Genomic DNA, 72,089 nt, shown 5'->3' with positions numbered 1-72,089 from the left:
TTTGTTTATCTTCTCAAAGAACCAGCTTTTAGTTTTATTGATCTTTGCTATTGTGTTCTTTGTTTCTGTTTCATTTATTTCTGCTCTGATCTTTATGATTTCTTTCCTTCTACTAAGTTTGCGTTTTGTTTGTTCTTTTTTCTCTGGTTCCCTTAGGTGTAAGGTTAGATTGTTTATTTGAGATGTTTGTTGTTTCTTGAGGTAGGTTTGTATTGCTATAAACTTCCCTCTTAGAAGTGCTTTTGCTGCATCCCATGGATTTTGGATCATTGTGTTTTCATTGTCATTTGTCTCTAGGTATTTTTTGATTTCCTCTTTGATTTCTTCAGTGATCTCTTGGTTATTTAGTAACATATTGTTTAGCCTCCATGTGTTTGTGTTTTTTACGGTTTTCTCCCTGTAGTTGATTTCTAATCTCATAGCATTGTGGTCAGAAAAGTTGCTTGATATGATTTCAATTTTCTTAAATTTACTGAGGCTTGATTTGTGACCCAAGATGTGATCTATCCTGGAGAATGTTCTGTGCGCACTTGAGAAGGAAGTGTAATCTGCTGTTTTTGAATGGAATGTCCTATAAATATCAATTAAATCTATCTGGTCTATTGTGTCATTTAAAGGTTGTGTTTCCTTAGTAATTTTCTGTTTGGATGATCTGTCCATTGGTGTAAGTGAGGTGTTATTAAAGTCTCCCACTATTATTGTGTTAATGTCGATTTCCTCTTTTAGAGCTGTTAGCAGTTGCCTTATGTATTGAGGTGTTCCTATGTTGGGTGCATATATATTTATAATTGTTATATCTTCTTCTTGGAATGACTCCTTGATCATTATGTAGTGTCCTTCCTTGACTCTTGTAACATTCTTTATTTATATTTATTTATTTATTTTTTTGTGGTACATGGGCCTCTCACTGTTGTGGGCTCTCCCATTGCGGAGCACAGGCTCCGGACTCGCAGGCTCAGCGGCCATGGCTCACGGGCCCAGCCGCTCAGCGGCCTGTGTGATCTTCCCGGACCAGGGCTCAAACCCATGTCTCCTGCATTGGCAGGCGGACTCTCAACCACTGCACCACCAGGGATGCCCACATTCTTTATTTTAAAGTCTATTTTATCTGATATGAGTATTGCTACTCCAGCTTTTTTTTGATTTCCATTTGCATGGAATATCTCTTTCCATCCCCGCACTTTCAGTCTGTATGTGTCCCAAGGTCTGAAGTGGGTCTCTTGTAGACAGCATATATATGGATCTTGCTTTTGTATCCATTCAGCGAGCCTGTTTCTATTGGTTGGAACATTTAATCCATTCACGTTTAAGGTAATTATCGATATGTATGTTCCTGTTACCATTTTTTAATTGTTTTGGGTTTGTTTTTGTAGGTCCTTTTCTTCTCTGTGTTTCCCACTTAGAGAAGTTCCTTTAGCTTTTGTTGTATAGCTGGTTTGCTGGTGCTGAATTCTTTTAGCCTTTGCTTGTCTGTAAAGCTTTAGGCTTCTCCATTGAATCTGAATGAGATCCTTGCCAGGTAGAGTAATCTTGGTTGTAGGTCTTCCCTTTCATCACTTTAAATAAGTCATGCCACTCCCTTCTAGCTTGTAGAATTTCTGCTGAGAAATCAGCTGTTAACCATATGGGAGTCCCCTTGTATATTATTTGTCATTTTTCCCTTGCTGATTTCAATAATTTATCTTTGCCTTTAATACTTGCCAATTTGATTACTATGTGTCTCGTCGTGTTTCTCCTTGGGTTTATGCTGTCTGGGACTCTCTGCGCATCCTGGACTTGGGTGGCTATTTCCTTTCCCATGTTAGCGAAGTTTTCGACTATAATCTCTTCAAATAATTTCTCGGGTCCTTTCTCTCTCTCCTCCTTCTGGGACACTTTTAATGTGAATGTTGTTGCCTTTAATGTTTTCCCAGAGGTCTCTTAGGCTGTCTTCATTTCTTTTCATTCTTTTTTCTTTATTCTGTTCTGAAGCAGTAAATTCCATCATTCTGTCTTTCAGGTCACTTATCTGTTCTACTGCCTAACTTATATTTAATAATATAAGTTATTCTACTTTTGATTCCTTCTAGTGTATTTTTCATTTCAGTCATTGTATTATTCATCTCTTTTTATTTGTTCTTTCTTTAGTTCTTCTAGGTCTTTGTTAAAACATTCCTTGCATCCTCTCGATTTTGCCTCCATTCTTTTTCCGAAGTCCTGGATCATCTGCACTATCATTATTCTGAATTATTTTTCTGCAGGGTTGCCTATCTCCATTTCATATAGTTGTTTTTCTGGGGTTTTATCTTGTTCCTTCATTTGGTACATAGCCCTCTGCCTTTTCATCTTATCTGTCTTTCTGTGAGTGTAGTTTTTGTGCCACAGGCTGCAGGATTGTAGTTCTTCTTGCTTCTGCTGTCTGCCCTCTGGTGGATGAGGCTATCTAAGAGGCTTGTGCAAATTTCCTGATGGGTGGGGCGCCAGGGAAATTCCTTTAAGACTGAGGCAAAACAATATGTTTAATCAAAAACTGATACTCAAGATCTGTAGTGAAACCCATTGTCTGATAAAATAATCCTTTTATTGATGCTTATTGCATTTGGGGGGCTGTCATCCATTTAGAAATATTTGCAAATATTGACATGTCTGTAGATGGTTTTTTTATTCTTTCATAATCTGAAGCATGTTTTAATATATAGTTCCCATTGACTAAGCAAGTATGTAATACTGAATATTTTGAAGTTTCTATTATATTTGTATTACCTAAAATTGATTTTAAAAAACATTATATTTGAAAGAATTTTAGATTCGTAGGAAGGTTGAAACATATTTAAAGGAGATCTCATGCATCCTCCACTAAGTCTCTTCCACTCATAGCATCTTGCATTATGAAAGTACAATATCAAAACCAGAAAATTGGCCTTAGGATAAAACTTATTCAGATTTCACCAGTTATATATGCACTTCGTGTGTGTGTGTGTGTTTGTGTGTGTGTCTAGGTATGTTTAGTTCTATGCAACTTGATCAAATCTGTAGCTTCCTTGTCTTCACCAACATAATCAAGATACAGAATTGTTCCATAACTGTAAGACCTTGTCCTACTACTCTTTTACAGTCACACCCACTCTGTCTCTCTACATCCCTATTCCCTGCCAACCACTAAAATGCTTTTCATGTCTATAATTACATATTATTTAATGAATGTTATATGGAATCATGCACTCTCTGTCCTTTTTTTTTTTTTTTGGCTCATGTGTTTTTATTTTAATTTTATTTTTTTTAACATCTTTATTGGAGTATAATTACTTTACAATGGTGTGTTAGTTTCTGCTGTATAACAAAGTGAATCAGCTATACATATATATACATTTCCATATCTCCTAGTCTGTGTCCTTTTGAGACTGGCTTTTATTCATTCAACAAATATCCTGAAGTTCACTTAAGTATTTGCTTATGTCAATAGTTTGTTCCTTTTTATTGTTGGGTCATATTCCATCTTATGAATGTACCACAGATATTTGGCTCTTATGGATAAAGCTGCTGTTAATATTCATGTGCAAATTTTTGTCTGAAAATGAGTTTTCATCTGTCTTGAACATATGCATAGGAATAGAATGACTGGGCTGTACAATATATATTGTGCTAACTATAGGTTGTTTGTAGATGCCCTTTATGAAGTAGAGAAAGTGGCCCTTCTATTCCAGTTTTTTGCAGGTATTTATAACGAATGGATATTTATATGGTACGTTACATTTATTGCTTTTCAAATAGTAAATTAATATTACATATCTGATATAAATCCTGCTCGGTCCTGTTGTATTTTTTTTATACATTGTTGGACTCAGCTGCTAAAATTTTGTTGAGGATTTTTGCATCTAAATTCATGAGAGATATTTGTAGTTTTATTTTATCATACTCTCTGAGTTTGATTTTGGTATCAGGTAATCTGGCCTCATAAAATTAATTGTGATAAAATTAACTTTTATGTCATTTGATTTACTTGTCTGAATCATCCAGTAGTAGACTGTATTTCATTCAAAATTCCTGCTCTTTTTGGATTTAACTTATCCTTTCATTGTATAAGAATTGAACATTTAATACTTTACATTTTCCTAAAAGTAAATATAGTATATTTAATATATTGAAAAGTATATTAACACAGACTTCATTACTAACGAATATAGCTTTTATTTTATATTCTGTACTCTGAAGCATGCATAAAATGGTGGCCATACACAATTAAGAAGTGTTTTTGCATCTGAGGGTGATCTTTATGGACTCTGTGTAGCCATATTACTTGCTAGAGTGAATCTGATCTGAATTTTGAGAGAAAGTCCTCCTCATTTCCCTGCCTTATTATTTCATATGTCTACTATTATTCATATCAGAATTATTTCTCAATAGATATATTAAAAACTCATTACAAGTTATACTGATTAAAAAATCAAGATGATTTTGTTTGCTTTTCATCAGTCTTTCAACATTTTTTTTAGTTAAAATATTAGCAATGACCATTTTACCTGGGTGTACACACTCACACGTGCACTCACAGTCTCACATCATGTATAATTATTTATATGTTGCTTGAATGACATTATTAGAGGAATGCAACTTTGAAGGAGTGAAAAATGTGCGAATATATTCCAGAAATTATGCTATTTTTATCCATTGTTTATGAATTATTTTATTTTAAAATAGTACCTTGGGCAGTGATATAATAATTATCTTAGGCCCCATTTCTCCTTTTTAAAAAATTTTTCATATTTTGATGCCTGGATAGAATTGTGAATAAAATGCTCTCTGAAAAACTGTATTTAAATAAGAGTGAATATATCAGGTGAATTATATATAGTAAATGTTTCTCATATAAATATCTTAATGAACTTCAGTGAGATGCTAAGGAGGAGTCTTCATTTTTCTCCATTTAATTTTAAGTTACTGGCAATAAATTCATAAAGGCGATGTATATTTTTTAAGCATTTCCCAATTCTTTTTGACCCCAACCCGTTTTATCAGGACAGTTATCACAGGATGCTATTGTTAGAACCCAGGGCAGGCCATCCCAAAATATGCCTGATGACATATTGATTATTTGGATTTAAAGTTACTTAACAAAGAGTCAATGCAAGAGGGACACCTTGGCCTGCGCCCCACTTCCCCTTCTCCCTGAAAGCAGAAAATAAATCTCTCATATGAAAGCTGCACTCCCTGCATTCGGAGGTAGATGGATAACCTTATTGCCAGAGACAGGGAATTTGGGGCCGAGAAGTCTGTATAAAAAAACCTTGCTACTTTAATTTACTACCCCAAGCCCAAACTTTGCTTAAATTCTTTACTAATTAAGCACCCAAATCTGTTTCTTTTTCCTGTCAATTCCTCTCAAACTTATTGTTTCTTTGGCTAAAAAGTATGAAAACTGCCTGCTTTGGCCACTTCTTAGATCCCATTTCAATGAGATCTCCATGTGCCGAAATTAAAATTTGTTTCTTTTTCTCCTGTTAATCTCTCTTATGTTAATTTTATTATTAGTCCCACCACCGAACTCTAGAAGGGTAGAGGTGAAAATCGCCCCCTCCCCAACACTATCAGTTTATTTTCTGGGAAACGTGACTCTGGATAGTCTAGTTTTAATAACTGGTATTTGTTGGGCAGTCTGGGCAGGAAACACAATCTTACTAATGTGGGTTTAGCTCAGTCACTTCCAGACATTTGCAGAATATAGGGAATAAATTTAGCCACTTTTTTGGGAGAGTGACATCTCCTTCTTGAACCTGAGCATCATGTTATTAAGGGGGATTTTAAGAATGGGATGCAGTGTTTTTAAGAACTGGGGTACAGGGATCACAAACCATCTGTTTTTTCTAATTGACTTTACCCAAAGGAAAGTAAACTTTCTTCTATCTCCATGACCGGAGGTAATTTCATAAGTTGGAGCAAGGTGCCCACCGAAGATTGAGCAATAGGTCCCTTCCTTCCTTTACATTTCAAAGAAATGAATCCCAGGTCCTTGAGACATTCTTGGCTTATAAAATTGGCGAGAGGCTTTTAAAAGATTTCCATCTCGTAGGAGCAGAAAAAGAATTCTGCAAGAATATTGCAAGTTTGCTAAAGAATACACTCCAAAAAAAGAAAGGTCAGGACCTAGAGTCAGGAAGAAGCCTGTCTAAATTGAGTCAAGCTGAAGGAAACCTAAAGGCTGTGTTGGTCAGGTCCTCCTGAAAACCCTAAATTTCGTGTGATTAAGGAAACTGTTTCTTTTGAGTCTGCTCCAGATCGTCTTTCTTCATCCATTTATTCTGCTGATCTTCTCTGTTTACCCCACAAGATTCCTAGCACAAGTCAAGAGTCTGTCATGCCAGTATCTTGTTTCAGAGGACTTATTGTTTACCAAAACTTCTTTTATCTCTTCTCTGCAGTTGCTCAGACTTTACTATAAGGATAAACATTTTTCTCAATTGTATTAGAAAAGGTTGCTTCCTCCAAAAATTACACCGTTGCCAGTTACTTATTACCTCAGAAGTGACCTTCCCCTGGCTGTGACTAGGCTGCTATAGCTCTGCTCCATGATGAGCTAATGTGAGTACTTTGTATTCTAGCCAGCTCTTCTCTGTTGCCTGGGCTCAACAAACACTTTTCTACCCCCCTCTGCTGCGTGGGCTTTTATCCTCTTTCTTTTTTGGTTGTGAAAATTAATAAGCAGAAACCACAATTAAAATAGAGTTGGGAAGCAAGAAAGGGGAGCTCTCATGCCCTACAATGATAGCAGAGTCCAACAGGAGGAAGAAAGACTTCCTCTTCCTTACTTGGCGAAAGCTCAGCTAATGAGAGACTGTCACAACTCAGCCAATGAGAAAGCCACTATATTTTCAAATCTCAACGCCTCCAATGGACTGTTTACGATAGCCCTCCCAACTTCTTTTTCCCCATTTAAAATAGTTCTCCTCTCCATCTTTGTGGGGGCCTTGCAATTGGTTTGCAATAGTTGCAGACCCCAAATTGCAGTTCTTTGTTGATCCCCAGTAAACCCATTTTTGATGGAGAAATAACTGGCCATGTCTGTTTGTTCAAGGTCAACATGCTATAAAGAAAGAATTCCAGATTAAGGCCTGGAAAGAAAATTAATCACTGGTGCTGTGATCGGTCCTGAGTACCCACTGAACCATTCCCCATGACTAAGGCAGTCGATCTTCATATTTAGATTGCAATTGTCCACAGCGATGTGGGCTGTAGTTTCAGTAGGAAATGTCATTGAGAGAAGGGACTAAAAAAAACTTAAAAAACAGTGTTGCATTAATCCCAGAAATTCATTAGGATAGAGATGGCACACTTTAGTCCTTTGAATGGAAAGAAATATTCAAAACTGATTATTATTTCCCTTACTCTTCATCAAAGGTTTTCTTTGGTGACTGGACCAAATTGTGTGGTTTGACCCCTATCACCATGTTTTTCTTAATTCTTTTCTTGACTTGAGCCTTTGCCCTTGTTCCTTTCCTAGCCAAATCTTCTTAATCTTTGAGCCTTGCTCCATCTCATCATCTAATTGAAACCTTCCTTTACCACTCCATTACTAATTTTTTGTTCCTTCAAAAAATACTGGAGGGCTTCCCTGGTGGCGCAGTGGTTGAGAATCCGCCTGCCGATGCAAGGGACACGGGTTCGTGCCCCGGTCCGGGAGGATCCCACGTGCCGCGGAGCGGCTGGGCCCGTGAGCCGTAGCCGCTGAGCCTGCGCATCCGGAGCCTGTGCTCCGCAACGGGAGAGGCCACAACAGTGAGAGGCCCGCGTACCACAAAAAAAAAAAAAAAAAAATACTGGAATCTATTTAATGTGTATTTAATTGATTTGGATGCATTCATATAGATGTGGTATTGACTAACTATAACCCATAGGTGACATCTGACCCAATAGCTGTTTTTGTAAATAATGTTTTATTGGAACACAGCTACACTTTTTTTTTATACTTTTAAATCATTTATTGAGATGTGATTGACTTGTAAAAGCTGTACATATTTAATATATTCAATTCAATGAGTTTGGGGATAAGTATACACCTGTGAAACCATCACCATCATCCAGGCCATAGACATATTCATCGCCTCTGAAAGTTTCCTCCTACCCCCTTCATTATTATTATGGTTTTTTTGTGTGTGATAAAAACTCGTAAAATAAGTTTTACCCTCTTAAGCCATACCTATTTTTGATGTATTTTCTATGGCTGCTCTTGTGTTACAATAGCACAATCAAGTAAAACTACTTGATTCACAAGTATTTACAACTACCTGATACACAACAGAGACCACGTGACCCAAAGGGCCAAAAATATTTACTATATGTCCCTTTTAGAAAAATGTTAACCTTTAATATAGAGAACTATTCCCAGTACCCACCCGCCTCCACCGTACATACAGATCATATGGGGAGGTGTTGGGTGAAAGTGCTTAATGATTCTCTGAATCCTTCTATAGCTCACATAGAACATAGTTCTGAACCATGACAAAATAGTGTCTCAAGGAAATACATTTTTGTACAAGTGGAAATTTATGTGAAAAATATAATTTTATTTGTTTTGATTAAAACATACAAAAACTACTGTAGCTTTTAACTTGCACTAACATGGTTTTACTTTGGTTTTATAATATAGCATAGATTTTTTAAAAACAATATTAAATTTAAAAATAACATAATTTTGTGTTGTGAGAATTTCCTTGAGTGTAGAAAGCTAAGTTTATTCAACAATGCAGTCGATATCAGTCTTTGTCCCTTTAAATATGATAAATCCATGCAAGCTTCTCCTAGAGCTTTTTCAATTTTTTCACATCCTGACAGTCTAAATTTTGATCAGAAAAAAATATTACCAAATTATACAGAAACAATTATTGTAATAACTTATAAAATATTTCCCAACTTAGTAGGGAATTATTTTCTTATCATAGAAAAAGCCCTCCTGAACTTCCTTTAATTCAAAAGTTTTATTTCTTATAAGTAGCTTTGGAGAAGAGAGTGCCACACGATTATGGGTAAAAACTTTTGTAATTGTTCAGGCTTCTGTTTGTTGAGACGTTTTTAAATGTGTCTTCAACAGGATTTTGCTAAATTTTAGTTTCAAAGATCATAGAATGATTTTAAAATATATAACTTATTTCTTCCTCTACTCTCTTACTTTAATCTCTGATCTTGAATATGCTTTATACTTTCGAACCTGTTTAGTTTCCTCACATAATTTTACCTAATTGGAAAACAGTTTTCATTTCTCTTAGAAAACCCAGGTCCTCTACTACTCATCAGCATCTAACTTTGGTCTCACCTTTATGAGAAGGTGAGCCAGAATTTTGAGTCCCAGAACTGAAGAACTCTACCATATTGTCAAGGAGAATGTAAATTTCTGGTCTTAACTGACAAAAGGCATCATGTGCCCCTTCCGAAAGCTAATGAAAGGCATTGGAAAAATATGTGATCTCACTCAACATCATGAACCACATTTCTTCTGAAACATCTGTATAACTATTGTAGAATCAATGGACTGAATTTAAACTTTTGAATTTTAATTATACTGTCATAAGTGTCCCTGGTAGTTAACTGCCAAATCAAACCCAGCTATTTTTTTGCCTGTGGCCTTGAACTCTCAATTCTAAGGTATCAGGTAGCAATCTTGCTTAAATCCCCTGAACATCAGTCATATTTCCACATTTTCTATCACATTTCCCAAATCTTTCCAGACATTGGGTTCTATTCTTGAGTTGTAAGATGCTGTGTTAGTCTCAGTTATTTCCTGTTCATGTGGCTGTTTGTAGTCTATACTGTTAATTCTTTCAACAAATAGTGTGTTGAGTACATATTTCATTGTTGTCATTGTGCTTGATACTAGAGATTTGGCAGTGAAAAAAGACAAAAGTCTCTCCCATTATGGACATTATATGGTGTTTGTAGTGATGAAAATATACCTAAAGGTGTGTTATTTTTATATAGCTGGGCACTGTGCAATGCAAAATTCCTTTTGATTCTCAAAGAGTTCTTGAGTTAGTTACCATTGGACATTCTTTCTTTTTTTTTTTTAATTTATTTATTTTGGCTGCATTGGGTCTTCGTTGCTGCACGCGGGCTTTCTCTAGTTGCGGCGAGCGGGGGCCACTCTTCACTGCAGTGTGCAGGCTTCTCATTGCGGTGGCTTCTCCTGTTGCAGAGCACAGGCTCTAGGCACGTGGGCTTCAGTAGTTGTGGCGTGCAGGCTCAGTAGTTGTGCCTCGTAGGCTCTAGAGCGCAGGCTTAGTAGTTGTGGTGCACGAGCTTAGTTGCTCTGAGGCATGTGGGATCTTCCCGGACCAGGGATCGAACCCATGTCCCCTGCATTGGCAGACAGATTCCTATCCAATGTGCCACGAGGCAAGCCCAACATTGGACATTCTTGATGATAACTGCCAAACTACACTTACTACATTTTCTTTTTTTCTTTTTGTACATGCAACTATATTTCCCTATCACCTGCTCTGTGCGATCTCCAGATATCACCTATATAGCAATTTATCATATCCTCATTGTGATAATAGCCTGGCCTAAAGTGATAGCTCAGACACTGAATTCTTATAGCAGATATTGTCTACATAATTCAAATGAAGTTAAAGTGGTGCTTTCCCTATAACACCTTATCTATTGTGGTCTTCTGCTAGTATTTGAAATTTTGATATTTCTTTAAGCACCCATCCAATCCTCAGGTTTAAGCTTTCAGGTAGAATATGTACTAGGTAAGTCTGTTTTTTAAAAATTTTTCTTTGTGTGATTTCCACTGCTTTCACCATGGCCTACACAGAAATTGTATTGTGTTTATTAATTTATTTAATTTGAACAATATTCAGAAATTGTTTTATAATTTTTAATATATTTTGGTTCTTTGAATTTGTTAAAGCTAAATTTAATATAATTTTATAACCATTTATATTAAAATCTGCCAACAAAATGTGATATATGATTATAACCATTAGCTATAGATCAGATTTTTCTGGTAATTTTTAAGCCATTATGATGATTTATATAAATAAAGTGATAATATCAATAATGTGATATTCAGATTAAATTGGGGGATAAAATGCTAGAGCTACTCATTTAATTAACACTTTTCATGATTTCTCTATGACAGTAACTACTTTACTTTTTTTAATTTTATTTTATTTTTTTTTTACTCTATGACAGTAACTACTTTAAAAATAATATAACCAGCACTTTACTTTTTAAAATTATAATAAGGAACACAATACCATTTTAGCACCCAAACAAAATTTAAAATTCTATGCAGTAAGCATTAAAATGAGCCTTAGCATATTATGTTTTATTTTGTTTTTATTTCAATATCTATCTTACTATAAATAAATATATTATTGTCTCTGATAACTAACTTTTTCCCTTAATCTGTTATAGGTTGTTCTTATTTAACAATTTGATTCATTATTGGCCAAAGCTGTATAGGTTAAGCTAATGTTTTCCAAGATTTAAAAAATCCTTGAAGAAAATTAATTTAAATTAAAAAAGACAAACCCTTCTATAAGAAACATGCTTTTTTATTAATAGTTAATGGCTTTGATAACTGAAAAATTGTTTGAGAAACTCTTCTCATTTGAAATCATTTTGAGGTTAAATTTTTATTTATTTTACTTTTTTTGACTCTTCCTCTATTCTGGAGAAGTTATAAAGCACTTAATATTTCTGGGATAGAGGTCATCATTATGGAGCTCCTCAGGAGGTAAGAAAAGCAATTCATACATTTTCTACACAAACAGACTCTTCAGAGACCTCCTATAGGCATAGCCCAGTTAAAATATGTTTAATTTAATCCTCAGGTGTTTTTAGCAGGAAACAATTTCATCTCTATGCACAGCTACCAGAGCCATATCTGCAATTTTAAAATAAATTTACAAGGATAATCTTACATTGTCGTGTATGACCTTGTGTATGTTTTAATTTCAGAATCTTACTAAGCAGAGTAAGCATTATTGCAAATATATTTTAGGACAATTGAATTCTGGATATATTAAGCACCTCCAAATAATATTAGATATTTTGTCTAAACAGGTAACTTCACAACTGTATTTTTGGAAATACTTCAGTGTAAATACTTTTCATTTACAATCACTAAGTACTATCATCACTGCTATTATTTTAAAAACTCCCTCTCTCTCTCTCTCTCTCTCCCTCTGTCTCTCTCTCTCTTTTTATATATATATATATATATATATATATATATATATATATATAAACTTTTACTATCTTCCAAGCACTATTTAAGCACCTTATATGTATTATATATATGATTTGTGGGTTTTTATTATTCTCTCTCCTGTGAGCTTTTTAGGAATTTGTCTATATCCACAGTGTTCAGAAATTTCACAATGACATGCCATGGTGAAAGTTTTTATCCATTGTGTATGGCCCTAATAACACCCTGATACTTATATTCTTCAGTTTAGGAGCTTTTTTGAATTATTTATTTAATAATTTTCTTGTCTTTTTTTTTTTTCTGTTTTCTATTATTTGCAGTTTATACTTCATGGGTTGGCTCTTCTAGTCTCCTGATTGAAAAGTTTAAGAATATAATACTATTTTACAGAATTCTAGGATTTGAATGAGGAAAGAGGACTAAAAGGGTTTAACATTCACTATCTAAAATTACATTTAATTCCCCTCTCCAGAAAATGCCCTCAGCTTTGCCTTGATTTTACCTGTTCTAAGTTCCCTAATTCACTCACCCTAAAGAATTAACTTCTAGGGCTTCCCTGGTGGCGCAGTGGTTGAGAATCTGCCTGCCAATGCAGGAGACACGGGTTCGAGCCCTGGTCTGGGAAGATCCCACATGCCGCGGAGCAACTGGGCCCATGAGCCACAATTACTGAGCCTGCGCGTCTGGAGCCTGTGCTCCGCAACAGGAGAGGCCGCGATAGTGAGAGGCCCGCGCACCGCGATGAAGAGTGGCCCGCGCTTGCCGCAACTGGAGAAAGCCCGCGCACAGAAACGAAGACCCAACACAGCCATAAATAAATAAATAAATTAATTAAAAAAAAAAAAAAAAGAATTAACTTCTAATCCTCTACTTGACTGAAATAAGATGATTACCCATTTATGAGGAATGGGAGTGGAATATGGAGGAATAACTATTCTTAAACAGAATTTCAAAAATAATTTTATTTTCCCTTTTACATTCAGCAATCTCACTCTAATTTCCGACATTGGTATTCTGCAGTACATCAGCTTGTATCTTGATTTCTATGCTAAATTAATATTTATCTATATTCTCTCCAGTTTTTCTCCTAAGTGATTTTTCTCCTAATTAGATCTGTGAAGATTTAATTTTTTTGCTGTCCTGGTAATATTAGCTGTATTTTTGGAAGGAGTATAGTTATATTCAGTTTAACATTTTAGCTGGTTATCTGCACATCTTTATTTCAATGGGTCGTTCAACCAAGTGTCCTCTAAAAATGAAATTTACATTAACAAGTTCTATTAGAATCATTAGGCTTAGAGGCCAACGATAGACTTAGAGGCAAATTGTTTTCTTTTTTGTTGTACTTCATTTGTTTCCTTGTTTAGGTTTGGTTTGGTTTGGTTTGGTTTGCTCCCAACCTCCATTCTGGGCACAGTTTTCCATTCAGGCTGCAGCTAATTTTCATCTATACTTGCAGTGTCCATGTATGTGAAGACCCTCTTCTGTTTTCACATATGAGGAACTCATTCATTATAACTTGCTTCTGGCCTCAGAAAATTATGTTTTAATAAAGGAGAAAGACAAAAATGGTTTCAGTACAGTGTGATAAGAGTAAAACCAAAGAAAACTAGATGTAGTAGTAAGTTATAGAAGAAAAGAATGGAGTTGTGAATTAGAGAAGGTTTGATGGGAAATTAAAATACATTTTGAATAGTCAAAACATGAATATTCAATAAGTGCCATGAATGGGTTTTTCATATATGAAAACAGGAGACTGTCTTTTCATGTATGGGCACTGAGGGTACAGATGAAAAAGTGTATCTAAGTTGTACAAACAGTTCTATCTATTCAGGATTAGAAATTCTAAAGACAAGAAGAGTAAGAATATCTTCATCTTCTCTAATGCAATGACTAGAAATAAAAATCATAAGATTTCTTTAAAACCGATATTTTATACACTCTCTTTTATAGAAGTGTCCAAGATGAATACTACTGTGTATTTTTCAGAAGCATTTTATTTTTGTCATGCAGTATCTTTTGAATTTCTTCAGCCATACTGTAGTAGGCAGTTTTTAGTTAATTAAAACTTAAAATTAAATTAATTTAATTAAAAATGAAAATAATTAAAATGCCAATTAATTTCATTAAAAATGAAAATACCAACAAAGAATGTCAGTTGTGTCAATTAGATCCAAAATCATATGCTTTAAGTCTACCCCAATTATCCTGAGATTCTGATTGTTTAATCTAATTCAGTGAAAATATTGATATTGTTACAGTAATGGAGTCAGGAATTTAGGAGTCAGGAATTTTCATAATCTCAAGTTGATTAATTTGAAAATTGTTGTACTCAGGAAAAACTGTATCCTAAACTTTCTAAGATATAAAATGTACAAATATTGCTGCAGTAATAAAGCAAAAGAGTTAATATTGTAAAAAGTATATAATGAAAAGATAAATGAAATATATAAAATTAGGGAGTTCTTTCTATGGTAATGATATATATATATCTAAATTATATATTATACATATTATAATTTTATATACCATATTTATTAAAGTAAAAAAGAAAGCAAAGACAAAAGAAAAATATAAAACACTGAAACATATAACCTATGACCTGGTATTTTAATAGTCATGAATATATTGTAATAGTTTCTATTAAGGAAAGCAAAATACACAAACAGGAACAACATAATCATTTATATTTCAAACTCAGCAGAAAGCTTGAGGTAAAGAAATGAAGTTGATATTTTCTTTTATAGTCATTATGGTCTCTTTCAAATGATATTAACTATTTTGTAATCATATCCTTGCATTCTGTTTCTTATATGTACTAAGTGTTATGAACTTAATGCTTGTGTCCCCTCGAAATTCATACATTACTTAATCTCAATGTGATGATATTTGGAGGTGAGCTATTTGGGTGGTGATTAGGTTTAGGTAAGTTCATGATGGTGAGACTCCCTACAATGGTATTAGTGTCCTTATAAGAAGAGAGACAAGAGCTCTCTACTGCATGTGAGAACACAGCCATAACAGAAGGCAGCCGCCATCTGCAAGCCTCAAAGTGGGCTCTTACCAGGAACCAAATCTGCCAGTTCCCTGATCTTGATCTTCCCAGACTCCAGAAATGTGAGAAATAAATGTCTGTTGTTTAAGACACCCAGTCTCTGGTATTTTGTTATAGCAACCCAAGGTGACTAACACACTGAGGAAATGACTACTACGTACAATAAATATCTCCCTAAAGTCCCTGTTTAGTGTATTAATTTTCATGCACATGAAGACAGAGGACATACATTTATTCATTCTTAATGTCCTACATTGTGTTGGATCATTTTGATAAAGTATATTAGTATTAGGCAGAATTTTATTGAACTATAGTGCCTGTTAGCCACATACATTGGTAGCTTACACATTGCTTGTGTTTAATCCGTGTAGCAGTTAGATGATCTCATTAGTAAAAAAAAGAAAGAAGAAAGGAAAAAGCATATTAATAAACTGTCTTTCTTCTCTTCCTTAAGTAATCATTTTCCTTCGGGGTAAAAATTGTGCCACTTGATTTTGGCACCAATTCTTGCTTTTTCATTGTGCTTTAGTCACAATTTGCTGGAGATATAGGGCTAAGGACATGTAACTAATAGATGAAGAACTAATATTTTTGTTGGTATTGTGCATACAAATGTACTTTCTAATCTTTTCAATAATCCATTCAATAATGACTTGTTTTTAAGTATAAATTTGCTACTGCTGATCAAAACAACAAGAACAAAATAACACATTGAATATCTCTAGTGTCTCTAATGGTGGTCCCCAAAGCAAGTTATACCTATCTGAAGGGCTCTACAAGACCCTACAAATAACTGTGTTTTATTCAGAAAAAAAGAACACACATTGATTACGTAGTATATAAATTATATTTTATTACACCTCTCCAGCAGTGAAAGCAAGAGGGGCAGGGTATTTCCTCATTATTTCTAGAAGTCTAGGTTCCTCACTTGTCCTCAGTTGATATACAAGAGAGGAGGCCTCCTTCTTAATGCTGAGCAGGGGTGGGAGTTTTGACTCCTCACATGGTCTCCACTCTCTTCGTGGTCTGTGTCGCTTTGTTAGGAGTGGGCAGTGGCAAAAATCTTGCCTCTCCAATAGGCCTCCTCTGACACCACCCCAGCATGGAGTGGGCACAGCATCTCTCTACTGCTTGGCGAGGATGGAATTCTATGCTGCCCATGAGGTCTTCTTGCCTTATATGGGTGGGAATAAAAATCCTGGGTCCCTACTCTGGCTTTTCTGAGACTAGGATGGCAGAGGTTTGGGCATGGAGAGCATGGAGTCTTGCCTCCCTCTTCACCTTTGCTGGTACGGGTATGGAGTAGGGCAACAGTTTTTTCTGTGGTGTTTGGCTGGAGTAGAGTGGTTATTATCTAAATATTTTCTGTCTTTCTTGGTGCTCCTTTTCTGGTCCTTTGGATAGAGAAAGAAGGCTTTTGCTGGAGCTTTTATTATTTACAATTGTTAGAGTTAACAAATTGCCAGCTCCTTCAGCTCCAAGCTTGGGATATACGAGGCAAGCAGAAAACCCAAGGAATCTATCACTGTGCCATTCCCCAGATCCTGATGTCCCTAGCTAGACTCTCTCCTTTTCTCTAACCTTCAAAGTTTTCTTATATGTGTTTTATGTATAATGTGAACATATATATATATATATATATATATATATATATATAATTAGTGAGAGAGAGAATACTGTTTCCAGTCTATCTTCCCACATTTAAAATATATATGTTTTTACTTTTAATTATTATATTTTTCATTTCTATAAGTTGTATTTGCTTTATGTTCCATACAGCTATTTTTATACTGATCTTTTCATAAAAGATTTTCTATTATTTTAATTTTTATTATTTTATATCTCTAATCATTTTAACATAATTATTTTAGTCTGTATTGGGTAATTCTATTATCTGGAGTTTTGTACTCTCTAATTTTTTAATCTATTCTGTGTTCTGACTTTCAGTTTTGAACGATTATGTTGTTGAGTGTTTGCACTTTCTATTTTAAATTCGTCTTCCTCAAGTCTTTAACTTTGGAAAGACTTTGGGATCTTGTATGATAGTCTCTACAGTGGTTTCAGGTTTTTATCTGTCAGGTAGCCACATGGTATGACCCAATGTGATGATATTTTAGGTTAATATTTCTGTCTAAGTTTTATTGGAAAGCCCAGGGAGTATGTATGCAAGCCTCAAATGACAAGATATTTGATGTTTTCTTATGAATAGAATATGAAAACATTTTACACTGGGTTTCAGAACTAGAGAGACAAATCTCCCTTTTTTCTTTCTGTGCTGGTAAATAAATTTATTTTCTTAATTCATCTATTCACTGAGGTTGCATCACTTTAAAGTGGCTTTGCTATTATACTTACACACAAATATCATGTCCAATTCTCACTTTTTATGGGCTGAAAATTATGTCTAATTTCTTTGTGGACTATAAACTCAAAACACTTTGGTTACACAAATATATTCACCCCAGCAAGTCAAGTTTCTCACAATGTCAGTGCTTTTATTTGTCTCTGCTCTTGCTGTTTTATTTTCTTGCCTTATTGTGTGCCCAAATATATATTTTCAATCACCTGATATTTCAGAGATACATTTCAGATTACATATCTTTTCTGTTCTTTGAGTGGGACTGTTTCTAGATTGTCTAGTTCTAAATATTGACATAAATAGAACTCTCCCTTCTCTTTTTCACCTAAAATATTTCTCACACTTCAAGTTCCACTGATGGGCCATATTCTCAAACTTGTTTTTATCATGATTCTTCCTGATAAGAAAGGTAGCATTAATCAGTCATTCTGCTTGACTATAACCACTTTCAACCTGTTTCACTCTTTATGATAAAATATATTTTAATTTATATCAATGCTCTATTAGAATGTGTACTTCTTGCCTGTTGAGGATGTTAAGAAAACTAAACATAGAAGAAGGCATAGTTACCATGATGATAAGCATTGCTTATGACTCCCCATTAGAGTGTGTTTGAGAACAGATGTTTTATATGGGTTAAATTTTATTTGAGTCTCTAATATGATGCTTCTCACATAATACTGGATGAATTTACTTTAGAAGGAAGTAAATGGATACAAAGAAAAATAAAATACAAAGGGAAAGGGTAGATTGAAGAAAGGAAGGAAGGAGTTTTTATTGTGTTTTTGTTTCTGTTTTTTCTAGTGACCTATTGTATTTAATGCCAGTAAATTTGTCATAGTTTCACTTACTCTTTGTTTTATATTTATTATATTTCTCTAGTAAACTGAGATTTGAGAACATGGATTTTGCTTTTGTATCTCTTTTCACATCCCATATTGTCACAGCAATGGGCCCAAAGATTGAATTTAATAAATTATTTTTATGTTCACCATCAGTATACTGCTTAATTAATTTCACATAATATTAAGCTTGATATTTTCCCACTGAAACTCTGAATCTCAACACTCTCCCCACTATGTATTTTTATATTCCACTATATTTTTTAATATTCAACTAATCATTATAAAGTGAAGCTTTGAGACAAAATTAAACCAGATTTTAAAAAATAACTCTTCATGGAAAATTTGTCAGTATTGGTAGTTGTTTTTACAAATGTCCAAAATCAGTTTTTCACCTTTTAAAATTAATTAGTTTAAATATTATGTTTAATTTTATGTATCTATTAATAAAAATGATAATGCATGTTTCTTATTTTGTTTTTTATAAATGCATGCTTCACTTAAGATCTTTATATTAAAGAATGTTCCATCTCCCATGGACTGCATGAGCTGATATGTGTTGTTAGTTCAGATACTTTATTTCATTCTCACAATTATGAATAAAAGCCCTGATTCCAAAAGAAAAATGTCTCATGGCATAAAGCAGATTTATTAAAAGGTTTGCCACTGTATATGTAAATCTATTTCACATATTTCCCTACTATCACCTTATTTTCAATAAAAAAGCAGGTGGTTTCATGGATCTCACTATTTTCAGGGTACATCCTGTACAGTTATTAACATATTCTGCTTTTCTGTCATTTTTCATAGCTGCTACATTTCCCATGTTTTCTTTCTCATTTTTTTCTTGTCTTCTGTATTTGAGAGAAAGTTGGAGGAGAGGGATGAGGACTGAAATTACTCAAAACGTTTGATTCAGTTTTATGCCACATTTAATTTATCTTTATGTTATGAGTTGAACTGTGTCCTCCCAAAATTCATATGATGAAGCCCTAACCCCTAGAGCCTCAGAATGTCACTATATTTGGAGATGGGGCCTTTAAATGGGTGACTAAATTTTAAGAAGGCCATCAGTGTGGTCCCTAATACAATGATTGGTATGCTTAAAACAAGAAGAAATTTGAACACAAAAAAAACCACCAGGGATTCATTAGGAAAACAAAAGACCACGTGAGGACATAAGGAAAAGGCAGACATCTGCAAGCCAAGGAGAGAGACCTCAGGAGAAATCAGACCTAACAGTACTTTGATCTTGGACTTCTAGCTGCCAAACCTGTGAGAAAATACAGTTCTGGTGTTTAAACCACATAGTCTGTGATAATTTGTTATGGTGGCCCTACTAGCAAAGTATACAATTTATTTTTTTATTTTTATTTTTTTATAAGGCTGGACACTCTTGGGGCTGAGAGGATTGGTGAGGTTGGGTGAGCAAAAGCAGACCCCTTTTAAAAAAATTAATTACTTTATTTATTTATTTATCTTTGGCTGTGTTGGGTCTTCGTTTCTGTGCGAGGGCTTTCTCCAGTTGCGGCGAGCGGGGGCCACTCTTCATCGCGGTGCGCTGGCCTCTCACTATCGCGGCCTCTCTTGTTGCGGAGCACAGGCTTCAGACGCGCAGGCTCAGTAGTTGTGGCTCACGGGCCTAGTGGCTCCGCGGCACGTGGGATCTGCCCAGACCAGGGCTCGAACCTGTGTCCTCGCATTGGCAGGCAGATTCTCAACCACTGCACCACCAGGGAAGTCCTAATACAATTTATTGTATCTGCTACAGTCCCACAATATATACTTTGTGAGCTGGTGACAGAGTTGGTCACACATTATTGGTTTCACATCACATATGGATCTACTTTCAGTGCATGCCAAGCTTTTTTGTTTGTTTTTATGGCTTTAACAGACATTCTGTCCTGTGTCTGGAATACTCTTTGCCTTAAGCTTGAATTAACTAACACTTATTCACTAATAATGTCTGTTTAAACATCAGACCTGTCTTTCCTTGACTCTCTAGTCTAAATATAGGCCTCCTCCTAAATATATTTAAGAACAAGATTTTCTTCTTCTTTGTGTAGAGCATATTAGTGTCTATTACATTCCCTTTTACCCTCACCCAGTGCTCTTAATAAGTTTTCAGTAATGTTTTTCAATGGACATATGAATTAATAGTTGAATTTTATATCATGAAATTTTATTCCCGCAACAGCTAAATCTGTGCATATTAAATCTGCAAGAAGACTGGATTAGTCATAATGGATCTCAAATATTTTACTAGTCAGAAGGAGGTGCTAGAGGCAGAGGCACATAATAGACCATAATTTTAGTCTAGTTTGTATTCAGAAGAAAGTTTATTGTTAAGCAATTAAAATATTAGTGATCTTATTTTTAAAGAGGTGAAAAAAATTAAGAACACATTTCTGAGATTATCAAGCATCACACAAATAATGCTGTTTGCAGCAACATGGATGGATGGACCTAGAGATTGTCATACTGAGTGAAGTAAGTCAGACAGAGAAAGACAAATATCGTATGATATTGCTTATATGTGGAATCTAACAAAAGAAAAAGGGTACAAATAAACTTATTTACAAAACAGAAATAGAGTTACAGATGTAGAAAACAAACTTATGGTTACTAGGTACTATGAGGGGGGCGGGATAGATTGGGAAATTAGGATTGACATATGAACACTACTATATATAAAATAGATAACTAATAAGGGCCTACCATATAGCACAGGGAACTCTACTCAGTACTCTGTAATAGCCAATATGGGAAAAGAATCTAAAAAAGAGCAGATTTATGTATACATATAACTGATTCACTTTGCTGTACACCTGAAAATAGTACAACATTGTAAATCAACTATATGCCATTAAAAAAATTTTTTTTTTTTATAAAGGGACTTCCCTGGAGGTCCAGTGGTGAAACTCCACACTTCCACTGCAGGGGGCACAGGTTGGTGGGAGAACTAACATCCCACATGCTGTGTGGTGTGGCCAAAAACATAATTAATTAATTAATTTTAAAAATAAAAAGTAAATTAAAAATTTTAGAAGAGAAAAATTTAGTTATACAAAAACATTGATACTAACACTTTAATGAAGCTTAAATGTTTTATTTTTAAAATTTATATATCTGGTAAATTTCAGTGATGACTTTATTGTATTCCACATAAAGTTCGTGGTGATTCAAGTGAAACAGTTACTAGAATAGTCATTAAAACTTGTAGTCACCATCATGTGCCTGTAATGTGAATCTTCATGTTCATTGCTGTCCTATTCTGTTTGCCTGTACCTATGAATATACCTTGTTGAATTGTTCATACGACTGACTAATGCTGACTTAAGTCATAAACTTAATCAGAGAACTGACTGAGTGTTAATAAAAAACAAAGCTTGTGAGAAAAGCAGACCCATATTGCCAAAGAAGGATGAGAAAACTAAAATGAATGCTGACTGATGCTTTCATACCTGAACTCTTTTATGTATTTAAAAATCAATAAACAGGGGCTTGCCTGGTGGCGCAGTGGTTGAGAATCTGCCTGCTAATGCAGGGGACACGGTTTCGAGCCCTGGTCTGGGAGGATCCCACGTGCTGTGGAGCAACTGGGCCCGTGAGCCACAACTACTGAGCCTGTGCATCTGGAGCCTGTGGTCCTCCACAAGAGAGGCTGCAATAGTGAGAGGCCTGTGCACCACGATGAAGAGTGGCCCCCGCTTGCCACAACTAGAGAAAGCCCTCACACAGAAACGAAGACCCAACACAACAAAAATAAATTAATTAATTAATAAACTCCTACCCCCAACATAAAAAAAATCAATAAACTTACACTTCCTTATCAAAAATGGATGAAAGAACTTTTGACTAATTAAATTTTAATTGATTGAGGTTTTATGTTTCTCTTTTTCTCTAAGTAATGCATTTATTTTTGAAGCTGTCTGTTGTTTTCCTGCTTATATTTCAAACTCAATGAAATCTAGTTTTCTCTTTAACTGTGTTCTGGCAAATAACTGCTCTTTAAAATATATCATAGAATACCATGTTGGTACTAATAATTAGGTAGTCATATTTCTGAGGAAAGAAATATATTTAATCTTTGAAAGATTTTCCTAAGGAAGTTGTATATGCTCTGAAATGCTAATTAGGTGATGTTCAATAATTCATATATCTTGCCAGTTTTATGGCATGGATGTATACCAAATGGCTACTCATATATATGCTTGTGTATTCTATGTGCATGTGTGTTAGATATATTCATATAGTTGTAGTCATATCTTTATCTAGAGAAATAAAACACAGCTCAGACTCTTAAGATTATAATTTTGCTTCAGACAAAACATCTGAGTTTTATCAAGGAAGTAAGAGTTATCAAAATACTATGTAAGTTTTACAGAACCTAGATTTGCCACAATTAGTGTGCATTATAAAATTTTTTAAAAGACAGCAAGTGATATTCCATGTACGACTCCTCGTTTTTTCTTTCACTTTCACTTTATTTCTCTTTATGTTAATAACCTATTCTTGGCTGATCAAAGAGTTAATACCATTTACCTTCACCAAGATCCTTAGACTTCCATAACAGTTTTTTTTTTCAACTATCCTGCTGATTGCCCCAAATTCTCATCCCTTTAGAAATGTATATATAGACATAGAAATAAGTAAAATTACAGAATTTAAATCAATAGTCCTTCCATTCTAATATCAATCCAGCTATCTAACCGTAGCACTATTTATTTATTTAGTCAACATATTTTATTGAGTACATTTATGTACCCATTGCAGTCCAGGTGCTGAGAATAAAACAGAAATAAAATAGCCAGAAATCCCTACACCTTGTGGAGTACATACTTCAGTTTTTGTCTGTGGAGCATAATCTTCCAATATCTGCTACATAAACGGATTTTCCAAAGTTACTTTTATTCCAAAAGTTTTATTTAATTTTCTAACCCATCATGAAGTTACTCTTTAATTTCAACTTGAATTACTCTTCATTTCAATTAGTTAATTTTTCTGTTGTCATGCCTCACTGTGAGAAAAAACAAAAAGTAAATTACAGATCTACTGAAAGTACATTACCAATTAGTGTTCTTAAAAAAGTTTATCAAATGGATAATATTGGACTAAAACATCCAAAATAATTTAATAACATTTTCTAGTAACATTTTTCTTATCATTTTTCTTTTTTACTTAGAATAATAAAGATAAACAAAACTTCATTTTTTATAAAAGAAAGTGGTTCTTCACACCAAGTGATAATTTTTGCAATGGAATTGAATTAGCATGCTTTTGTTGTGACTCAAGCTAGTAGTTTGAAAAATTGACTCTTTCCAGAAATCTTTGCAAGACCAAGAATAAGAATTCTAATAACTAGGGACACACAGGAAAGGCAATAATGGAAGTGTTGATAGGCTAATCCAGACTGAAAACATGGTTTTCAAATAATGATAAACAACAATTTCAAGATAAATTTAATGTTGGCCTCTTTTAATTTTCATTCAAATTTCACTAACGTGGCATCTGTGTAGAAAAATTGCCCTCATTGGAGCTCTATCATACATGAAAAGGTGGATTCCAGTTGTATCAAAGACCTAATAATGAAAATCAAGGGACTTCCCTGGTGGCGCAGTGATTAGGAATCTGCCTGCCAGTGCAGGGGACATGGGTTCGATCCCTGGTCTTGGATGATCCCACATGCCACGGAGCAACTAAGCCTGTGTGCCACAACTACTGAGCCTGCACTCTAGAGCCTACGAGCCACAACTACTGAGCCTGCACGCCACAACTACTGAAGCCCATGTGCCAAGAGCCCGTGCTCTGCAACAAGAGAAGCCACCGCAACAAGAAGCCTATGGACTGCAACAAAGGGTAGCCCCCACTCACCACAACTAGAGAAGGCCCGCACGCAGCAATGAAGACCCAACGCAGCCAAAAGTAAATAAGTCAAGATAGTATTTTTTTTAAAAAAAGAAAATCAAAACAGCAAAGGTGATTAGAAGTAAATATGACAGAATGCCATATGTGCATGAAAACACAATTTTTAAATTCCAACTATTTAAATTAAACTAAAAATAGAGATGGAAATCTTGTAACCATTTATGTCATTTAGTGCAGAGTTGTTTTAAAATTCTTAAAGTTTATGAGTTATGAATGAAGTCTGATCTCCTTTACATACGCACAAGCTCATAGTCATGCTTTAGAAACATAAATATATTTTCCTTTAACAATACAGAGATATACACAAAGTACAAGATAAATGGGTATGTGTTTTGACATTCTTTCTCTACAATATGATTTTCAGGAAGAGTAAAACATATAGATCATGAAACCTGCTGAGAAGCTTGTGTTGTGCTGAATATATAACAGTATATTTAGTGTACTACTGCTTCGGTGTCATTAATGGCACTCTAGAATATGTAAGATTTAGAGTGTCTTCTTAAGTCCTTAACTTACTACCAGGCAGTGCCTTGGGCCACAGGGAGATAAAAATCCCCTTAGTGTGATACTGCAAATGTCACTAAGAACCCTCATATTTTAAGAAATCCATTACAGAATTCCAAATACTTAAGTTGAAAATGATAACAAAGGAAATCAAGGAAAGTAAATGAAATTGTTGGATGTCTTTGGCTGACCTTATATAATGTATACAATGCAACCAAATACGATAAGGGCTGAAGAAGTAATGAATGATGAAGGGAAAATGAGATGAAACTGAGGATAACGTCCATGGGTAAAATGCAAGCCATTAAGACCAACCAACTGTGTTGATTAAAATTTTGATAGTGATTTGATCCTAGCATTTTAAAGACAAAGACAAAAAATCTACATGAATAGTTCCATGATTCATCCTGTTCATTACTTTCCTATTGCTACTTTAACAAATTACCACAAACTTAATGGTTTAATATAACACAAATCTATTGTCTTACAGTCATGGAAGTCAGAAGTCCCAAATGGGTTTTACTGCTCTGAACAAAGTATTGGCAGGGCTGCAGTCCTTTTGGAGTCTCTAGGGAAAAATCCACATTCTTATCATTTCCAGCTTCTAAAGCTGAGATCGTTGCTCAGGGCCCCTTTCTTGAACATCTTCAAAGCCAGCAGTATAGCATCTTCAAATCTCTTTCTGTCCCTTTGCTTCTGGGATAATCTCTCTTTCTTCTCTTTCATAGTCATATTTCCCTCTGTGTCTCTCTTATAAGGACCCACTGGGATAATGCAGGAAAACTTCCTCAGCTCAAAATTTTTACTCACATCTTTAAGATCCCCTCTGCTATATCAGGTAATATGTACATGTTCTAGGACTTAGAATGTAGATATCATTGGGGACCATTATTCAGCTTACAACAATTCCAAAACAAAATCATTTATTCAAGGGAAAAATAGATTACATTTTTGCCATTCTGCGTAAGGAAGACATGATAAAAAATATAATGATCTCTGACCTGGAAATCACCCAAAGAATAAAATCCAAATGATAGCACTGACCTCTTTTTTAAAGTCACTTTATGGTACAATGACTATAGAATATCAAAGAAAACCATAGTTGTTTCTTTTTTTTACTTTTATATTATCTAAAATTTAATTCGTTGAAAACCTTTTGGTTCACTTTTATTTTAATTAGCTTTGTGGTATTATTTATATGTAGGGGACATTAAGTAGAGCTGCTTATTTTTCCCTGGAAAAAATATATACCAAAAAATTTATAGCAAAACTGTGAGGTACTTAAACATAAAATTAACAAAGCATTAACTATAATAAAAAAATTTAAATGTAATCTTTATTTTTAACATCTTTATTGGAGTATAATTGCTTTTCAATGTTCTGGTAGTTTCTGCTGTATAACAAAGTGAATCAGCTATACGTATAAATATATCCCCATATCCTTTCCCTCTTGCATCTCCCTCCCACCCTCCCAATCCCAGCACTCTAGGTGGTCACAAAGCACTGAGCTGATGCGATGCAAGTGCTTCCCACTAGCTACTATTTTATATTTGGTAGTGTATATATGTCAATGACACTCTCTCACTTAGTCCCAGCTTACCCTTCCCTCTCCCCATGTCCTCAAGTCCTTTCTCTACATCTGCGTCTTTATTCCTGTCCTGCCCCTAGGTTCATCAGAACCATATTTTCTTTTTTGTTTTAGATTCCATATATATGTGTTAGCATATGGTATTTGTTTTTCTCTTTCTGACTTGAGTCTGTATGACAGACTCTAGGTCCATCCACCTCACTACAAATAACTCAATTTCATTTCTTTTTATGGCTGAGTAATATTTCATTGTATATATGTTTCACATCTTCTTTATCCATTCATCTGTTGATGGACACTTACATTGTGTCCATGTCCTGGCTATTGTAAATAGTGCTGCAATGAACATTGTGGTACATGACACATTTTGAATTATGGTTATCTCAGGGCATATGCCCAGTAGTGGGATTGCTGGGTCATATGGTACTTCTATTTTTAGTTTTTTAAGGAGCCTCCATACTGCTCTCCATAGTGGCTGTATCAACTTATATCCCCACCAACAGTGCAAGACGGTTCCCTTTTCTCCACACCTTCTCCAGCATTTATCATTTGTAGATTTTTTGATAATGGCCCTTCTGACTAGTATGAGGTGATACCTCATTGTCATTTTGATTTGCATTTCTCTAATGATTACTGATGTTGATAATCCCTTCATGTGTTTGTTGGCAATCTGTATATCTTCTTTGGAGAAATGTCTGTTTAGATCTTCTGCCCATTTTTCGATTGGGTTGTTTGTTTTTTTGATATTGAGCTACATGATGTGCTTGTATATTTTGGAGATTAATCCTTTCTCAGTTGCTTCATTTGCAAATATTTCTCCCATTCCGCGGATTGACTTTTTGTCTTCTTTATGGTTTCCTCTGCTGTGCAAAAGCTTTTAAGTTTCATTACGTCCCATTTGTTTATTTTTGTTTTTATTTCCATTTCTCTAAGAGGTGGGTCAAAAAGGATCTTGCTGTGATTTATGTCAAAAAGTCTCTTCCTATGTTTTCCTCTAAGAGTTTTATAGTGTCTGGCCTTACTTTTAGGTCTTGAATCCATTTTGAGTTTATTTTTGTGTATGGTGTTTAGGAGTGTTCCAATTTCATTCTTTTACATGTAAAAAGCTGTACAGTTTTCCCAGCACCACTTACTGAAGAGGCTGTCTTTTCTCCATTGTATATTCTCGCTTCCTTTATCAAAGATAAAGTGATCATATGTGCATGGGTTTATCTCTGGGCTTTCTATCCTGTTCCATTGATCTATATTTCTGGGTTTTTTTTTTTTTTTGCCAGTACCATACTGTCTTGATTACTATAGCTTTGTAGTATACTCTGAAGTCAGGGAGGCTGATTCCTCCAGCTCCATTTTTCTTTCTCAAGATTGCTTTGGCTATTGGGAGTCTTTTGTGTTTCCATACAAATTGTACAATTTTTTGTTCTAGTTCTGTGAAAAATGTCATTGGTAGTTTGAGAGGGATTGCATTGAATCTGTAGATTGCTCTGGGTAATATAGTCATTTTCACAGTTTTCATTCTTCCAAACCAAGAACATGGTATATCTCTCCATCTGTTTGTATCATCTTAAATTGCTTTCATCAGTGTCTTATAGTATTCTGCAAACAGGTCTTTAGTCTCCTTAGGTAGGTTTATTCCTAGGTATTTTATTCTATTTGTTGCAGTGGTAAATGGGAGTGTTTCCTTAATTTCTCTTTCAGATTTTTTATCATTAGTGTATAGGAATGCAAGAGATTTCTGTGCATTAACTTTGTATCCTGCTACTTTATGAAATTCATTGGTGAGCTCTAGTAGTTTTCTGGTAGCAGCTTCAGGATTCTGTATGTATAGTGTCATGTCATCTGCAAACAGTGACAGCTTTGCTTCTCCTTTTCCGATTTGGATCCCTTTTATTCCTTTTTCTTCTCTGATTGCAGTGGCTAAAACTTCCAAAACTATGTTGAATAATAGTTGTGAGAGTGGGCAACCTTGTCTTGTTCTTGATCTTAGTGGAAATGGTTTCAGGTTTTCACCATTGAGGACGATGTTGGCTGTGGGTTTGTCATATATGGCCTTTATTATGTTGAGGTAAGTTCCCTCTATGCCTACTTTTTTTTTTTTTATCATAAATGGGTGTTGAATTTTGTCAAAAGCTTTTTCTGCATCTATTGAGATTATCGTATGGTTGTTATCCTTCAGTTTGTTAATATGATGTATCACATTGATTGATTTGTGTATATTGAAGAATCCTTGCATTCCTGGGATAAACCCCACTTGATCATGTGTATAATCCTTTTAATGTGCTGTTGGATTCTGTATGGTAGTATTTTGTTGAGGATATTTGCATCTTTGTTCATCAGTGATATTGGCCTGTAGTTTCCCTTTTTTGTAACATTTTTGTCTGTTTCTGGTATCAGCATGATGGTGGCCTTGTAGAATGAGTGTTCCTCCCTCTGATATATTTTGGAAGGGTTTGAGAAGGATAGATGTTAATTCTTCTCTAAATGTTTGATAGAATTTGCCTGTGAAGCTATCCAGTCCTGGGCTTTTGTTTGCTGGAAGGTTTTCAATCCCAGTTTCAATTTCAGTGCTGTGTTTAGTCTGTTCATATTTTCTGTTTCCCCCTGATTCAGTCTCAGAAGATTGTGCACTTCTTAGAATTTGTCCATTACTTCCAGATTGTCCATTTTATTGGCATATAGTTGCTTGTAGTAATCTCTCATGATTCTTTGTATTTCTGCAATGTCAGTTGTTACTTCTCCTTTTTCATTTCTAATTCTGTTGATTTTGAGTCTTCTCCCTTTTTTTCTTGATGAGTCTGGCTAATGGTTTATCAATTTTGTTTACCTTTTCAAAGAACCAGCTTTTAGTTTTATTGATCTTTGCTATTGTTTCCTTCATTTCTTTTTCATTTGTTTCTGATGGTCTTTTTGATTTCTTTCCTTCTGCTAACTTTGGGGGGTTTTTTGTTCTTCTTTCTGTAATTGCTTTAGGTGTAAGGCTAGCTTGTTTATTTGAGATTTTTCTTGGTTCTTGAGGTAGGATTGTATTGCTCTTAGCTTCCCTCTTAGAACTGCTTTTGCTGCATCCCATAGGTTTTGGGTCATCATGTTTTCATTGTCATTTGTTTCTAGGTATTTTTTGATTGCCTCTTTGATTTTTTTTTTATGTCCTCTTTGATTTCTTCAGTGATCTCTTGGTTTTTTAGTAGTGTATTGTTTAGCCTCTATGTGTTTGTATTTTTTACAGTTTATTTCCTTAATTGATATCTAGTCTCATAGCATTGTGGTTGGAAAAGATGATACAATTTCAACTTTCTTAGATTTACCAAGGCTTGATTTGTGACCCAAGATATGATCTATGCTGCAGAATGTTCCAAGAGCACTTGAGATGGAAGTGTATTCTGTTGTTTTTGGATGGAATGTCCTTTAAATATCAAAGAAGTCCATCTTGTTTTATGTGTCATTTAAAGCTTTTGTTTCCTTATTTATTTTCATTTTGGATGATCTGTCCATTGGAGAAAGTGGGGTGTTAAAGTCCCCTACTATTATTGTGTTACTGTCGATTTCCCCTTTTATGGCTGTTAGCATTTGCCTTATGTATTGAGGTGCTCCTATGTTGGGTGCCTAAATATTTACAATTGTTTTATCTTCTTGGATTGATCCCTTGATCATTTTGTAATGTCCTTCTTTGTCTCTTGTAATAGTCTTTATTTTAAAGTCTATTTTGTCTGATATGAGTATTGCTACTCTAGGTTTCTTTTGATTTCCATTTGCATGGGATATCTTTTTCCATCTCCTCACTTTCAGTCTGTATGTGTCTGTAGGTCTGAAGTGTGTCTCTTGTAGCAGCATATATAGAGGACAGGTCTTGTTTTTGTATCCATTCAGCCAGTCTGTGTCTTTTGGTGGGAGCATTTAATCCATTTACATTTAAGGTAACTATTGATATGTATGTTCCTATTAACATGTTCTTAATTGTTTCGGTTTTGTTTTTGTAGGTTTTTTTACTTTTCTTGTGTTTCCTGCCTAGAGAAGCTCCTTTAGCATTTGTTGTAAAGCTGGTTTTGTGGTGCTGAATTCTCTTAGCTTTTGCTTGGCTTTAAAGGTTTTAATTTATCCATCAAATCTGAATGAGATCCTTGCTAGGTAGAGTAATCTTGGTTGTAGGTTTTTCTCTTTCATCTGTTTAAATATGTCCTGCCACTCCCTTCTGGCTTGCAGAGTTTCTGCTGAAATATGAACTGTTAACCTAATCTGGATTCCTTTGTGTGTTATTTGTTGCTTTTCCCATGCTGATTTTAATATTTTTTTCTTTGTATTTCATTTTTAATAGCTTGATTGATATATGTCCTGGCTTGTTTCTCCATGGATTTATCCTGAGTTGGACTCTTTGTGCCTCCTAGAATTGGGTGGCTATTTCCTTTCACATGTTCGCAAAGTTTTCAACTGTAGTTTCTTCAAATATTTTCTCAGACCCTTTCTTTTTCTCTTCTTCTTCTGGGACCACTGTAATTCGAATGTTGATGTGTTTAATGCATCCCAGAAGCTTCTGAGACTGTCCTCAATTCTTTTCATTCTTTTTTCTTTATTCTTCTCTGCAGTAGTTATTTCCACTATTTTATCTTCGAGGTCACGTATCTGTTCTTTTGCCTCAGTTATTCTGCTATTGATTCCTTCTAGAGAATTTTTAATTTCATTTATTGTGTTATTCATCATTGTTTGTTTGCTCTTTACTTCTTCTAGGTACTTGTTAAACGTTTCTTTTATTTTCTCCATTCTGTTTCCAAGATTTTGCATCATCTTTACTATCGTTACTCTGAATTCTTTTTCAGGTAGACTGCCTATTTCCTCTTCATTTCTTTGGTCCGGGGTTTTTTTACCTTGCTCCTTCATCTGCTGCATATTTCTCTGGCCTCGCTTTTTGCTTGACTTACTGTGTTTGGGGTTTCCTTTTCACAGACTGCAGGTTTGTAGTTCCCATTGTTTTTAGTGTCTGCCCCCAGTGGGTAAGGTTGGTTTAGTGGCTTGTGGAGTTTTCTTGGTGGAGGGGAATGGTACCTGTGTTCTGGTGGTTTAGGCTGGATCTTGTGTTTCTGGTGGGCAGGGCTGCATTTGGTGGTGTGTGTTGGGTGTCTGTGAACTTAGTATTACTTTAGGCTGCATCTCTGCTAATGGGTGGGGTTGTGTTCCTGTTTTGCTAGTTGTTTGGCATGGGGCATTCAGCACTGGAGCTTGCTGGCCATTGGGTGGAGCCGGGTCTTAGCTTTGAGACGGAGATCTCTCGGGAAGCTCTTGCCAACTGATATTCGGTGGGACCAGGAGGTCTCTTGTGGTTCAATGTCCTGAGCTCAGCTCTCCCACTTCAGAGGCTCAGGCCTGAGACCAGGCCAGAGCACCAAGACCCTGTAGAAGAAAAGGGAGAAAAAAAGAAAGAAAAATTTTTTTAAAAAAAATAATAATAAAATTAAATTTAAAAAATAAAATAAATAAGTAATATAAAAAGATTTTTAAATTATTTTAAAATTAAGAAGTAATAGAAAATAAAAAAGAAGAGAGCAACCAAACCAATAAACAAATCCACCGATGATGACAAGCACTAAAATTTTACTAAGATAAACATAAAAATCAGAAAAAAATCAGTCACAGACAGCAAACCCCAAGTCTACAGTTGCTCCCAAAGTCTACTGCCTTAATTTTGGGTTGATTCATTATCTCTTCAGGTATTCCACAGATGCAGGGTACCTCAAGTTGATTGTGGGGTTTTAATTCACTGCTACTGAGGCTGCATGGAGAATTTTCCATTTATTTTCTTTGTTGGCACAGCTCCTGTGGTTCAGCTTTGGTTTGGGCCCCACCTCTGCGTGTAGGTTGCCCTCAGGCTTCTACTCCTGCCCAGACAGGTGGGGTTTAAAGCAGTGACTGATTAGGTGGCTCTGGCTCACTCATGCTGGCAGAAGGGAGGGGTATGGTAGTTATAATTGTAATGCAGGGCGAGCCTGTGGTGGCAGAGGCCGGTGTGATGTAGCAACAGCCTGAGGTGCACCATGTGTTCTTCCTGGGAAGTTGTCCCTGGATCACGTTACCCTGGCAGTGGCATGCTTCACAGGCTCCAGGCTGGGGGGTGGGGGGGTGGGGGGCGGGGGAGGAGGGGCTGTGTGGATAGTGACCTCTGCTTGCACAGAGGATTCTTGGTGGCTGCAGCAGCTGTATTAGTGGTTCATACCCATCTCTGGTGTCAGAGTTGATAGCCACAGCTCGCGCCCATCTCTGGAGCTCGTTTAGGCAGTACTCTGCCTTCTGTGGGCAGACAGAGAAGGAATCCCCTCTACTCGCATGCTCTGAAACAATGGTCTCTTGTCTCTTAGGCAGGTCCAGAGTTTTTCCCAGACTCCCTCTCGGCTAGCTGTGGCGCTCCAGCCCCCTTCAGGCTGTGTTCATGCAACCAACCACAGTCCTCTCCCTGGGATCTGACCTCCGAAGCTTGAGCCTCAGCTCAGCTCCCAGCCCCCACCTGCCCTGGCAGGTGAGCAGACAAGCCTCCCAGGCTGGTGAGTGCTGGTCGGCACGCATCCTCTGTGTGGGAATCTCTCCGCTTTGCCCTCTGCAACCCTGTTGCTGCGCTCTCCTCCGTGGCTCCAAAACTAACCCCCCCTTCCACTCCCTGTCTCTGCCAGTGAAGGGGCTTCCTAGTGTATGGAAACTTTTCCTTCTTCACAGCTCCCTCCCTAAGGTGTATTCTTTTGTCTCTGTTTCTCCTTTTTTCTTTTGCCTTTCCCAGGTATGTGGGGATTTTCTTGCCTTTTGGGAAGTCTGAGGTCCTCTGCCAACATTCAGTAGGTATTCCGTAGGAGCTGTTCCACATGTAGATGTATTTTTGATGTGTTTGTGGGGAGGAAGGTGAGCTCCACATCTTACTCTTCCACCATCTTGAAGGTCAAAAACGATAGTTTTAAAAAGTCATACTAAACGTTTCAATCTTGATACATTATTCTCTTCTGTTTTGGCTTAATTCAATGATAGATTTTGATGAATTCTTCCAGAAAATTATGTGTACTATAATAGAGAAGATATAAAGTGTTCTGTCCAAAACTATGGCCATATACTTTTAACCTTGGAATGGATGCTTAGTTAAATCTAATTTAATGATACTTTCTTTTTCTGATTGTCAATATAATAGACATTCTACTGAGGTATTTAAAGGTAAATAGCTATATTTATTACAACATTGTAAAAGCAGAAGTTCACAGAAGAAAGGACAAAAACATTTATCTAATAAGCTAAAATACAGTTAGATGTTATACATTATGAATGCATTATAAATGTAAAGAGAATTTTTTCCCCATAAAAATCTGACCTGTATGCTCTGAAAAAACAATAAGTGAGGAATATATGTCACATTGGATGTGCTTATGACAATTCAGAATGTTTCCAAAGACTGGAAAAATAGGAAGTAATTAGTTTATTGTTTTCCATTCATTTTATGTGGGATTCTTTGACTCTATAAAAGCTATATTCTCCTCTGCTTGATGTGTACAAATGTCTTGAAACCAATACACCCTAAGGCCAAGGCCTATTTCCCCCCAAATCTAAATAATAATGTTATATGCCCACAATTTGAGATTCTTCAGGCATCCTATGTATTTTCCACATAGATATATTACTGTAGAAGATCTTTGCATTCTCACTTCTCTGCAATGAAATTAAAACCCAGCATTTTAAAAAATAAATTTATTTATTTATTTATTTATTTTACTGCATTGGGTCTTTGTTGCTGCAAGCAGGCTTTCTCTAGTTGCGACAAGTGGGGGCTGCTCTTCGTTGTGGTGCACGGGCTTCTCATTGTGGTGGCTTCTCTTGTTGCGGAGCTTGGGCCCTAGGCACACGGGCTTCAGTAGTTGTGGCATGCGGGCTCAGTAGATTTGGCTCACGGGCTCTAGAATGCAGGCTCAGTAGTTGTGGCGCACAGGCTTAGTTGCTCTGCTGCATGTGGGATCTTCCCAGACCAGTGATCGAACCCATGTCCCCTGCACTGACAGGAGGATTCTTAACCCCTGAGCCACCAGGGAAGTCCCCAACATTTTATTTATTTTATTTTATTATTATTATTTTTTTGGCTGTGTTTCGTCCTCGTTGCTACGCACAGTCTTTTCTCTAGTTGCGTTGCACAGGCCTCTCATTGCTGTGACCCCTCCTTGTTGTGGAGCATGGGCTCTAGGCGCATGGGCTTCAATAGCTATGGCTCACAGGAGCCAGAGCACAGGCTCAGTAGCTGTGGCACATGGGCCAAGTTGCTCTGCGGCATGTGGGATCCTCCCCAACCAAGGCTTGAACCCGTGCCCCCTGCATTGGCAGGCAGAATCTCAACCACTGTGGCACCAGGGAAGTCCCCCAGCATTTAAAATGAGACAAAGTAGACAAGCTTTATTCAACAAAGATTATGCAGAATACTAGTCATATTTATTTTAATACTTAAGGCTATATTTAAGGGAGAGCTATATTTTAGCTAAAGCTATATTTAAGGAAGAGGCCTCTGTCTTCCATACAAATATTGACAAACAAATGTATAATTGTATGACTTCATTCATTAGGTCATCACTGTTCTAACAATTTGTTATAAAAAGTGAAAATAATAGGCAAAGATCCCTTCATTTCTGTAGCTTATATTCTACTGAGTGATTCAGAGGAAATAAAATAAATAATTTTTGTTATTAAAATAACTGCCATGAAGAGAGTGGGTCAAAAAATTAGACATGAGATAAGGAACATAACTTTTGGATTAAAACTTAAAACACTATGGAGAAGGTAGATTTCATTGAGATGGTGATTCAAGCAAAATTATTGCAAATATTTTGGAATTATGGAGAGAAAGACACAGTGCCTGGTGTCACTGAGAAATAACAAGGAGACCAGTGTTGGTGGGCTGAGTGAGGATTGTAGAAGATTGTTTAAATTAAAATGTAAGTTTTAAGATAAGCATATATCATTTTTGATTTCACTCCTGGGCCATATTATCCTTGTACCTACAGGCTATTCAGCTTTAAATACCATCCCTGTGCCTTTCTGCTCAGTTACGTTCAGTTTCTATGTGAAAAGAAGTTGTGTCCTAAACATGTTTGTATCCCCAACTGGTAGCATAGTGCCTAATGAAAAATATACCTTCAATAGGAGTTGATGGATGGAATAGATGAAAATATAGAAACTTATCACCAAAAACTCGAATCAAGGTAAATAATTTTTCAATTTGTTTTTCACCAATGGGTTGTTTAGTTAGACTAGCTGTGTTCTTTCTACATCCTAAATATAAGCAGAGTCCATTATGTTTTTTCCCGTTGGAGTGAAATTTATATAAACTTGAAATTACTTAAATATGTTTAGTTTATTGGAACACTTCTGAAAGGGAAAGTATTATGGGCTGGTTGCCTAAGGGTTAGTGATTATACTTTTACATCAAAGTATTTTCTGCCATGGTTCATCAAATTAAAAGCCAGGTTCAGTAACTCATAAGAAAATGCAATCCCTTTCTGAAGTTTCTTTCTTTTGAAGATTTTATAGATAAAATAACATTTTTTTCCTTCTGCCCATTGCCAAGTGCCAATTCTATATTTGTATTCAGTAAACTTGTTCTTTTTATAAAATATTTTATATCACACAGTAAATTAGTTACTCATGTATACTCAACATTGAAAAAAAGCTTAAATGTTTATCACAACTTCAGGCTAGAGTAACTTCTACTAATAAGTGAAACAGTAAAATATTTTATCTCATAATTGCCAGAAATTTAACCTTCTCTAGCTCTTCGGCAAACTGCTCCAAAGCCAAAATTATGTAAAACACACAGTTTAGGCAGCATCGTATAAGAAAAAGAACAAAGTAAGTTAACCTCAAAAAAAGTAGTATTCCCGTGTTTGCTCTGCTAAAATTTTCTGTTTGAAACTTGGGGAATTATTTAATATGGTTTTATCTCTATTTCCTTAATGAAAAATGACAGTCATGATAATCAATATACTGGGAAGTTTCGTAGACCAGGATGACAAAAGTGATTATGTAGCATGTTTTAAACTTCTAATAATGCATTTTCTGACCATGCTTCTATAAACTAGATCAATTTGGAAGCTACTTACATGAACTTGAATATCCTAATATATATTAAGCAATTCACTTTTTCTTACATTAGTTTAGTACATTAGTATTCTTATGTTAGTTTAGAGAGTTAAGTATTCATTGGCAATCCACCCAGTTGTTAGAAAACTTTATTACTGTGCTTTCTTGTTTTGTATTTTGACAAATCCTATAGTATTTGGATATAATGTTGCCCACAATAAAAGATAATGCATTAGTTAGGCATATGATAATTAAAATCACAAACATACACAACAAAATTGTAGTATGTTTGAAGGTTTAGAGTACCAAAACAAGGAATTTTCAAATATAGAACTAATTAAAATTAAAATGAAGAAGCACATCCACTCTCATGTATTACATTTATCCTCCTGATCATTTGCTGGATTAATTTATTTTTGAGTGGGGGTTGAGGGCCACTGAGTAGGACAAGTATAAGATAGGAGATGTTGGGCATTAATTTCTGACCACCAAACAATAAATATATTGGGTTATGTTGTGTGAGAGTTCATGTGTTAAGAGAACTATCCATGGTATTCATGTAGAATATTATTTAAATTTTTATGATAGAATATATTTTAATAGAATGGTGATTTTGCTCATTTTTTAAAATAGATAATAACCTCCTTATGTTATTTTTTCATTCTTACCTTTTATTTCCACTATTAATGATTAATCAGCGGAGTTTCACATATAATGCCATGTGCATAATATAAATACAATTCTGTAGTAATGTTCCGAAAGAGCCTTTTCAGAAAACGACAAATATGAAATAGTTACTCAAAAAGCATTATCACTTTACAATATATCAAATAGATTTCTGAGTGCTGAGCAAGCAAACAGATACAGAAACAAACACAAAAACAAATTAATGGAATTTATAAAGAGTGGTAGCAAAAACATTTAGCATCCATTTATTTGCTTATCAAATGACCACTTCTGTCATTTCACTTATTTTTAATTTCATTTAATCAAAATACTTCTTCAAATTAAATGTTGGGTAAATCTCCATTTAATATATTTTATCAGAAATCATTTTTTCTTTTAGTAAATTTTATAAAGTACTTTCTCTTTGCTAAGTTCTACATTGAACTCTGAAGAACAAGAATGTACATGACAAATATGGCCTTTGCTCTCCCTAAGCTGCAGATCATAGGGAAGCACAGAAACGTTATAAGAGGATGCTGTCAGTTCTACTGGGGCACATAACTGCTTATAACTCAGATTTTGGAAGGTGTTAGAAAGTTTCCAGAATTAAAAACAAAAAGTCCATCTTGGAAGGGGGAGTGAGTGTTAACCAGTTAAGGTAAGGGGAGAACATCCAGGCAGATACGGGACATGTGCAAAAGCAGTGAGGCAAGATAAATACTATAGTTTGGGGAACTGGAAGTAGTTCTGGTACTGGAGTATAATATGCAAGAAATGACGGGATGAGTTTGGAGAGGAAGGAAAGGGCCCAATCCTGAAGAGTTGTTTTACACACTTCAGATAATTTGAATTTAAACATTCCAGGCAGTGGGATAAAGTGCTAATTGTTTGCTTTTGTACATGGAAGTGATTTTAGGTATCAGTAAAAACTTTTGGTGGAGAATTAAGCAATTCTTTGTGTGGTGAACAGAATATGCACTCTAAAGGCATTTTCAGTGCCTAATATCTGGATATACCTTGTACCAAGATAATGGAAAATGATTGCCCTGAAGCATGATGCAAAAGCACTGAGTATGTAGAAAATACTTAGGTAGTGTGTTTTCTTTACCCATCTGTGAAAATGCTAACAAGAAAGGTGTAAGTATAAGTTATGTAGGAATATTTCACATATAATGTGGAGCTTGAGTAATATATTTTATTAAGTACCAAGAAAAATAAGTCAGTAGGATTTGTTTTATACTGATTTTTAATGATGGTTATTTACATGACTCTTTATAAACATATATTTAAGCTATTTTTTCTATACAACATATGCATGATAAATTTTTATTTAAGTTTGCTACTGCAATTAATTCATATATTTTCTTGGATGAGAGAATAAAAAATGTATATTTTATTTTGCATTAGCAACTAGATGCTAAAGTGCCAGGGTTTAATAATTAGCACAGAACTTATTGCTGTACTTTGTATTCCTTCAATTGTCTTTAGATGGTCTGTTTCTGCCTCTCTTTCATTTATTTAATCCCTTGTTATATTAATCCTTTAAATTTCCTTTGATAATTATGACAGAACTTTAGGTCACACATCCTTTTTTGATCAATACATTTTGGAATTTTCCTTTTCACGTTATCTTCAGATTATTTATCTTCCAAGTTTATTTTATATTATCTAAAACATATTTCCCGTTAACTTGCAATCACATCATGATGCAAGCTAAAATGACAGCAGTTTCCAAAGTACTTTGTAGTAGTTTACATAAATCTACTATTTTGAGTTTTTAAAACAACATTGATTGTTCCTTCTGCATTAATAATGAAAGAGAAATTCAGGACCTTCAGGTGAATAACCTAAATAATCTGATAGAGGAACAGCTAAAAGTTCTCAGATTCCATGCTTTACCAAATGTTTACTTGTTGATTTTAATGTATGGATGAGTTGGTTGATGTTTTTTTTTTTCTCCAAAGCCTTTTGCTCCCTCAAAAGGTAAATGTTTGCAACTATTGAGGAAGGTCAGAAAATATTGTGCAAGAACTAAGGCAGTCACAATTTGAGAAATAGTAATATTGTTGAAACAGATACACAGCTTCATAAATTCTAGTGCTATTTCAAAAAATAATAAAAATAGTAATCAGTAGAGTTATAGCTTATTCTAAATTTACATAAATACATTGTTTCAGTGCAGATGACAAAATGCCCGACAAGTGAAGTATTAAAGTGTGTAAATTCAGTGAATGCTATGAAACTATATCGTAAATAAAGGGGTTTACAATGTGTAAAATTATGAAAGAAACTTTTATATTTAGGAAAATTATTTTAGTAATTTTAAAATTTTTAATATGTAAATTGTATAGCATAATGTACATATAAGATGGGATTCAAATGCAGTATTTTAAATAGAAAAATTATAATATTTTGAATTATGCTAATAATATATGAATGCTCCAGCAATTTTCTAGGTAGGTTCTAGTTGCCTTAACAAAAAAATAAGCTTATACTATATAATCACACACAAAAACCATGAAATATACATTTTTTTCATCTCATAATTTATAGCAGAGAAAATTCAGGCATTTTCTATACATATAAAAAACATAGTTATAACATGCATTTTTTAGTGGTTTAAAAATGTGTACTACGTTTTTTTATTATGTAGTATGTATTCAATATATAATATGAACTTTCAATTCAAATTCTGATACCTAGAATATTTACAAAATATTGGTTTTGTGTTAGAATGTGAAAGTCAGAGATTTAAATTTACACATTTTGTTTAGAAACTATCACTTAAAATGTTAAATATGTGTCTAGTCTGCAATCACATTAAAGATACATTTTAGCTGAAAGCAGAGACTAAACAATTGGCTCCTAGGGGGATCTTCTTAATGACTCTGCAGATCCTAAAGTCAGGAATAGTGCTATGGACTCTAAATCTTATAAAAAAAGAACACTTCCATCTTTTAATTCACCTATAGCTCCCTTTTCCTCAAAACCCCAAGCAAGTTCTTTATTATGGGGCATTAAATTCATATACTAGGATAATTTTAGGAAATCATTGGAGTAAGATTTTTTTTTTGCAGTTGAAAATTATCAAGTCTTGTTCAGTTATTTTACCATCTGTCCTTCTATTTTGACCTACTCTGTTGGTCATTTGGGCTCTGTTGAAAATCTTTCAGGAAGGCGTCATAGTCCTATCCAGATGGGTGTCAGCTTGAAAATCCCAACTGCAGCTGTGTTCAAACAGACCATGACACATACTGTTGACAAGTCCCCTCTTTTATAAATTTCATGGCATGTTGATGACTCTGACTAGAGCAGCTGCTCTTTGGCTTATACTTTTGTGAAAGATAATAAGTTTCACATTATTCATTATTATTCATGACTTAAAAGTATTCTTCTAATGTTCTAAATACTTTTATAAATCAGGCATCTTAATTTCTACAATGTTGGCTTCCAAAATTTTTCTTTCTAAACATGTGGATCTTATATCATTTATTTTATAACTTTTGATAATTCTAAGTTAACAAAATATGCCAAAAATAATATTTTATATTTCTATGTGAAATTCAAATCTGAGGATATGGAATTCATTTTTAAATACTCACTTGGTTTAAGAATATTTACTTAATATTTAAAGATTACATTATTCTGTTGTGAAAAATTGATTCCAAAGAATACATCATTAACACTTAATTGTGGTGATCAATCAACAAATGTATAGTGAATGTTTCATAGTTATCTAGCACTATCTTAGGTATGTAGTTAGGTTGAAAGTCTCACTTTATTTGTAATTTAGTTAGGAAGACAAGAGTAACAATAATACAAAAGAAAATAACTCTAAGCAGCATATATTAAGTTCTAAATTGTGTGGTACAAAGAATAAAAGTAATAATAATGAGAAAGTATGGTGATATAACTTCTAAAAATTTCTTTCACATATGTGTCTTTTTAAATTAATTTTTGTTGGAGTATAGTTGATTTACAATGTTGTGTTAGTTTCTGCTGTAGAGCAAAGTGAATCAGTTATACATATACATATATCCACTCTTTTTAAGATTCTGTTCCCATATAGTTCATTACAGGGTATTAAGAAGAGTTTCCTGTGCTGTGCAGTAGGTTCTTATTAGTTATCTATTTTATATATGGTAGTGTGTATATGTCAATCCCAATCTCTCAATTTATCCCCGCCCCCCTGACTTTCCCTTTTGGTAATCATAAGTTTGTTTTCTACATCTGTGACTCTATTTCTGTTTTGTAAATAGACTCATTTGTACCATTTTTTCAGATTCCACATATAAGTGATATCATGTGATATGTGTCTTTGTCTGACTTACTTCACTCAGTATGACAATTTCTAGGTCCATCCATGTCACTGTAAATGGCATTATTTCATTCTTTTTTATAGCTGAGTAATATTCCATTGTGTATATGTACCACATCTTCTTTATCCATTCCTCCGTCAATGGACATTTAGGTTGCTTCTGTGTCCTGGCTATTGTAAATAGTGCTGCAATGAGCATTGGGGTACATGTATCTTTTTGAATTACCATTTTTTTCAGATATATGCCCAGGAGTGGGATTGCTGAAGCTCAGTATCAAAAAAACAGACAACCCACTTAAAACAATGGGTGGAAGATCTAAACAGACATTTCTCCAGAGAAGACATATGGATGGCCAAGAGGCACATGAAAAGATGCTCAACGTCACTAATTATTAGGGAAGTGAAAATCATAACTACAATGAGGTATCACCTCACACCCACCAGAATGGCCATCATTAAAAAGTATACAAACAATAAATGCTGGAGAAAAGGAAACCCTCCTGCACTGTTGGTGGAAATGTAAATTGGTATAACCACTATGGAGAACAGTATAGAGTTTCCTTAAAAAACTAAAAATAGAGCTACTATATGATCCAGCAATCCCACTCCTGGGCATATATACGGAGAAAACAGTAATGTGTATCTTTTTTAATCCTACTGTATTTTGCTTCATTTTATATATATATATATATATATATATATATATATATATATATATATTTTTTTTTTTTTTTTTTTTTTTTTGCGGTACACGGGCCTCTCACTGTTGTGGACTCTCCCGTTGTGGAGCACAGGCTCCAGACACGTAGGCTCAGCGGCCATGGCTCACGGGCCCAGCCGCTTCGCGGCATGTGGGATCCTCCCGGACCAGGGCACAAACCCGTGTCCCCTGCATCAGCAGGCAGACTCTCAACCACTGCACCACCAGGGAAGCCCCATTATATTATTTTTGATTTAACAGTTATCTACCTTGATAAATGGTGTATTCTTTAAGATGGGACATTTTCTTTTTCATCATAGCAAATGTCAAAAATGATCTGTGAGAACTGATTGTCCCTCATGCCTTCAACTGCTTTCATTAGAATTTCATAGGACAGTGGTAGAATGTAGTAATGGAAATGAGCATCAAAGACACGAAGAGGCATGAGAAGTAAGGGAGCAGTCTATCCAAGTTCTGAAAACAGAGAAGCAAACCCAGATAGATTGGTTCTGAATGTGAAGACAGGGATCAGACATGAGCTTAGATGGGAGAGTTATTGTCACAAAAGTTGGAACATATCCAAGATAGAGTCAGAATTAGAACAGATCAAAAACAAGATATTGCACATGAAATTAAGAAGTAAGACTATGGAATGAATCTGTGTTGTATCTAATCCCTGCTTTACTTAACAGCATTTAGAAAGTCACCTGCCTTTCTGAACATAGGTTTGCCCATCTCTAAATGAGATTATAATATTTTTATCAAATGGTTTTGATGTAAGAATTAAACATTATATGAATGTAATGGACAAGGAACTAAAACTAAAATTATGGAAGTGAAAATGTGTTAGCTAGAAATAAAGAAACAAATTGCAGCAGGATGCCAGACTCTTGCATGAAAGTCATTGAGAATTTTTTTTTAAAGTCCCTGTAATCAGCGGGTCCATGGAGAATGCACTGAACAAAAAGGTGCTTGACACATGATAGTTGATTAATATTTGTTAGATAATAATTAAACAAATGAATAGTAGAACTGACTGCCATAAAAGTTTTCATAAAAATAGAATATTATCCTGTTTCAAATCACTCCAGATGATATGCAAATATTGAAAGTATTTCTGATGTTTGCTAGTTTTGCTATGTTCGTTTTATTTTGAATTATCCAGATATATAGACATGTCTTGGGCAGATTATTGAATGGAAGTTATGGTAGCTTAAATATCTCCTGCATCATATCTATTTCATGCACAACATATTAAAATTCACAAGTTGTGGGTGATTTTTCCAGTCCTTAACACCAAATGCACATTGGGTCTCCACATTAAATTTTCAGAACTTGATGAAGGATGTTATCAAATTCATTGTATTTTATGGACAAATGTTCATTATTTCCAAAACTTGAAATGACCCTAGCAAGTAGAATTCCTTTTTCCATCTGGGTAAAAGATGTATATTTATTAAGGCAAAAGAGAGATGGACTTCAGGTCTAACGTGGGAGATCTCTATAGTATCTACACACTATCAGTGTATATTTTGTAATATTTTTATATTAGAGAGTGTCCTGCATATTTCACATCAGGTATTCATTCATACATCCTGATTGCAAATGTTCAAATAAATTTTTCTCTTGTGGGTTACTTTTCTAGGTTCTTTGGAACTTTGTTATCTGGGAGCTAAACTTACTGTTTGTTGTTAATTCCCCTGTAGATCATATATGACTCCCTCATGTCTTGATCTGAGATCAACCCTTCCTTTTGATGCCTCTTTTCCAAAGCCAGTCCTCTTGGGTAGGGTTTTTCAAAAATTTCTAACTTGAGTTCTTTCCAGAGGACCTAGGTAAGCCCACAGAAAACACATAGCTTTGCCCCATGTTGGTCATCTCACATTAACTCTCCCATCTCTGTTGTTACAGGGAGATGAAACTGGCCTCTGATTTTCAGAATTTCCTGGGAAAGAGTCAGGCATAGGATTCTTTGATTTTTCTGTCTCCAATTTCAGAGAGTTAGAAATTTAGGTGAAAGAAAAGAACACAATGTTTTACAACCCCTCCACCCCCAGCCTCCAAGGTCTGGAGCTCTTTAAAAAGTATTCTGATCATTTTCTGACCAGTGACCTATATATATAGGCTAAATTTTATTTGTAGAAGAGATAGAACTGATGATCTTTGAGCAACTCTTTTTTTTTTTTTTTTTTTTTTTTGTGGTACGCGGGCCTCTCACTGTTGCGGCATCTCCCGTTGCGGAGCACAGGCTCTGGACGCGCAGGCTCAGCGGCCATGGCTCACGGGCCCAGCCGCTCAGCGGCCATGGCTCATGGGCCCAACCACTCCACGGCATGTGGGATCTCTTCCTGGACCAGGGCACGAACCCATGTCCCCTGCATCGGCAGGTGAACTCTCAACCACTGCGCCACCAGGGAAGCCCTGAGCAACTCTTATTAATAAGTCCTTCTAATAACTTTCTTTAAAATATACTTTTCATTGACTCCTCTCTATATTTAATGTGCTTCTTAAATATTCTTCATATCTGTCGACTTCTCTTCACTCCATAACTGCTGTTATGGGTCGAATTCTGCCCACACCAAAAGAGATGCGTAAGTCCTAATGTTGTGTACCTGTAAATGTGATCTTATTTGAGAACAGTGTCATTGTAAATGTAACTAATTAAGATGAGGTAATTATGGTGGGCTCTAATCCAGTATTACTGGTGTTCTAATAAGAAGAGAAGAGACAAAAACACATAGACTCCCAGAGAAGAGGTCATGCAATGACAGAGGCAGAGATTGAAGTGATATGTCTATAAGCCAAGGAATGCCAAAGATTGCTGGCAACCCTGGAAGCTAAGTGAAAGGCATGGAACAGATTCTCTGCTAGAGCCTTCAGAGAGAGCATGATCCTGCCAATACCTTGATTTAAGACTTAAAGCCTCCAGAACTTTGAGACACTAAATTTTTGGTGTTTTAAGCCACCCAGTTTGTGCTACTTTGTTACAGCAGCCCTAGTAAACTAATACACACACTAAACTCCTACTGTCTCTTACCTGGGGAACCACACACCTTGCTGCTGGGTTCATGCTACCCATCTGGGTCCCTATGTACTTCACATTGTATTCTCTAGACTAGCACTCTCCAGCAGAACCTTCGCCATAGTGAAAATATTCTATATTTGTGCCATCCAGTATGGTAGCCAAGAGCCTCATGTAGCTATTGAACAGTTGAAAACAACTAGTGCAACTTTATTGACAAGCACAGTAGCTAATATATTGGAAACCATAGTTCTAGATAATATATCATATTAAAAACTAAATTTTTAATGTCATGGCATCAAGTTTCTCTTAAAATAATTAAAGTATTTAACATAACCAATGAGACTCCCCAAGCATTTTTAGCGGGTATCCCCTTTGTCTGTAGTAATACACCTCACTCTCTTTCTACCAGTTTTAGTATACCATGCTCCATTCCAACCCAGACCTCTGTACATCCATACTTGTGGCGATTTCCTCTTTCCTGTGATAATTTGCCCCAATTCATCCTTTGTATGTCAGTTTACTCTCTCTGAGATCACCAACTAGGCCATGTCCACTCATGATATGCTACCATACACCACACTTTTTATTGTACTAACCAGAGTTAAATTTTTCCTTTCATGTGATTATATTTTATCTGCTTCCCCATAAATGTTAAATGTCATGAAGCTAAAAACATGTGTTCTTGGTCCACCATAAAAATCAAAACATGCCTGGCATATGGTAGGCTCTTAAACTGTTAGTTGGAAGAATAAACGAAGTTACCTTTATCTCACATGGATTTTTAATTAATAATTTGTACTACTTCACTGAATAATTTATTATCCAACCTTTAAAATCTAACAGGCATCCTTCTCAGGTTTAAGATGGAATTTAACTAATTCATCCACTACTGACTTATCATTTTAAAAATCTATGCAAATGCAGAAGAAGGCCAACACTCTCAATAGCATTGGAAGCCAATACTCATAAGCAATTAATACCAAAATCTAGATGGGATTGACACTAATTAAAAAGCAGATGGAATGGGATGGAGGTAAAGTCAACCTAGGCATTTGCTTTTGGCATACCCAGGCTTTACTCTATGAAAGAGATACCATATTAAATAATAGGTAAGAAAGTACTTAATGCCTCTCCTACCATCTGGTCCCTGACTCTAATATCCAGTCTACTATTGTGTAGAAAATCTAGGCTTCTTCATTACTCTGTGAGGCAAAGAACTGCTTTCTTCACCACCTCAAATTCTACCATAATATTTGATAATCAAAATATTGAAATAAAAGAAAATAACTTCACTTAATCAGTTAATGAAACACTGATTAAAACACTGTGCATTATGGAAATTTATAGCAATAAACGGCAATGTGTGTGGATTATAGGGGTATTTTTAGGTAAAGGGATTGTAGGTGACCTATGATGTAAGGAAGAAGAGTAATTCAAGAAGCAGCAGAAGTTACATATTAATATTTTCTACATGTTTTGCTTATGTAGAGTGAAAAAGACCCATGAAGAGGGGACAAAAACAAGACACAAATGGAAGAGAGTGGGTGAAAACTGCTATATAATAGGCATTAGACTAGGAAATATTCGAATCTACTGTCAAGGTGAAAGTATACTTTAAAGAATATATCAGATAACACTGAGCTGAGCTGCTCCTCCTGCATTGATTTAAATGTCCAAGTCACATACAATATGAATTTTATGATACAAAAAGTTTAGTAGAGTTTTCCTTTCCCACATCTTTCACCCAGTTGTCCATTTTTGTAATCATGGCCTTATATCATTGTCCTGTATTACATGTTCTATAATTCAAAATGAAATGTGGTTTAATTATTTAGACATATATCACCATTTCACAGAATTTGTAATGAGATTAGAAGAAAGCTAATTAGAAACATTTAATAAATAAAAGGGAAGGCCAAATAAATCTGGGAGACCCAGACGAAGCAGATACTACTAAAACAGAATCATTTAGATGCAGGAAGACATTTCAGGAGACTGTCACTCTCAAATCAGTATAAAATAACTTGCCTCTGTAAAAAGATGGTAAGCTGAGAAAGCAAGATGAGGAAGTAATGAGGAAGGCTTGCAAGTGAACTGAGCAATAGTAGAGGTCAATGGAAAAACTAGAACTGAGAAAATTAGTCTTTGGGTAGAAGAGAGGTAATTTTGTGGAAAAATCAAATAATAATATGTGGGAAAAACTTGAATAGCATTATCAGAATATAGAAAAGAAGTTCAAAGGGATAAACATATGAGAAAAAAATGACTTATAAGAATAGGAAAAAGAGCCAATATAGAGAAAAATTTGTAATAGGAGAACTCAAAAAAAAGTAAAAATTCACAACATACTTGGTTTGAATCATTCTCATATGTAAAATAAAAATTTTATGCAGATCACTGTGTATCAAATCACTATAATCCAAGCAACTACAATCCAAGCAACTATAATAATTAAAAGGCCAAAAATAGACACACCCTAGAAATATGACTGGATTATAACCATAACAATAACAAAAACTCATGCAGATAAAATTATATCCATAACAATAACAACAACTCATGCAGGTAAAGTTACATCCATAGAAGTAAAATTTAAGTAAGAACTGAAACTACCTACATATGAAATAATTCTGTATTATTTTATAAAAATGTTTATTGGAACTGAATGCAAAATAATGAATGCACAATTGTTTTTAGTTGTTTTCTCCTTTACTTGTCCACTAAGGAGAACAGGCTCTACTTCCTTCTATTCTTTATTCCCTCACTATAACCACTCTAGGAGAATCCTTGAAGTGCAAAATTGTTTGGGGACTTTATGAGATAGAATCAGAGGAAGTGGGGGGGCTAGATAGATAACAGGTAAAATGAAAGGGGAGAGAAAAAATTTTGGTATGTAAAAGGAAAGTTATAAGAGAAATATGGTGGGTACAGAATGTTGATGGGAAAAAATAATTTAAATAAATATTATTACGGGATATACGTTTCCCTCACATTTTGTGTATGATTGTGCATGTGAAACAAAATTAGGAAATTTAGTTTATTTTATTATACCTTGGTAGACAGACTATCTTCAGTTCTGAGACCTCCTGGGGATACAATTTATAGACCCTGGAGTAACCACTACCAAAATGCAACATGCAAATTAAAGTTCTACTTAAGAAAATTTTCAAATAATCAAAACCAGACTGGAAAGGGACAGCAGAGAAACAACAAAAAAGAAAGAAACAGAGGAGAAAAATTGAAAACAGAGCTAAAATAGTAGGCATAAGCACAATCATATCAAGTTACACATATATATGTATGTGTTATTACATACATGTAATGATGGACTACACATTCTGATCAAAGGCAGAGATTTTCAGAGTGGATAAATAAAACAAAGCCCACTTTTGTATGGTCTATAAGAGACACACTTTAAATATAATTTCATTTTTGAGTACTTTTATTGCAAACTCCATAAAATTACTTGGAGAGTTTTTATTTTATTCCATGCTCTGATTCAGTTTAGATTACAATCTTTTTAAAAAGTTTTATTGGGGTATAATTGATTTACACTGTTGTGTTAGTTTCAGGTGTACAGCGAAGTGAATCCATTATACGTATACATATGTCCACTCTATTTTAGCTTCTTTTCGCATATAGGCCATTACAGAGTATAGAGTAGAGTTCCCTGTGCTATACAGTAGATCATTATTAGTTTTCTGTTCTACATATAGTAGTGTGTATGTGTCAGTCCCAATCTTCCAATTTATCCCTCCCAGGCTTCCCTGGTGGCGCAGTGGTTGAGAGTCCGCCTGCCGATGCAGGGGACACGGGCCCGGGAGTATCCCACGTGCAGCAGAGCGGCTGGGCCCTTGAGCCATGGCTGCTGAGCCTGCGTGCCCGGAGCCTGTGCTCCGAAACGGGAGAGGCCACAACAGTGAGAGGCCCGCGTACCGCAAAAAAAAAAAAAAAAAAACAATTTATCCCTCCCTACCTTACCCCCCCAGTAACCATAAGTTTATTTTAAAAATTGGCAAAACTACAACCTATCTTTACATTATAATCATCATCATGTGTAACCCATAAGCTTACATGATAAAGCTCATAAGACAGTGTTATAATTTTAGTTTTTGTCAATTATATGTGTTATAAAAATAGAAATTGTCCAAATAAAGAAGGGTTGTTGCATTTATCCATGTATTTACCATTTCTTATGCTCCTTGTTCTTTCCTGGGGGTTTAAACCATCTGATATCATTTCCCTTTCAGCTGAACAACTTCCTTTACCTTTCTTTTAGTTCAGTTCTTCTGGTAACTGACTTTCTTGGTTTTCTTTTTATCAAAAAATGTCTTTATTTTACCCTCAGTAATGAATTATATTGTCACTGAAATTAGAATTTTGGGTTGACATTATTTTTTTTTCTTTCATCAGTTTAAAGATGTCTGCTCCCTTCTAGCCGCCATCATTTTTGATTCACTCATTAATTGGATTGTTTTTTCACTGTATATGTCATTTGTCTTTTGCTGCTATCATAATTTGTTCTTTCTCTCTGACTTTAAACACCCTGACTATGGTGGTCTCCTTCGGTTTTATTTGCATTTTTAAAACTTCTATATAAAAATTTTTCTCCTAAGAATTTGCGAAATTTTCAACCATGACATCTTCAAGGTGTTTTTGTTTTTTGTTTTTTTTTCCTGTCCCATTCACTCATCTGTCATTCCCATTCCATGCACTGTTTTTTTTTTTTAACATCTTTTTTGGAGTATAATTGCTTTACAATGATGTGTTAGTTCCATGCACTTTTGACCATATGATGCCATCTAACTTGTCCTTGAGGCTTCAGTTATTATTATTTGCAATATTGTTTCTTTCTGTTATTTCTCTTGGGTAATTTCTATTGTTCTATCATCAAGTTCATTTATTCTTTCTTCTGTCATATCCTTCTGGCTAAGTCTACCCAATAAATTTTTATTTTCAGAAATTCTGTTTCTCACTTCTAGGATTTCCACTTGGTTTCCTTTTCTTATTTATATTTTAGAGAAAATATGAAGTACTTAATTTGATTCAATGAGTCAAAAAATCTAATTTTTAACTTTCCTATTTTTTAAAAAATGAAAGACCTTAAAACACTCATTAAAATATGGCCTCCAGAAGAGATCATGAATAGGTGCTTTTATACATTGATTTGTTTAAATATTGACCAAAAAAAATTCTTAGCTACATAGTCTAATCCACTAACAAGTTACTTATTAATTTTTTAATCTTATTTTATTTATTTTTTACTTTATATTGGAGCATAGTTGATTAACAACGTTGTGTTAGTTTCAGGTGTACAGCAAAGTGATTCAGTTATACATATACATGTATCTATTCTTTTTTTTTCCCCTGGTAACCGTAAGTTCATTCTCTAAGTCAGTAAGTCTGTTTCTGTTTTGTAAATCTGTTAAGTTCATTTGTATCATTTTTTTAGATTCTGCATATAAGTGATGTCATATGATATTTGTCTTTCTCTGTGACTTACTTCACTTAGTATGATAATCTCCAGGTCCATCCATGTTGCTGCAAATGGCATTATTTCATTCTTTTTAATGGCTGAGAAATATTCCATTGTGTATATGTACCACATCTACTTTATCCATCATCTGTCAATGGACATTTAGGTTTAGACCATTTGTTAATATATTATCATCAATCTAGTTATGACTGTCACCAAATATGTAATGAGGGTGGAAAACATGCAATATTTAGTGAATCATCATCATCATAAGACAATTTCATATTTAATTCAAAGTTTTATAGAAATTTTATTCTTAAAGATTATTATTTCATGAATTAAAGGAATGTTTTGTTAACAGTTATCACATACACAAATACACCATTTCTGTGGGTTGAAAACTTTAAACTGTTTTCTATAGCACGGCTGCCAGGAATTCTAAATAAGTGGATATGAATTATATTTCTCCAGCTTCATTGGCAATGAAGTATTTTTCCAGGCGCGTTTAATGGGTCGTATATTTATTAAAGCTTAAATTCGGAGAAAACTAGTTTACAAATATTTCTCCTCTTGTACTGAAAATGATATAGAACATATTTTCTGTATGATTCACTTTCTGAAACCCTACCAATGATTTAAAAACAAATTTTTCATGATAACTACTACTTTCTTGTTGTAGTTTTGTGGATATCTCAGTTCTTTGAAATGTGTGAATACTCACTTAGCTCATATTCTGAAAGCAAAACAGTTGACATTCAAAAGCTTTTAGAATCTAGGATAAAATAACCTTCCAACGAATAACATTTGACATTTAAAAGATAATTTTAAAAATGCCCTTTTCAACATTTAGACATTACATTGTGAGGGCATGATGCCTGGCATTTTTGCAGCCATCTTGTGATAATAAGGGTTTGTAAGAAGAGGGGGAGCATATAGAAAGAGAGAGATAGAAAGAGAAAGAGGAAGAGAAATATAGAACAGATAAAAGCATTTTATTTTCTCATTCATAAGTAAGATCAACAGACCTCTATATTACCAGCATTTCTTGCACAGATCTGTAGCAAATGCCCAATAATCTTAACATAGGATGCCTATGGTGATTTTTCTTTCTTTTTCTCCTTCTTTTTCCTCCTCCTTCTCTTCCTTCTCTTCTTTTCCTTCTTTCTCTCCTTCTCCTTCTCCTTCTTAATGCTGGTCTACTTCATTGTGTATCAGTATTTAGATACTGCCTTTCTACATTCATCAGCAAAAAAAATGGATTCTAAAACCCAGCTGTATCTTTATTATTATAATGGGAGCAAAACAGAAGAAGAGGATTCCATGCTGCTTGCAATAGTAAATTTTTGCTGTACTTAACTCATACATAGTCCTATACAATGCTCATATTTCTTTTTGTCTGCTCTCTTTAACCAGTTAAATCCTTTGCACAAGTATATTATCAGCATTATTCTTCATTCACTTAGCATATGGGTTGTTTTATTTTTGAAGATTATATTTTTTATATATTTATCTCCTTAAATGCACATTTAAAGAACACTATATATGACTTTTAGGTTTCCTAGTGTTTAGATCTTTGACTGAGGGCTTTTCATCATATCAGCATGATATTAACAGTACATTCCATCTTATTCTTTTTAAACTGACAAATGGTTTTTCTTTATTTTATTAACCCTAAATCCTCATGCACGGTGTTGGCAAAGAAGAATGTGCAAGAATTACAATGCTACATTCACTCATATCATCTCTATTCTTAGATTTTTCCAGCTCAACATGATATCCTGCAGGATTTGACATCTCAGTGGAGCAAAGGACTGCATTCACCAGTAGGATAAATATCATAAGTAGGATGAATTAACCCTATATTCAACAGTAGGACACACAAAATGAAAATTTTAATCAATAAATTACACAAACTACAGTCATTCATTTTGCAGTTTTAGATGGTTTGGATGATAATTGATGTACATAGCATTATGATAAAGCAGCAAATAACAACACATTGTTATGTGAGAAAGGCAGAAGAAATTTACCACTTGCATTGGGAACAGAAATCCAAATACATAATGAGCTTCAGCTCAGAGTTCATAGTTTTCTTTTTGTCAAATCCACACTGTTCTTCCACATAGGGAATTCTAATTTCAGTAATTTTTTAAAAAAAATTCTTATAATTAGAATGTTAAAAAAACATATTTGAAATGATAAAATATGGAAGAATACCAAAGCACAGTGAGAATTGTATCTGTTTACTACAGACTTTGCTTTGATATTCTGTCAGCATAAATTAACTATCTTGCTTTCAGGAAGATTACAAAAAGATTTGATTTTATTACATTCATGATATATATATATATAGAGAGAGGTTATATATATATATATATATATATATATATATATATATATACACACACACATATAGAGGCTATATATATATAGAGAGAGAGAGAGAAAGAGAGAAGCTATAATGTTCAAACTCACTTAGTTCTCCCCATTTAAATTGTATCAGCTTTTCCTATCCTTTGATATGGTCTCCTGGAAAATCCCTTGTTTCATTCCTTAGACTAAATGTTCAACACTATTTCTTTAGCTAAGAACCATATTTCTTCTACGAATGAAATAAAAAAGCCCTCCACTATGTTCTGAAAAACTATTTTGAGTAGGTTTTAGAATGTCAGACTAGTATACACTGGGTCTGGAGAAGTGGAGAAACTGCTAACCTAGATGTATTAAGTAGCCTGATCTATGATGCTATTTTTAATTTAGAATGCTTAGACTTACGTTTTCCCAAGTCATATTATGTATAAAATTAAAAGTTTGTTCAAGCAAACTCTTTAAGGCATATGCTTTTAAAATATATTTATTTTAGATGTAAAAACATGCAAAATTTATCAATTATATTTGTACAATTTTAAAAGTTTTGAAAAATATATTTAGTCATGCAACCATCACTGTAATTTTACATCACTATAATTGGACCATTTCCATCAAGTTAAAATGTCCACTACTGCTTCTTTGCAGTCATGTCTCCCCTTCCAAGTCTGTCCTTTCACATCTGATCTTACTTCATAGACTTTGCCTTTCTTAGAATGTCATAAAAATACAGTCAATCCATTTGCAGTCTTTTGTATCTAAACTATTTCACATATCTTCATGCTTCTGAGATTCATCCATGTTGTTGCATGTATCAGTAGTTCATTCTTTTGTGTTAGACATTTGTTTATTCCAGATTTTGGACATTACAGATTTAGATTATTGTTTGGATAAAACCATATTTTAATTCATATTATGACCACCAGGAATATTTTGCTGTAGTTTTTGTTTCTTTGTTTTTCCTGATGAGGTCTTTCTGCTCATGATATGTTCCTCTACCAGGGTAATATCAGAATATTACTGCTTTTGTAAAAATATTTGGGAAATAGTTCTACCCCATCTATTTTCTGGAAAAATTTTTGCAGAACTGGTATTATTTCTTCATTTTAAATGGTAGAATTCACTGTTGAAGTCATCTGGGTCTGCAGTTTTATTTACAGGAAAGATTCCAACTATAGGTCCAGTTTCTTTAATTGATACAGATATATGCATGATGTCTATTTTTTAACTGAATTTAGGTAGATTCCTTACATATTATAATACTCTTATTGTTATTTCGTAAGTGTCTGGCATGGAGTATATGGACCTTTGAAGTGTTATATTTGTTTATTCTTTTTCCTGAGATACAGAGCCTCTGTAATCAGTAATCAGAATTCTTAAACATACAGACATATATTGTTCTAAAACAGAGCTATTTCTTTTGGAGTAGGCACAGATGTCTCTGGATTTTAAAGTTCAAAGTGTCTTTTCCCATAAACCAGATCATAGGGAAAATTTCACCAGTGAAAGACATCTGGTCCTAAAATTTGTGGGAAAGTTTTAAATTAAGGATGAAATATGTTATATATATTTAGGAGAATACAGATTTTCAGTTTCTACTTGTGTCAGTTTTGGAAAGATAAGTATATGTGTTATTTCAAGGGTTCTCCATATCATCTACATTTTCAAACTTTTTGGCATGCAGTTGTTCAAAATATCCCTTTTTTACCACTGGTTTCCTGTTTTACAAATATCTCTTGGCAGGCACTGATATTCAAAATCCCCCACGCACCAGATTTGTCACTTTTGTTCCACCTCTTAAACTTGTACCAGCTGCTTTTTCTCAGGTGCACTGAGAATGAAAGAGCTGTTTTATATTAGGAGGTACCCTGAGGGCAAAATCAGAATCGAAGTTTGTACTCCCCTCTCTGCTTCCTTTTTCTCTGGGATCTTGACCTTATAAGTCCTTTTTGCTTTGAAGATTCTTGTACTTCCTAACTTTTTTTCTTGTTGTTGTTGTTGCTTCTGTTTGCCATCATCAGTTCTGGTGGCTTCAAAAGAGCTAGTCCACGGTAGTCTCACATATCCTACTTTGAGGAGAAATATGAATCAACGGGCCCTGCTGCCATAATGTGAATTCTTCACTGTGGTGGTTCTTAGAATATGCTTCCCATGGTTGTTCCAACCAGTGACCAAGCACAGCGGGATGGTATTGTATGTTTATTCCTGTGAGCTGTGGGATTCTTCTGATAGGTGATTTTTGCTCAAGGACTCCCTATAAGGCTTGCCAAATTTTTTTCATATTGCGTTGTGTAGTGGAGGAAAAATTTTCCTCTATGCTTTTAGGCTCTTTTGGCTGATCTCATAATCAAATTGACAGATGAACAGGAGAAAAATAAATAAATTTAACTTTGTACATTCAGAGACCCCATAGGTATAGAACCTAAGAAGTGACTAAAGCAGGCTGTTTATAGGTCTTTTTAGACAAAGAATCAATTGTTTGTGAAGATTTGACAAAACAAAGGGGTTTTTCTTGGGGCAGCAAATTAATGAAGAAGCAACAAAATTTGTTTGTACAGCTTTCTTGGCCTTGAATTCCCTCTCGCTGATGATAAGGATGCCATCCATCTTCCCAGCATAAGGAGGACACTCTTCCATTGGGGCTTTTTTTCCTGATTTTAAAGAGAACAGAGGGGGGTCAGAGTTTTCTTTTTGTACCAGCTTTTTCTTAAGTAACTTTAATTCACAGTAATCAGTATGGCTGAGTAATATTCCATTGTATATATGTGCCACATCTTCTTTATATTATATTATAATTTTAGACTTACAGAGAGCTGTAAAAATATACAAGGAGTTTTCACATATATTTAACCCAACTCCCTTTATGTTAGTATCTTGCCTATCTGTAGATCAATTATCAAAATTAAGAAATTACCTTTGGGGCTTCCCTGGTGGCGCAGTGGTTGAGAGTCTGCCTGCCGATGCAGGGGATACGGGTTCTTGCCCCGGTCCGGGAAGATCCCACATGCCGCAGAGCTGCTGGGCCCATGAGCCATGGCCGCTGAGCCTGCGCGTCCGGAGCCTGTGCTCCGCAACGGGAGAGGCCACAACAGTGAGAGGCCCGCATACTGCAAAAAAAAAAAAAAAAAAAAAAAGAAAGAAAGAAATTACCTTTGGTATAATGCCATAAACTAAACTAGAGAATTTATTCATATTTTGCCGGGTTTTTTCCATTAATAATCTTTTCTGGCCAAGATCCAACCCAGAATCCCACATTGCATTTAGGATCACACTTCCTTACCCTCCTCCAGTCTTGACAGCTTTCAGTCTTCTCTTGTCTTACATAACCTTGAAACTTTTGAAATATACGAGCCAGTTATTATATAGAATGTCCCTCAATTTGAATTTGTCTCATTACTTTCTTATTATTAAATTGAGGCTATGTGTAATTTAAGAAAGATACCAGGGAGGTTGTGTTTCATTATTGTGTCCTATCAGGAGCTACATTATGTCTATATATGTTATTGGTGATATTAATCTCAATCATTTGTTTAAGGTGGTATCTGCCATGATATAAACTTACTGTTTTTCTTGGAACTTATTAAGTGTTTTGGAGAGAAATTTTGAGATTATGCAAAAACTCTATTTCTGCTTACACATTTATCCCCTAAATTTATCATGCACCAGTGGATCTTGCCTGCAACAGTTTTTCTTAAGTTATTCTAAAGGGGGTTTTCTGTTTTCATCTATATCTAAGAGGCAACATTCTTCTGTAAGAAAGAGTTGCCACTTCTCCATGTATTTATTTATCCAGTTTTTATTTATGCAAGTATGGATTCACATTTTGGGCTCATTCAGCTTGGCTATTATGACATTTTATTTATTTATTTATTCATTCAATTGCATGGATGTGCTAGTTTGTATATTCATTTCATTCGTTTTCTATGATCTTGGATTTGTAGTTTGATGTGTGTCATTAATTTTAAGAAGTTTGTAGCCGTTGTTACTTCATATATCTCTTCTATTCCCTTCTCTCTCTCTCTCTCTCTCTCTCTCTCTCTCTCTCTCTCTCTCTCTTTCTCTTCCCTACACTTCTGGGATTCAAATTACACATATATTAGATAGGTTGACAATGTTCCATGACTTTTGGATAGTGTCTTCTGGTACTTTTTCACTCACTTTTCTCTTTGTGTTTCTGTTTGCACAATTTCTATTGATCGATCTTCAAGTTCACTGAATCTTTTCTCAACAGTGTTTAGAGTATAGATGAGTACATCCAAAGCACCTCTCAAGTCTCTTACTCTGGTTATTATTTCTAGCATTTCCATTTTAGTCTTTCCTGTAATTTTTATTTCTCTGGTTAAATTGCCCAGTTGAATTTGCATATTGATCACCTTTTACAATAGAGCATTAAAACATTTTTTAACATCTTTATTGGAGTATAATTGCTTTACAATGGTGTGTTAGTTTCTGCTTTATAAAAACATGAATCAGCTATACATATACATATATCCCCATATCTTTTCCCTCTTGTGTCTCCCTCCCTTCCACCCTCCCTATCCCACCCCTCTAGGTGGTCACAAAGCACCGAGCTGATCTCCCTGTGCTATGCAACTGCTTCCCACTAGATATCTATTTTACATTTGGTAGTGTATATAAGTCCATGCCACTCTCTCACTTTGTCCCAGCTTACCCTTCACACTCCCCGTGTCCTCAAGTCCATTCTCTAGTAGCTCAATATCAAAAAAACAAACAACCCAATCCAAAAATGGACAGAAGACCTAACCAGACATTTCTCCAAAGAAGATATACAGATTGCCAACAAACACATGAAAGAATGCTCAACATCGTTAATCATTAGAGAAATGCAAATCAAAACTACAATGAGATATCATCTCACACCAGTCAGAATGGCCATCATCAAAAAATCTACAAACAGTAAATGCTGGAGAGGGTGTGGAGAAAAGGGAACCCTCTTGCACTTTAGTGGGAATGTAAATTGATATGGCCACTATGGAGAACAGTATGGAGGTTCCTTAAAAAACTACAAATAGAACTACCATATGACCCAGCAATCCCACTATTGTGCATATACCCTGAGAAAACCATAATTCAAAAAGAGTCATGTACCACAATGTTCATTGCAGTTCTATTTACAATAGCCAGGACATGGAAGCAACCTCAGTGTCCATCGACAGATGAATGGATAAAGAAGATATGGCACATATATACAATGGAATATTACTCAGCCATAAAAAGAAATGAAATTGAGTTATTTGTAGTGAGGTGGATGGACCTAGAGTCCATACAGAGTGAAGTAAGTCAAAAAGAGAAAAACAAATACCGTATGCTAACACATATATATGGAATCTAAAAAAAAAATTGGTCATGAAGAGCCTACGGGCAAGAGGGGAATAAAGACGCAAACCTACTAACACATTATTAATAATAGTTGTTTTATATTTTTTCTTGGACAGTTCCTTTATCTTTGTCATAATTAAGTATGGTTCTAATGATTACCTTGTCTTTTCAGAGTGGGTCTTTCCTTGCCTTTTCATATGCCTTGCAATTTTCTTGAATCCAGATATCCTCTTCAGGATAGTAGTGATGACATCAAAAACTATTATGTCCCACAATGGGCATTGCTTTCCTTCTGATAGGACTTTATTGTGGGCTTTTGATATAATCTAAGTAGAAATTTGACTAGGGCTGAGGGTTGTTGTTGGTATGGCTACCATCACTATGCCCTAGGTGCGATATCTGTTCTGAAAAAAATTAAAATGTATCTTTATGTTTCAAATGTTCTTAGGAAACTGAATAAAATACAATCGCTTTCTACTGACAAAAATAAAGTTAGTAATACACGAATTATTTTCTTTCTCCTTAAGAAAAGCCAAGCCTAAATCTCAATAAATATGTTGCTTTAAATAAGAAAGCACAGTCTTACAGCATGCATTGTCATGGTATGTGTTCAGTTTTTTAATTGAACTCCATTAAAAAGTCTTCATAAAATTGACTTGAAAAGCAAGAAGAATGATTATAGAATAAATAAAATGGAGTATATGTATATATATATATATATATATATACACACACATTCTGTTAACTCAAATTATGAGTAAATCTCAATTATATAATCTGTATTAATATTTTTACTTTCTTAAATTGAACATAAAGTAATGCAAATAGTATTAGTAAAGAACTTCTATTACTACATAATATCCTTGCTTAAAATGTAAAATTCTAGTAAATTATTGTCTTAGTTCATAATAAAGAATGATTTTTTTACAGTGTATGGGTATAATGCATGTACATTTCCAATGAAATCTCTGAAACAAAAAATAAAAGGAATAATTAAACACAGGGATTTTTACACACCATTTAACACAGGCAGAGAGTACTTCTCATATACATATATATTCACATATATATTTTAATTTTGATATTAAGTCAGCTTGTGTTATAATGACTTCAGAATTAGATTGAATGTTCAGAAGAAAACCAAAAAGAGTTTGCAGGGCATGTGATGATTTAGTATATACAAAATAAATGAATTGACTCCAGTTCCTTACCACCATAATTTTTAAGATGATTAATAAATGTAGTTTAATTAGTTAATGAAAATAAACTTTAGCATTTGATTTAAAATACTAAGATATTAAAAACTCACTAAAGAATTCTAAATTTGCACCATTTAGAGCTATACAAAGGAATAAAAATTTATTAAAATTGTTCTCTGAAATTTTTTATTAGTTGTTTATCAATAGTTTAAGATCTATTAAATCTCTAGATTAATCCATAATATTAAAAATAGTGATATAAATATTTTTACTTTAAATTTTATAAAAATATGATGCAGTCATCACTTGATATCCATAGGGGATTGATTCCAGGAACTCCTCAAAGACACCAAAATTTGTGGATGCTCAAGTCCCTTATATAATATGGTATGGTAATTACATATAACCTACATACATTCTCCTGTATACTTTAAATGATCTCTAGATTACTTATGACACTGAATACAATGTAAATGCTATGTAAATAGTTGTTGGCCTGGACTTTCCTGGTGGTGCAGTGGTTAAGAATCCTCCTGCCAGGGCTTTCCTGGTGGCTCAGTGGTTGAGAGTCCGCCTGCCGATGCAGGGCATACAGGTTCATGCCCTGATTCGGGAAGATCCCACATGCTGCGGAGCAACTAAGCCCGTGCGCCACAACTACTGAGCCTGCACTCTAGAACCTGTGAGCCACAACTACTGATCCTACGTGTCACAACTACTCAAGCCCATGCACCTAGAGCATGTGGTCTGCAACAAGAGAAGCCACTACAATGAGAGGCACATGCACCTCAACAAAGAGTAGCCCCTACTCGCCACAACAAGAAAAAGCCCACATGCAGCAATGAAGACCCAACATAGCCAAATAAATTTATTTTAAAAAAATAGTTGTTGGCATGCAGCAAATTCAAGTTTTGCTTTTTGGAACTTCCTGGAACTGTTTTCCTTTACAACTACTAGATTAGGAGGTCATTTGAAATGAAACTAACTCGGGAGATATTATTAGTCTTGTTGGTTTTCTTGTTTGTTTTTCTTAATACTATGGCTCTTGGGCCTTGTTTAGCCAAACATACATATCCAGGAAAGGGAAAGGTTAATTCTTAAAGTGAGACATTAGAGGAACCCTATACCACATAGAATTCCAGAGAAATTTGTAAAATGTTCCCATTTGTACTAAAGAAAACTAAGAGGGAGGCCAGTTTTGAAGGTTTTTGCTGTCTGTTTGCTTTGGTGTAGTTATTAAAAGATGACTCCATAGAAGATTGGTCACTTTTGCCAATGTCCTAGTGTTGCATGTACTTATGGGCCACAGCAACATTGGCTTACCTGTATCCACACTAGTGTACTTCTCCAAGGGTGAAGCCTGGACCTTGGCATTGTATAGCATTTTCTACTGAAACGTCACACCTTCTTATCACAACTTAGTGTGATTAGCTTAGTTTCAATGCAGCAAATACTCATCCAAGGTTATAGTTTTAGCCTGGGATTCCCCCAAAACTGGAGCCTGAGATAAGGGCTTGTATACACTTCAGAGAAGAGGAATGAGGGACTTGTGAGAATGAGGGAATGAGAAAAAGTTAATATTAGTTGTGTTATTGAGCATGTTGTCAGGGTCACTGGAAAACTGGAAAACTGGGGATCAAACAAGTGAGACCAGTTCCTACCTGAGACTATTCAAGGTAGATGTAAACTTCTTCTCAGAATTGTACACTTGAGTACCTGACAGGAAGATATATTTATCCACTGGCTTTTGTTCCCATTGACTGATGATTAGCAGTAGTATTAATACATTTTAGTTGTACATTGTAAGTAATAAAAATGATCTGTCAAAATGGATGAATATATTTAAAGATAATACTGCAAGTCTTGTAGTAATATCACCATGGAGTGGCTTAAATGATTTTGCTAATGCAATAGGAATACCCCTAATGAAAAGTTCTTGGAAGTTATATATATATATATATATATATATATACACATACATATATACTTTGCTTTGAAATATATTCAAGATTATTTGCCTACCGATGCAATAAATTATCTCTTTCTCTCTCACTGTTGTTCTCAGTCTCATTCATTTCTCTGTCTCTGTTTTAAAAAAACCAGAAACTTAATTATAAAACATTGACATTTAACAAAATACTTTAGGGAATAATTTTTTTTTTTTAAGTGAGCATTGAGGACATAATGTACCAGTCAAATAGGTACTACTTTATAAAACAATATCTGACAAATCAAATAGATGTCTGAGTTTACATATGATAGTAACAACATACAATATCAAATATGTCTAGAATGGAGATTACCTAAGCTCTAAAGTAAACTGTATATTTTAAGGTTGAAAAAGAATTGTAAATGAAAATAGATATATTTTGATGAAATGCTTTGCAAGGAATAAATTTTGGAAATGTGAAGAATGACTCTGAATAAAATATGTCATACCTCGTATGTAAGCCATAGTACAACAGAAAGCATGAAATGGAACACTGATAAGCAGGAAATGTTTTTGTTGTCATAAGACATTTTGTTTATGAAACAAAGAGTTCCAAAGAATAATATAAAGTATTTAGGCAGTATAAATCTTCTTTACATTTTGTGAAGCAACCTATGAAATTGGTTTTCCCTATTATATAAGTTAGAATTTCTTTTAAGACTTTAAGAAGTACCTGTTTTCTCTTCTTTCAATCATAGGAAAAAACTTACATGAAATTATGAAAAGGACTTAATTTCTCTCAATGTCTAGTGTGTACCAAGTACTTTGAATGACTTTTTGATTTTCTCTTCAAAAAGCACCCCTTCTACTGTTTTCTCTCTCAGGAATGGAAAAATCACTTATCGTGTTTTTTAGATGTCACAGTCCTTCACACTTTGTTCTCCCTCATCCTACATACTTCCAAATCCAATTCTTCACTAAAATATACTAACTTGATTTTTTTCTTGAATCAATCACTCCTCTGTGTGCCTTTGAAAAAAAATATTGGTTTACATTTCTATCATACCCTGCCTTGAGTATTGTAATAATGATCTAATTGATCTGCATACATGTATAGTGGGTGCCACAGTTGTTCTTCATGATACAGTCATGGTGCTTTTTTATTTTTTGCTTTTATTGTTTATTTGTTGGGAGGTGGGGAGAGAAATCAGAGTGTGTCACCAATACCTGCTACTTACCATCTTATTTGCTTCAAAATAAAGGCTTGTGTTATAAAGCCCTATATCTTCTAGATCACAATTACTTATCTAGTCTTATCTGGGACAAATCCCTTCTTTGTTTACTTCAGTCTTCTCTCAAGACTTTAAGATATGAAAATTCGTCCCAGAGCATAGTGGTTTCACCTAGTACAATAACAGTGACACAAAATTATAGTTAAAGTTCATCAGCTTGGTGAATAAAATTGTATACTGTGTATTAATCATATTTCAAGCTTCCAGAAAATTTTTCTCATCTATATTTGAAGATAATAATATTATCTAGCTTTAAAAAATGTTGTTAAAGTTCAGTAAGATAATACAAAGTAAAGTGCCTAGAACAGTATTGAGGATAGAGTAAATGCTCATTAAATGTTCATTATTATGGAAGTAACTTTGTGGTGGTTAACATCACTGGCTCTGGAGACAGACTGCATGTACAAAATTCCTGTCTGACCTAGGATTTGCATGGCCGTGAGTAAATTACTTAACATTTCTCCTACCTCATTACTTTTTAATATAATTTAAGGATAGTAACCTTTCCTATTTCATACAAGTGTTATAAGGGTACAATGTGTTAATAAATTGGGAGTTATAGAGATATATCTTCCATGTTGTAAGCACTATATAAGCATTTTCTACTGATACTTTAAATTATTGTTATTATTAACATGATAATGTAGTGTATGATAAAAAATTTTACCTGCTATTTCTCCAATTAATATTGTAAAAATAATTCTACCAGAAGTAAAATGAACAATGAAGGTTTTAATAAGTATCTCTTATATGAACAAATAAGGATGGTCCTGGATAGACTAACTCTTACTCATTCTGGTAGGTATGGCTGGGAAGATGTGTCTTCCTCTCCCCTCAGCTTCAGTCAAGAGTTACAGAATTTCTCAGGGAGAGGCTGGCCTTCAGCGTTTTCATCCCCTCAACTGGTATTGGGAAAACTGTATAGACACATGCAAATAATGAGGTTGGACCATTACCTTACACCATTTATAAAAATTAACTCAAAATGAATTAAAATGGAATACTTAAAACTATAAAATTTCTAGAAGACAATATAGGGGAAAAGCTTCATTACATTGGATTTGGCTTTGATTTCTTGGGTATGACATCAAATGCACAGGCAATAAAAGCAAAAATGGACAAATGAGAGTGCATCAAATTTTTGAAATTCTGTGCATCAAAGGAAACATTCAACAGAGTGAAAGGCAGCCTACCGAATGGGAGAAAATATTTGCAAGTCAAATATCTAATAGGGGAGTAATATCCAGAATACATAAATAACTCCTACAACTCAACAATGAAAAAAACTAATAGCCCATTTTAAAAAGGGCAAAGGATTTGAACAGACATTTTTTCAGTGAAGATATACACATGGCTAACAAGCATATGAATACATGCTCAACACCACTAATCATTTCAGAAATGCATATCAAAACCACAATAAAGTATTTCATATTCATCAGGATGGCTGTTATTTAATTTTTAAAAAAACAGAAAATAACAAGTGTTGGCAAGGATGTGGGGAAATTGAAACCCTGTACACTATTGATGGGAATGTAAAATAGTGCAGCTGTTATGGAAGACAATGTGAAATGTCTTCAAAAAATTAAAAATAGAATTACCATATGATCCAGCAATGTCATTTCTGGTTATATAGCCCAAATAATTGAAATCAGGAACTTGAATAGATATTTTTACACCCCTGCAGACTATTAGCGAGTCCTGTTAGTTCTACCTCTAAAATATATCTCAGACCAGACCACTTCTCATCACGTCCACTCCTATCATCATGTGGCATCCCAACCTCTACCCCACATAGCAACATGAGGGATCATTTTTGTTTGTTGTTTTTGTATGAAGATGGTTATAAATATGCATTGAAAATGTCACATCAGTGAGTAGCAATCTTAATTCTAAATGTTTCATTCTTATTCTGATATGTATCACATAAGACTAATAAAAAAGCCTACAAAAATGCCTTTTTAAATTACTAAACGTTTTTGCCTGGGCCTGGGTTAGATTCCTAGCCTCTTTACTTTCTATCTATATAATATGAGACACCTTGAAACTTGATTTCATTTAAAAAAATAGATTCTCCAATATGGTTCTTTTGAGGGTAAAAATGGCATAACTTTTAACTTGTTCCAATGAAAAGTCAATCTTCCACTTGAGCAGAGATTAGATAATCACAGAATTTTAGAAATTACTCAAAGCAAATAAGTACATCATGTAATAAGTCTAAAATATAGTTTTTAAATGGACATTTTATAGAAAACTAAAATAAATATAAAATATCTAAATGACTACCAAATTTTCATGTTAACAAATGAATTAAGAAGGATGAAAATAAATTGTTTATGGAACATACCCATATTGTTAGAGAAAACCAATAAAGAAAATTTATAATTTCCAAACAGAATTTGTTTTGAAAAGTTGCACAAAAAAGTCCTGTTAAAAGAATCACAAATTATAACATGAAACTTTGTTCACAGTCAATGTACCATAAATGAAATCTGAAAACACAGAATGAGACTCTAGAATTAAAGCTTCTGGTTTTTTTGCAAAGAATAACTGAGTATGGTGATAGTGAATAATTGCATGTAAAGCAAAATCCTATTTTTTTCTCAAAGGAAAAATCATATGTGCTACAAAAAGTGAAATTTTCTGCCAATATATTATAAAGAAAATGACTAGCTATACACAAATTCAATAAAGGATTAATAATGGTATTTGACATACAAACCAGGCAATAACTTAAATTGCTTTCCATTAGAAGTGTCATTTGATATTGTGAAGCTGTGTCACTGTCCACACAAATCCTAGGAGTAGATTGAAAATTGTGCTAAGTAGGGCCGACTAAACAAAAAGAAAAAATCTATAAATAATTGTCATTTAAACATTTCATGCGCCAATTGGAGAATGCTCAATGGATTTATCAATAACTTAAGCCTTGAGAAAGTGTGACCCACTTACATATATTTGTTTTCAGTAGTAGCAGAAAATAAAGTTTTACTTTTAGCTTATTCTAAGTCCTCTCAGCCATCCTTGATGGCTTAGTGACATAATACAGAGGTGATTTTCTTACTTTTTTTCATTAAAATATTTGTATTTCTCCTTTATGTTTGTTTAAGAGTATTACTAAATTTAGAACACTTGGTTGATAATATTATCTTTTGTTAATATAAATATATAATCCCACTGTATTCTGATCATAATTTTGTGTTTGTGTGGTAAAGTGTGACATAAAATGTACAGATTTAACCATTTTTAAGTGTACAGTTCTGTGATAGCAAACACATTCTCTTTGTTGCACAATCTACTAACAACCATCTCTAAAACTTTTTTTCTTCCCAAATTGAAACCATATACACATTATTTCGTTATATATCTTTATTGGAGTATAATTGCTTTACAATGTTGTATTCGTTTCTGCTGTACAGCAAAGTGAATCAGCTATATGTATACATATATCCTCGTATTCCCTCCCTCTTGAGCCTCCCTCTCACCCTCCCTATCCCACCCCTCTAGGTGGTCACAAAGCACCAAGCTGATCTCCCTGTGCTATGCAGCTACTTCCCACTAGCTATCTATTTTACATTTGATGGTGTACATATGTCAATGCCACCCTCTCACTTCGTGCCAGCTTCCCCTTCCCCCACCGTGTACTCGAGTCTGTTCTCTACATCTACATCTTTATTCCTGCACTGCCACTAGGTTCATCAGTACGTTTGGGGTTTTTTGTTAGATTCCATACCAAATACCCATTAAATAATAACTCCCCATCTCCCTCCACTCCAGTCCTGGGCAGTCATCATTCTGTATTCTGTCTGTGAGCTGACAATTCCAATTACCTCATGTAAGTTTAGTTATACATTATTTGTCTTTTGTGACGGGCTTAATTCACTTAATTAATGTGTCAGAGTACACTCATGGTACTGTTCCAATACTCATATAAATGCACAGTCCCTTAATAGAGTTGCTGAGAGAACTTCTATAGACATTAAAGAGAGAAGATCCTGTGTATGACCCAACTCAGAGGTTTTCAACCAGGGGTGACTTTGCAGCCCAAGGGCTATTTGGCAATATCTGGAGAAATTTGTGGATGTCACACTAAAGGGGGCAGTGCTATTGGCATCTATTTGATAGAGGCCAGGTGTGCTGATAAACATATCCTACAACCCTCCGCAGTAAAGGAATATTCATCCTGTACACATCTCTTGTATGGGTAAGTTTTCTAAGTTTTGAATATTTGCACAGAAAGTTTTTGAATCACAAAAAATATAGGAAATGGTACATTTTAAGAGTCACATTGTATTTATAATGATAAAAGATTAATAAATCTAGTACCAAAAGTATTGTTAAACATCAAGGGTATTCTATATTAACATTAATCCACTATTTTATCCAACAACTATACTAATAATAATGACTTTCTGGTGTCACTGAGAGTTTGATTAGGTATAATTTTAGTTTTTTAAAATATAAAAATGCAAAGATAAAAATAATCCCCATCTGGGCTTCCCTGGTGGCGCAATGGTTGAGAGTCCACCTGCCGATGCAGGGGACACGGGTTCGTGCCCCGGTCCGGGAAGATCCCACATGCCTTGGAGTGGCTGGGCCCGTGAGCCATGGCCGCTGAGCCTGCGCGTCCGGAGCCTGTGCTCCGCAACGGGAGAGGCCACAACAGTGAGAGGCCCGCGTACCGCAAAAAAATAAAAACAAAAAACAATAAAAAAAATAATCCCCATCTATCTAAAATGTATCCAAAAATTTCTCATTCCACCAAGACATGATATAACAGCAGTGAGTCATTCATTTCTTTATGTTGTGTAGTACATAATGGTTAAAACTAGTTTCATTACTTTCACTTTCGCAGTACAACATTTATTTAGTAAATAGGCTGAAAATTAGGAGTACAATTTTTCATTTGGTTATCATACAGGCTATGTCCACTTAATATATCACACTCTATACCAGATATAACTTTTAGCAAAACAGCTCAGAAATGTGCATCCTCTTAGTAGAAGAATCCATAAATAACATAATAAGCAGTTGCATGTAAACTGATTATCACAGTTTGATTCAGTGGCTATATATGATTTTAATGTTTTTGCTGCCAGATGTGCTCAAAACAGCCATAATGTACTCTGCTTCACTGAGTGTCCAAGATGTTTTCATTCTTGAACTGTAATAGAGTACTTTTAAAAAGGCAGAACAAAATAGAAAAATAGTAGTCATTCAGTAAATTGAAGCTATTTTGGGAACAGGGACATTGTGACCTTGTATCTCCTATGCTTAGCATAGTGCTTTTCCCATTCTAGTTAACTGTTTGTTAAAAAAATGAAAAAGCACAAGTTTCAACTCAGATAAATATTTAATTATAATACTTTTATATTTTTATTACTAAAACTTTATCCATGAGATATCTAACGTCTATAATTTTATCAAGGATGTTATAAAGCATTTTCATGTACATTAACCTAATTTGGCCTTGTAATATGAATGCCAGCTCTTACTACTTGCATTTAATAAGTAAATAAAATGAGTTTCAAGGAATTGGACTGATTTACCAAGGCTTGTCATAGAGCAAACAAATAATAACAATAAATAAACTTGTCTTTTAAATTGAGATTGAATGATTATTGTTTTTCTAATATGCTGTAGCTAAATTTTATTAATATTTCAGTATATTAGTTAACTACAAAAATGAAAGTTAGTGATGCATTTTTAAATGATACATTTTAGAGATCAGCTCGGTGCTTTGTGACCACCTAGAGGGGTGGGATAGAGAGGATGGGAGGGAGACGCAAGAGGGAGGGGATATATACGTATAGCTGATTCACTTTGTGATACAGCAGAAACTAACACACTATTGTAAAGCAATTATACTCCAATAAAAATGTTAAAAAATAAATTAAGTAAGTAAATGATACAATTTAAAATGGGGAATACTACATATGTTTATTAAATAAGAATGCATTTATTTATTAAGTCATCTACTTTTAAATCCATGTACTGATTAGACAAATATAATGTTACTACAACTTTGTATCCAACATGTATACCTGAAATAAATCTGATCTCTCTGGAGACTATCAGGTGAAAAAGTAAAGACATATTATATATATGTAATATGTTATAAATAATATATAAATATATTTTCCTATGAAAACTAGTCATCAGAATTCCCAATCTATATAGGAGAAAAAGGAATTATAAATGTTACAAAACAGTGTAAATTCTAATTATTAAAAGAAAAATTATGGGTAATTTTAAAAAATAAAAGAAGTTCCAACTAAACTGAGTGGGCAAGTGGTAACATGATTTGTTTGCAAAACGGTTCTATGCATGCTCCTTTGCAGTGTGATTTGGCCACTCCTCTTATTAATGGTAGAGACAATTTCCTCACCTCTGCATTCTGGACTGGCCTTCTGTCTTGTCTTGATCAATAGAATGTGGAAGGAGTGAGGTTTTATAAGTCCAAAGCCTAGGCCTCAAGAAGCCCTTATAGCTTCTACTTTTGCCCTCTGGGAACACAATCCTGAAGTGGCCATTTGAAGAAGTGAGGTCTAGCCTACTGGAGGATGTAAGGCTTATGGAGAAGAACTAAAGTTTCCAAGCCAATAGACAGTGCCACTTCCAGGCATGAGAGTGAGACCATCTTAGATCATAAAGCTCAAGTCTCAAGGCACCATAGGAATGCATCCTCACAAGTGATTTCAGAGAAGACCAGCAGAAGTAGTGCCCAGCCGACTCAAGTTCAATTGCTAACCCACTGAATTGGGAACAATTAAAAACAGTGGTTGTTTTAACCTAATAAGTTTGAAGATGATATTTTTTATACAGCAGTAGGTAAATGCAGAGGGTTTCCTGAGGAAGTAATTAATGTCTGCTAAATTTGACGATACTGTGACAAAGTAGTGTTAAAGGTAGTAAGGACAGAGGGGAGAGCTAAGCTTTCAAAGATGCTGTGGGTTGTTTTTTGGAAACTGCAAACATTTTATTATTTCTGGAGCAAAGCCAGGTATATGAAGAGACATGGCCTCAGAGTTTGACAGAGACTTTATATATTGATAATTTATAGAATTTGGGATTTTATAGAGAAGCAAATGAGCATTACTGAAATATTTTAAAGCACGGGTGTGACCTTATTTTATCTGTTTAACTAGTCACTACATCAACCAAGTCTACATACAAACTTTGAGAAAGAATATTGGCCAGTGGGCCAAATATTTCAGTGGTTTAGCAAGAGGTGATGGAGAACTAAAGTAGGGGGTAATAATAATATTTTTGAAAGAGAAGATAAATTATTCAACCAAAGATTAGATCATTTGGTGTTAAAGATATTTCATATGTGAAAAATAATTATAAATGTGGAGTGCATAAAATTGCAATATATTCTAATTTCAAAAGGTAATATTACATAAAAGACCAAAGGCTCTATCGCATATCTTGAAGAAAATAAAGTAATAAATAAAAACGAGATAAACAGCAGCACATAATTTTAATTTGCTAGTATTTTTGCAATACAGATAATTCAATAAAAAGGATAATATTATATCAAAACTAATAATCTGAAATTCATAATTTCTTGTTCAAACAGTTTGTAAACTTTGTAGCTTATGAAGAACAGTGTTATGGCATAAGAATAAAGAAATTTTAAAAATCACTGGAAACATCAGCAAACAGATACTGAATTTTTCCTGTTAGGTACACAGAGTTCTGTGAAATTTTTCTCTATAAATAAAGAGCTGGAATAGGAACATAGAAAGTGATCACCCTTCTCTCTACACAAACGTAAAATAAAGGATATTCAGATACCTTAGAGGAGATTGAGAATTGCACTGCATTATAAATAAATGAATAACCTGGAGTCTGTAGTGTTTATCATACATAGTTGTAATATCTAACATTAAATATGTGTTATCACTATCTGAAATGGGGAAAAGTAGCATACCTCCTAATACTTTTCAGTAAGTATTCTAGAATGCATCATCCTTCCCATTGTCCTACCTTCAATAAAGTAAAATCAAGGAATAGAAGTAATTATTTTCCAGAACTACTTTTTTATTGTGTTGGATTTCCTTTATGGCACCTTTGCCTGTCAGAATATTTGAAAGTTCTGAGTGTGGCTGATGTCTCTTGTATAGATTATCACATGAATCTTTGAACAAACACCTATCTTTTATTTACATTTAAACAAGTAGAAACTAATTATGAATAAAAACTTTTTTAAAAGTGTGAAATCCATTATCTGTTAGTGATGAAGACTGCCATAATATTGAATTTGAAAACATAACAATATCTCAAAATGAGTATTCTTTAAATAATAAATGTGTTTCTTTATGCTAGTTTCACAGGGTGGTTATATGAATTTGACAGAAAATGATTTATACAAGTGAGAATATTCTTTATTAAAGGTCTAGATAAAGGGAAATTCTGCCAAAAACAAAAGAACAACAACAACAATAAAAACAACAACAAAAATCCACAGGTATAAGCTATATGTATTTCTTCTATTTCAAACACTTTTACTCAGAACCCCCCAAAAATGAATGGGATCTGTTCCTCACTTGCATATAAGCAGTCATCATGACAAAGTGACCTTCAGTACTGAACTGGATTTCAGATATCTGCATTCTCTTCTTGACTCAAACTTAGTAAGACATTGAACATGTCACCTAATCATTTTCATTGTGAGCTTCCTTGGAGATAAATATTATTCAGCCTAGCTATATGATGTGCTTTCAGAGACGGGGAAAAAAATGCAAACTTCCTTCAGAGAACAATTCCATGCTGTTGCTGCCCTAGTAATTGGAAGTCAAATTATGTATTCAGTGTTATTTGTGTGAGGGCAACACCTGAACATATTACCAGCCAGTAAAACATTTCTTCTAATATTTGCTCAGATTATCTAACTATACTTACAGAAGAGTATTGAGATAAACCTGAGGTTAGGAAATAAAGACAGATAAATGGAATGAAGCACTGACTGTAGATCCAGATCAATCTACTGAAGTTATGATAGGAGTTTGTATGTTTGTGTGTGTATAAAAAGACAGAGAAAGAAAATTGCTGCAAAGAATCTCAATTTTACATAATTAGGTTTTTGTTACTTAAAGCCAGAATAGTTAGAATATCTCTTTATTCATTGTTTTCCTAATAACTGGCACAAGATCTGATATCTCTCTCTCACTCTCTTTCTCTGCAAACACACACACACGCACACACACATACACACACATACACACACACAAACA

The sequence above is a fragment of the Kogia breviceps genome, chromosome 16 (genome assembly GCF_026419965.1).
Source record: "Kogia breviceps isolate mKogBre1 chromosome 16, mKogBre1 haplotype 1, whole genome shotgun sequence".
NCBI lineage: Eukaryota > Metazoa > Chordata > Mammalia > Artiodactyla > Physeteridae > Kogia > Kogia breviceps.
The sequence above is the reverse complement of the archived record's forward strand: the minus strand, read 5'-3'. Positions refer to the sequence as shown.